The sequence below is a fragment of the Lynx canadensis genome, chromosome B3, assembly GCF_007474595.2.
Source record: "Lynx canadensis isolate LIC74 chromosome B3, mLynCan4.pri.v2, whole genome shotgun sequence".
NCBI classification, from domain to species: domain Eukaryota; kingdom Metazoa; phylum Chordata; class Mammalia; order Carnivora; family Felidae; genus Lynx; species Lynx canadensis.
Window position 1 is genome coordinate 56,922,565 of NC_044308.2, and position 72,089 is coordinate 56,994,653.

The window sequence follows — 72,089 nt, forward strand, 5'->3', positions numbered from 1 at the left end:
TACCCCAGCCCTATTCTGGTGACCAAACCTCTCATGATACCATAAAATATAATGTTTTCTAACCACCTTCTTGTGATGGGAGCTATGTTTGTGGGGCCTTAGGATGAGCGCATAGATATAAGTCCTGGTTAACAGGTAAACCCTATGCAGGGCTGGGATGGGTTGGTATAAAATTGATTAGTGCCCTAAATGGGAAAAGATGGGACTGGATCTACATTGGTCCACATCTAGCTCTGGGATCATGGAATCCCACCCAGATGGCACAATTGGCCTCAGCTGGTTTCAGGCACTGGAGGAGGACTTAGAATATTTGGAGGAAGGAACTACAAAAAGACCCTGAGAGCCCTGAGTCACAGTGATTGTAGAGTCACCACTTTCCTGTGACTAAGGGCATTATTGATCTTAGTCATTTGAGCAGTCACCCTGGGAAAAGGACCTACTCTGGGAGAGGTGGTTCTCTTCAAGTAACCATGATAGTATAAAGGGCTGACAGCAGAAGGCTTTCTTTTGGCAACATTCCCAGCAGATACCAGAGAAAGTAATAAACTCTTCATTCCAGAAAGGGGAATCTGGGTTGTATGTCATGGCTTCTACCACAGAGAACTATTTCAAAACAAACAATATCTAGAGTTGTTTCACATATGTTTGCACTTTTAATTTAAGAGATATGAACTTATGATAAATAATGGATATTTCTAAACTATTTTACTGCATATTTTTTTTATTTTATTTTTTTTTGAGGTGCTGAATTTTATTTTATTTTATTTTATTATTTTTTTTAATTTTTATTTATTTATTTATTTATTTATTTTTTATGAAATTTATTGACAAATTGGTTTCCATACAACACCCAGTGCTCATCCCAAAAGGTGCCCTCCTCAATACCCATCACCCACCCTCCCCTCCCTCCCACCCCCCATCAACCCTCAGTTTGTTCTCAGTTTTTAACAGTCTCTTATGCTTTGGCTCTCTCCCACTCTAACCTCTTTTTTTTTTTTTTTCCTTCCCCTCCCCCATGGGTTCCTGTTAAGTTTCTCAGGATCCACATAAGAGTGAAACCATATGGTATCTGTCTTTCTCTGTATGGCTTATTTCACTTAGCATTACACTCTCCAGTTCCATCCACGTTGCTACAAAGGGCCATATTTCATTTTTTCTCATTGCCACATAGTACTCCATTGTGTATATATACCACAATTTCTTTATCCATTCATCAGTTGATGGACATTTAGGCTCTTTCCATAATTTGGCTATTGTTGAGAGTGCTGCTATGAACATTGGGGTACAAGTGCCCCTATGCATCAGTACTCCTGTATCCCTTGGATAAATTCCTAGCAGTGCTATTGCTGGGTCATAGGGTAGGTCTATTTTTAATTTTCTGAGGAACCTCCACACTGCTTTCCAGAGCGGCTGCACCAATTTGCATTCCCACCAACAGTGCAAGAGGGTTCCCGTTTCTCCACATCCTCTCCAGCATCTATAGTCTCCTGATTTGTTCATTTTGGCCACTCTGACTGGCGTGAGGTGATACCTGAGTGTGGTTTTGATTTGGATTTCCCTGATAAGGAGCGACGCTGAACATCTTTTCATGTGCCTGTTGGCCATCTGGATGTCTTCTTTAGAGAAGTGTCTATTCATGTTTTCTGCCCATTTCTTCACTGGGTTATTTGTTTTTCGGGTGTGGAGTTTGGTGAGCTCTTTATAGATTTTAGATACTAGCCCTTTGTCCGATATGTCATTTGCAAATATCTTTTCCCATTCCGTTGGTTGCCTTTTAGTTTTGTTGGTTGTTTCCTTTGCTGTGCAGAAGCTTTTTATCTTCATAAGGTCCCAGTAATTCACTTTTGCTTTTAATTCCCTTGCCTTTGGGGATGTGTCGAATAAGAGATTGCTACGGCTGAGGTCAGAGAGATCTTTTCCTGCTTTCTCCTCTAAGGTTTTGATGGTTTCCTGTCTCACATTTAGGTCCTTTATCCATTTTGAGTTTATTTTTGTAAATGGTGTGAGAAAGTGGTCTAGTTTCAACCTTCTGCATGTTGCTGTCCAGTTCTCCCAGCACCATTTGTTAAAGAGGCTGTCTTTTTTCCATTGGATGTTCTTTCCTGCTTTGTCAAAGATGAGTTGGCCGTACGTTTGTGGGTCTAGTTCTGGGGTTTCTATTCTATTCCATTGGTCTGTGTGTCTGTTTTTGTGCCAATACCATGCTGTCTTGATGATGACAGCTTTGTAGTAGAGGCTAAAGTCTGGGATTGTGATGCCTCCTGCTTTGGTCTTCTTCTTCAAAATTCCTTTGGCTATTCGGGGCCTTTTGTGGTTCCATATGAATTTTAGGATTGCTTGTTCTAATTTCGAGAAGAATGCTGGTGCAATTTTGATTGGGATTGCATTGAATGTGTAGATAGCTTTGGGTAGTATTGACATTTTGACAATATTTATTTTTCCAATCCATGAGCAGGGAATGTCTTTCCATTTCTTTAAGTCTTCTTCAATTACCTTCATAAGCTTTCTATAGTTTTCAGCATACAGATCCTTTACATCTTTGGTTAGATTTATTCCTAGGTATTTTATGCTTCTTGGTGCAATTGTGAATGGGATCATTTTCTTTATTTGTCTTTCTGTTGCTTCATTGTTAGTGTATAAGAATGCAACTGATTTCTGGACATTGATTTTGTATCCTGCAACTTTGCTGAATTCATGTATCAGTTCTAGCAGACTTTTGGTGGAGTCTATCGGATTTTCCATGTATAATATCATGTCATCTGCAAAAAGCGAAAGCTTGATACTGCATATTTTTTTAATATCCTTAGACTAATTATAATTTAGTCTACATTTAGCAAATTTAATTTGAAAAGAAATAAAAGGTAAAATCAATGGAGTGGTTATAAAATGCTGCTTGCAGGTATTTTGAAATAAGACAATTCCACTTTTTAATATCATAGAGACTTTGGCCAATTGGTAATAAATTATTTGGCCCATAAAAGTAAAGTGTGTTTTCTTCACACACATGTAAAACTTACTGAATCCCGTAAGAAAACAAAACTTTATTCCAAAATCATGTCTTAATTTAAATTTGATGGCAAACCTATTTCCCAGTGTTGTGTTAAGTGTTTCAGCCAGCAGGAAATGCTACAAGTCTGGGTACAATAGTGATAACATAATGCTCAAAACCCAGTGGGCACCAGATGTGGATTAAGAATCATTTACTTGCCATTACATTCATCATGTGTTCATAGCTGTTTCTTTATCTTTTTTTTTCTTTTTCCCACTCTGCCTCCAGCTGCTAGTTTCTGTCTCATTCTTCTTCCTCTATGTCCATCACTTTCTTCTTTATGTTATTGGTATTCTACTCCACTCTTATCCTACCACTGTATCTGGCTTATCCCTCTTTATTTAAAGAATCTTATGCCCATTCTCCTTTCTCTCTATTTTCCTTTCTATTCACTTTTTTCTTCTCTTACTTCCTTTTCTAGTCAAAATATATTTATAAATATATTTTAGTTTAATCATATGTAATAATTATTGGATTTAATTATAATTTCTTTTTGCAATTTTAAAATATTTTTTTAAAATTTTCTCTATAAACAAAATACAAGACATAGAGTCAACATTTATAGATATGTATGCACCTCTTTTTTATTCCTATTAATCATTGACTCCTGAGAGAACAAAGTTTTCCACCCCTTCCTGGAGGCTTATCTATTGTTGTGTGACAGAAGAATTAGAAAGGAAGTGCTGTACAATTTTTATATCCTTCATCACAATATTTCAGTCATTCTCCAAACATAGCTGTTGCCCAGTCCTAAAATTTCAAGGTGGACTGACCTCTTTTCTGAAGTTGTGTTGGAGAAGACTTTTCATGAGGTACTCCAGGGAAATTGTATGCAAGTCTAATGACCAGTTGAACACCCAGGGAGAACTCAAGCTAACTCAGTCCATCACTTTCTAGGAGTAGAAACAAACAACTTTTAGTTCTACCTTCTTGTCTTTTTCCTCTCCTTATTTTATGATAGTGAGGGCCTCTGCTCTAAGTCATATATTAACAAGTTTGGATTCCACCACGTACACTTTAAATTCTTTCAGGACACAGTAGTCAGGAAGACACATCTACTCAGTGATTCAGTGCATTATCACAAAAGGAGTCTTGGCTTTTAAGGTAGGGAGATGACAATTTTCCTTGTTGTAAGCTTTAATAGTGGAATCTTAACACTTGGCCACTTGGATGCTTTCGTTTATTTCTGTGGGGATGGGTTTTTTATGCAGTTTTTCAAATCATACCCTAGAGGCAACCACTTACTCTAAACACCAAGGCAGCTCTGCTCATGATGTGTGAGTAACAATTAAGATCATCAAAGAAAAGAGAAAAAAAGGAGGAAATTTCATTGACCTAGTTGTTAATATGAACAGAATGTTCTATCAAGTACAGAATGTTCTGTCAAGTTCTATCAGATCAGTTTATAGCCAAAAGGACACAACTCCCTATCCCTTCTGCTTTTATTTCTAAGTTAAGGAGAATATTCTCAGATTCTGTCTCACTCATTCACTCCAGTAACAAGTGGAACCCTGACTTCATTCTAGGCATAAGGTATAGAAAGAATGTCTTCAAGAAACTAAATTTCTAGGGGGATGTGTGAACATTTCATTAAATAATAATAAAATGTAGCCAACCTGTGTAAAACTATTATTCCTGCTCTACCTTCTCTTCTTACTATAGTATATATAATCTTCTAACATTCAGTACAATTTCCTCTATCTTTGTGTTTACCACGGGTAATGTTTATTCCTTACTAGAACATAAGTTTCATAGGGCAAGTATATTTGGCTGTTTTTATCAACAGTGTTCCCAAACACCTAGAAAACGTGCCTTATATAAAGTAGGTATTGCTTAAATGAATGAATTATAACTTACCTGTAAGGTCTAGAATATATGCTGTGGTGCATCATGAAGAGCTCTTCTTCCCAGGCAATGCACCCATACTTCTGGAGCTACTGGCCGTTGATAGCTGCTTACAGTCGTGTCCACCACTGGATAATGCCTTCAGCTCCAGTAAATGTATTGCCCAAGATTGTATATCCTTTAGAGTTGTGCCCTAAGTCCAATGACTGCATGATGCTGGGATACAAACAGTTCGTCCCCCTTTCCTTAATTTGGAACAAGTTTGAAGGACATCCCAGCTTCAGAACTGGTCAGATAAGATTAGACCTATTTGCAACTGTGCCATGAGTCAGATTCTCCTGCCTTACTTTAATAGATGTCGCTGCCCAGAGCTAGCAATTCTTTAAGAGTCTGTTATTCTAAACCAAAATAGATATAAAAACATTGACTAATTTTTCCTTCACATACCAGGGATGGTTTCAGTGAGTATTTATTGGGCAAATAAGGACATAAACAGCATTGAAGTAAATGACACAATTTATACAAAGGCAGAGAAACATAGATAATGTTGTGTATTCATCATGGCTTCTGTTTTCTTCTATTCTACTGATGAACTAAGAGGAATTCAGGGGTTATAAGCAGAGATGTATCATTTTTCTTTTTGTTGGTAGAAAACTAAAGAACAAAACTGGAACATCGATTTTCCAGATTAGGGGACATATGTTATTATTCTTCATAACCCCTTCCCCCTTAAGCCATTGCCACCTCCCACTCCCAATGCTTTGTGATATAATTGGACATTATGGACTCTTCAGTGTTAGTTGATTCAATAAATGAAAGATTGTCCTAAAGTAAGGTAGAAGGATACTGTATACATTAATTAAGAATACATTTTAGACTAACAACAGTTCCAAGTTTATCCTTTAAGATTAATAACCTGAACAACCTGAATATAGAATAGGGTCCACAAATGTACCAAGAAGAAAAAAATTGTTAATTATATTAAGAAAGTATATAAAGAAGCGATTCTTGTTACTAATTTTGACTGTTTCTCTCAATAACTGTATTGCATATCTGATAATAAGCTTCCAAATCTGTTTGTGTTGCCTTCTTCCCTTTGAGCAACTTCTGAGTATATGAATGTGCCATAGAAATGTTTTACAAGAGTTCTTATAGGATGGGAAAGCATGGAAAGTTGCTCTGAGCACAGTATCCAGTGCAGAGAACTGTAAGCAATTTTCTAGAATTTCCTCTAAAAGAACTTTGTGTGTTGGATTTTATAGTTTTTTATTTTATTTTATTTTTTAATTTTAGAGAGAGTGAGCATGCAAGCACATGAGCAGGGGAGAGGCAGAGAGAAAGGGAGAGGGAGAATTTCAAGCAGGCTCCATGTTGAGTGCAAAGCCTGATGTGGGCTCATCTTGATTTCATGACTGTGAGATCATGACCTGAGCCAAAATCAAGAGTTGGACACTTAACCAATTGAGACACCCAAGTGACCCTAAAAGAACTTTGAAAAATTGTACACCTTGCTTGCTTATACATTTTTAGGGTTATATTATTTTTAATCTATAATTTTGCACCATAATTGTAAATTGTTATAAGAATTATAATTTCTGCCGTGTTGTAAATGTTAACATTTAAAAATAAAATTTTCGGGGCGCCTGGGTGGCGCAGTCGGTTAAGCCTCCGACTTCAGCCAGGTCACGATCTCGCGGTCCGTGAGTTCGAGCCCCGCGTCAGGCTCTGGGCTGATGGCTCAGAGCCTGGAGCCTGCTTCCGATTCTGTGTCTCCCTCTCTCTGCCCCTCCCCCGTTCATGCTCTGTCTCTCTCTGTCCCAAAAATAAATAAACGTTGAAAAAAAAAATTAAAAATAAAATTTTCACATCATTCTTCTAAATGTTTTCAAAGAACTCTAAATACTATATAGTGCTTTAATAGTCACCACCATTCACTGAAAAAATACTTGAATGAGTTCTGTTTTTGCATTCAGAAATTTTAAAATAGGCACTCTTTTTCCATAAACGTATGTTTCCATTCACTTCCTTCACATAATTTTATGCTAATATATTTTTCATAAAAATATTTTTGATTGCACTATCATATTCTATACAACAAAAAGAAAACAAAATGTTTGTATACTCCTATAGAGAGAAAAAAATAATTTTTTAAAAAATCCTGTAATCCTGAGATTTTCAGCTTTGAAAAATGTCCTCTGGACTGATTATTACTAATGTCACAGTTGATTAAAAATTGTATTTTAAATTTTGATAAGTAATTTAAACCAGAAAAATTTGTTGGAGGGCACCTGGATGGCTCATTTGGTTAAGTGTCTGACTCTTGATTTCCTCTTAGGTCATGATCTCACAGTTCATGGTTTGAGCCCTGAACTGTCAGTGCAGAGCCTGCTTGGGATTCTCTCTGTCCCTCTCTTGCTGCCCCTCCCCTTCTCTCTCTCTCTCTCTCTCTCTCAAAATAAATAAATGCAGGGTGCCTGGGTGGCTCAGTTGGTTAAGCATACAACTTTGGCTTGGGTCATGATCTCAAGGTTCATGGGTTCGAGCCCCATGTTGGGCTCTGTGCTGACAGCTCAGAGCCTGGAGCCTGCTTCAAATTTTGTATCTCCCTCTCTCTCTACCCTTCCCCTGTTTATGCTCTGTCTCTCTCTGTCTCTTATAAATAAATGATAAAAATAATTTAAGATTTTTAAAATAAACAAACACTTAAAAAATTGTTGGATATCAATCTGTTACAGGTATGGGTAGAGCTTTTCTTTTTTAATTTATCACTCATTGCTAGAAGAAGACAGGTTCCTACACCAATTCAAATTCCACTATTTGGTTGTTATCAGTGTAAACACTGAGATAACTCATTTGTCTAAATAATTAGGTATAAATGGAAGGAGTTTTCTTATAGTGATGTCACTTACATCTTTAAGCTTCTACAGAGTTATACGTCTCCCACCCCCAAAATCACAATGATCAAGCAATAAAAATTATGTGAAATACAACTTGTTCCTACCTCAGCTATGTTGAAAGCAAAACAACATCAACAAAAATGTGCTGGTATTTTCTAAAGATGTGTTATATTAGCAATACAGTCATTCAGTTCTTCGGCATCTATAGTAATATTTGTACCACCCTAGGTGTGAGTGTGTGCATGTGTGTGCATGTGTGTGTGTTCTAGATGCACGCTTTTAAATGCAATGGGAAGAAAGAGTATTGATTGTAAATGAGGTGGTAGGATAATGGAACCAGAGGAGCACCCTTGTTCTTACACAGATCAGAAACTGTATTGAGAACATATAAAAGTTGAACATCTGAAAACGAATTCACTTAAAACTATGTATATATATATTCTTCTTATAAAGTCTTCTCATTTTCTAAGGGTACTAATGCTCTACATTGACCACTGCTGACCTAGTATAAACTGTTTGTGAAGTGAATAAAATGCATGTGAAATGAAAAAATAAGTGAATTAATAAAAATTAATATATTTAGGCTTATTTAGTTATAACTTATTCAGTTTATAATTTAAGATGACTTTTGATGATAATCATGTAATTTTTGACAATCATTATACAAAAAGCCTAAGTGACTATTTTCAAAAGTATGGTTTTGTTAACACTGAGATTAATAATTAATGAGGTTGCAATGATGTTATATTTAGAACACATAGAATTAAAATTAATTTTAATTTTAGGGTTTCTCTTTCTTCTTTTGTACCAAGTGAAATGTTTTTCTAGAACCTCAAACATTTTCGCAGGCCTTTGAAAAGCTTTGAGTTCCTAAGCACTATGCCTTTTGTGACTAATGGATAAAATAGCTCTAGTCCTGCCTTGCATCCATTGAAAAAGAAAAGGGAGACCTTAAAAATAGGTAAGGGCTTCAACTTTAGAACTTTTTTTGAGCTGACCTTCATCATGCCAGTTTGTAATAGAAATTAAAGTCTCTTCTTCTCAAAACAGGCTACCTGCCTCAGTCTGGAGTCCCAGATTTGCTATTCCTAGGGAGGGCCTTTTATGAAAATCCTTACAATAAAGCTTTGTATTTATAGGCAGATGTGATACACATGAAAGGTTTTGAACTTACAACTTGAAGGTCCTACTTTGTTTTTGTTTTATGTTTTTTTTTTTTAAATCAGACTTGTTTTTCCTAGACAAATAAAAAGGGTCACCCTGAGACTTGTGATAGGCTTAAAAGGGTCACCCTGAGACATGTGGGCCAAAAGGCATGAGGCCCAACAATGAAAGAGTGTAGGGCACAGAGGATGTATAATATTAAGCATAATTTTACCAGTTTTGCCTATAGCTAGCCAAGTGCTTTTTTCAGCCACTTAAGATTGTCTGTATCATGGGGCACCTGGGTGGCTCAGTGGGTTAAGCGTCCGACTTTGGCTCAGGTCATGATCTCGTGGTCCGTGAGTTCAAGCCCCGAGTCAGGCTCTGTGCTGATAACTCAGAGCCTGGAGCCTGTTTCAGATTCTGTGTCTCCCTCTCTCTCTGACCCTCCCCCCGTTCATGCTCTGTCTCTCCCTGTCTGAAAAATAAATAAACGTTAAAAAAATTTTTAAAAAAAGGTTGTCTGTATCAGTACAATCTATGTGTTTTGCCATGTGTTGGGGCCATAAATGGGAACAGAGAGTAGATGTCTTGGCACACAGACCATGTTTTTTGATATAAGAGGCTTCTGTGAGCAGTGTCTCACAGTAGCATTAGAATGTTATCTATTCAAAATTTAACAACTGGAAAGGCCTACACCAGGGACTATCTCTTCCCATTCATTAATATCCCAGATTATTATGCTTCCTTGATCTCCCATTGTACCATTTTTGGGAATCCCAACTCTAGGCACACCTCACCATCAGTACTCTTCCTTCCAGCTCATTGAACAAGTTTCCAGAAGCCATGGGGAAAGTGGTTCCCTTTGGCTCCATAAGAAACTCTCATGACCCAGCCTTAGCAGGGGCATCATCCTTGCTCTTCCATACCTAGTTAGCTCTGTATTCCCACAGTACCAGGAATTAACCTTTTCTACTGTTGAACCCCACGCTTACCCTACAATCCTCACTAGTAGTCAATATCTTTGCCTCCTCTCTCTTCAGTCTCCTAGCTTTTGGCATGTACTACTGTCATAGCATTTAATCATTTTGCATTCTTCCATTCTTTTACACTTGAGGAAACTGGATATAAAAATAGCAGGTGAGTAATCCAAGGTCACACAGCTGGTAGGAGGCAGAGCCAGATTTAGAAGTCAGGTTTTCTAAATCCAAATTTGCTGCTCTTTTGGTTTTATCAAGTAACTTTCTTATAAGGAAAAGCAATTTTCCATAATAAAAACAACTCCAGAATCTCAAGATGGAAGGAGAATCTTCAGAAGGACATAGACTGATAATCCAACAGTTTAGAACTATGGCTTTTCTGTTTATTCATTGCTTCACTAATTAAAATAATGTGGCATCATATTGGCTCACAAAGATGAACTGCATTTCTTCAATAATTAAAAAACAACTTCTCTTTGGTTGAATTGAATTTGCTACTCAGGGGGATCCTGGGTTGCTCAATCAGTTGAGCCTCTGCTGAGCATGGAGCCTGCTTAATATTCTTCCTCCCTCTGCCCCCTCTACCCTCTCCCTCCACCCCTGTTCTCTCTCTCTCTCTCTCTCAAAGGAAGGAAGGAAGGAAGGAAGGAAGGAAGGAAGGAAGGAAGGAAGGAAGGAAGGAAGGAAGAAATTGCTAAACAGAATGGGACTTTCCCAAGACTTCACAAGTTAAAGTTTCTATGCCTATTGTGTTACCCCCATTTATTTCCTATTTAATTTTCTGTTGGTATTTGGGGAACTCTAACATAGTTATACTATTCCTTTACAAGGGCTTATGCAATGCACAGGCCTGAGGTCAGCAGCCTTTAAAATGTCCCCCAGCAATCCCTATCCCCAAGTATTCACATCTTTGTGTAATTCCTTCCCCATGGTCATGGGCTGGACTGACTCACCTCATAATTAGAATACTGTAGTAGACATAGAATGTTGCTTTTAATATTAAGTTATTAAAAGACTGTGGCTTCTATCTCAGGAGCACTCTCTATTCTCTCTCTCTCTTTTCTTCACTGAGGCTTGCCAATAGCCACGTGAGTAAGTTTGGAAGCCAATTCTCCTGAAATTTGCCTCCCCCTTTTATTATCTTTCTCCTCAAATAAATAGTTGTTTTCTTAGGGGCATAAATCATGTCAAATTTATCTCTGTTTTTCACACTCTCTAAAGTTTTATCTGGCACATTTTAGGTATTACATCATGATTTTTGGGTCAGTGATGTATTTTGAATGCTTCAATTAGGATATCTTTATTGAATAAAATACCATTTGATGTTGTTTCTCTTATAAAATCCAGTCAAAGCGTTTGTAAGCCACCACTTACAAATCAACATGTTTCAGGGAGAAAAGAAATGAAATGATACATATACACATAGGTTATTTTTTTTCTCCAAATAATCCATTTGTAGAATTTGCATAAGACCTCCTCCCAAAAAAAACCCAAACCACCCTAACCTATCATTAAGCCTGCACAGAAGTGTATTTCTTGCTCTAATATCATTAATAAGTAAAATCAAAGGATTTGTAAACTCCCAAGTAACACGATAAAAATCTGATATAAAGGTTACCATAAAAGACTTGAGTTTATTTAATTTAACAAAAAAAGATCTCTGACTCAATATCTTCTGTATTGTATATTTTCAATTTTAACAATTAATGTGGCATAGGGAATTCTTTATGCTAATGTTATAGCTCCTTGGTTGAGCCCTAACACCATTATCTTCTTTAATGAATAATTCATTCCCTGTTGAAAACTTAACTATATCATTTTTACTGGATATGAATGAAACTTTGAAGTGCAATTTAAGTTGAAAGAATTTAAGATTGTAGAGAATTCCCATAAACCATCAAAAAGTGCTGTGCTGGCAGTATTACTGGCACTCAAGCGTAATCTCTTTACAGAAAGCTCATGTGAGATTCTAAGTTTTGTTTCTTTTGTAAAAAATATTGATGGGATTCATTTCTCACTGCATTTTCACCCTGTGCACTGATTATTTCACCTGTAAATATCTAAAACAATATGCTCTTTATTTCCAACTATAGATTGAGAACCTAGACAATCACTATAAAGAAAGCTGATGTTCGCTCTTCCAACTAAGTTTGCAATAGAGAGAAGTCTTTTCTAGTAAAGAATCGCAACACTGGAGGTGGCTTAAATATATCAACAAAGATTTATATGTAGAATTAATGGATTCTCAGTCCACCGCATCCTAAAACCTCCATAGATGAAATGGTATTAATCTACTCTTAGAAAAAAAGCTAAATAATGTAACTGCCTCGAAGTCTTGAAGAGTTTGCTACCAATCAGAGTATCTGTCCTTCTGGGCCTTGTAATCAGGGATGGGCTAGGATGCATATGGAGATGAAGATATTCCTAAAAACTGAGAGGTTAATCACCTTGGTCAATGTGGGAAAACCTCTTAAAACTTGGGAAGCATTAGGCTTATACCGTGTCACATGATCCAAAGAAGAAAATTTGTCACATCCCATAATCAAACAAAGCCATAAGGAAAATAACAGAAAAAAATGTATCTATTCCAAGAAATGATGCACTGTTTCCTTATGTTCAAAATGAATCTACTAGTCATTTATTTCCTTTTATTTACTGCTTTAGCCAAAAGGGAGCTCACCCTAAAATATATAGCACAACTTCAGCATAGCCATATAAAACATTTCCTATAACCTGCATATCAGTGGCTGCATCTTACCCTTTGTCTTGTTTTTTACACAGACTGAAGTTTCCTCAACTTTGTTATTAAAGGTCCAAATTTTATTTATAATTTGTGTATTTTTTAACGCAACTGAAATTACCGTAAAACCTTGAATTGTGAGTAACTTGTTCTGTGGGTGTTCCGCAAGACAAGCAAACATTTCTAATAAATTGTAACTTGAGAAATGAGTGATGTCTCATAATGTGAGTAGTATGTGATGCAGAATGTCACATGATCACAACTAAGCCTATGGTTTCTGAAATTCACTTTGATATACAAGTGCTTTGGATTACAAGCATGTTTCCAGAATTAATTATGCTCCCAAACCAAGGTTTTGCTGTATTTGTTAAATTAGAGAGAGAAAAGGTAGAGGAGGAAAGGAGGAAAATTTATAAAGGAAAAATAGGGAGGAAAGGAAGAGAATGACAAAAACAAAAACAAACAAACAAAAAAACCAGGCAGGCAGAAAGGAAGGGAATGAAAGAGGGAAGATGTTACAGTGTTAGTCTGTGTCCCCACCCTTGGTGATATATTTAAACTTGGCCAAACCCTATTCTGTTGACATTGAAAAGCAAAAGCCCTCTGCAGACTCTGATGCCTTTAAAGACATAATGTCTCATACTTTTCTCTGGCTTCTTGTTCCAAGTCCTCTTGTTCACTGCCCTTTAAAACAGAACCTTGGATGCACTGGACAGATCCTACATCAGTTTCCACTGAAAATCAGCTTGCTTTGAGATTTTTGTAGAACCTTATTGAACTTTTTGGAGGGAACCTGAGGTGGCATTTACATTGTAGAACTTGAGTAGTCCACAGTGTCCCTGGCTCACTTACCCCAATGCCTTCTTTCGTCTTCTATCTTCCCTTCATTCTTAATGTCAAAACAATTCAGGATAAATAAAAATTCCTTCTCTTGTCTAGTGCAAAGCAGTTTTCTCTTTTCCAGGTATTGTACAGGTCTATAAACTAACTCCACATACATCTAAAGTATTTTCCTTTTCCTAAGGGTAATTTTTACCAGTTATTAATATATTAACACATGCATATGTATTAAATATATATATATACATATATATACATATATATGTATATATATATGTATATATATATGGAAGAAAGGAAGGAAGGGAGGAAAGATGAGAGAGAGAAAGGAAGAAAAAGAAATAAGTGCTAATCAGAGAACAATACTGAGGGTAAGGATATGAAATACTGAAGGAATCAAGAGCAGAATGTTATAGTAGCTAAAACCATGGCTGGGATTAAATATTGACTTCACCTTCTTACTAGTTCTGAAACCCACAGCAAGTCTTTGAACTTTTCTAGGCTTCAGTTTCATCACTTCTGAAATTGGGATACAAATAATAGTATTCAACTGATGGGCTGTTAATCGGTCTTAAGTGAGATAATAATGTAAAGTACTTAAAACACTATCTACTCAGTAAGTTATAAATAATTGTTAACCATAATTATCACACATGTGATTACTATAGAAGTCACAGTAAGATGACAAGAAATGCCTGAACACAGGAGGGGCTGCAAATGTCATGAAGTGAAAGACTGATTCTAATAAACATGATAGTCAGATGTATTAGGTGCCTATGCTAAAAAGAGCATCTCATTAGCATACATACTCTACACATACACTAAACCTCAGCCTCACTATCTTGCTATCTCCATTCCAGAAAGTCTTAATCACAGAAGAATCTATTTCCTATGGCTTATTTGACCAGAATTGAAAGAAAAGAAAATGGTACGAGGATCCTCCATTCAAAGCTTTAAACACTCCAACTTACAAACCAATGTCTATATGAAGAGAAGACACACTTGAGAGCAGTTTGACCCCTTTAAGACTGAAGGGGTGGCTGGGTAGCTCTGTTGGTTAAGCATCTGACTTTGGCTTAGGGCATAATCTCCTCATTCATGAGTTCAAGACCCACATCAGGCTCTCTGCTGTCAGCACAGAGCCTGCTACAGATAGATCCTCTGTCTCCCTCTGTCTCCCTCTCTCTCCCTCTCTCTCTCTCTCTCTCTCTCTCTCAAAAATAAATAAATAAACATTAAAAAAAGATGGAAAAGATTTTGAAGACCTGATATGTGGACTAAATGACTGGTGGGCTCTCTTTATCTTGAAGGAGACTGTATATTGTTTTAGTGATCCACGTGTATTCTAGCCAAGTGATGTTTCTTTTTAAAATCTCATAGAAGAACTAACCTAAAGTTTGTAGGCCATAATAGAAGGGAAAGCTAGTATTTAATGTGATTTTGTTCTCTGGGGTATAGTAATCCTGATGCCATTCATGGCTGCCTTTGGGTTCCCTCCTTTCCTTGCCGTGAGCATTATAGGTTTTATGCGGATTAGACTCTCTCTCCAGATTTTCATTTTTAACACTTTGTGAATAAGAGTCAGCAGGGCTTTAAATCATGACCTGTCTAGTGGACTATTCAACTTCATTCTTTCCTAAAGCACTCAGTCACAAATTTAAAGGGTAGGTGTGGGGGGAGAAATATTTAATTAAAGCCTATGGCAATATCACCAAGAGGATAAAAAGTAATAATCTTTTGAATTTGCTTTTGCGCAGATAAAAAATGCAGGCTTTCCATTTCTCTTAGATGTTATATTCAAGATAAAAGCACTGAATTTCCAAACACTTCTTTTATTGTCAGCTTTGTGGCATATAACCCTTTCTCTTGAAAAATAAGAAAGGCAGAAATGTGCAGAGATGCTCCTTAGCTTGAATCTGTGGAGATGGCACTGTACCTTCTCTCTTAAATATCATTTTATAAAACCAGGTTTGCCTCGTTTATATTCCCTACACATCTCCTCCTTTTTGTCTACCTTAGGTCTTTTAAATTTAGCTTCAAGAAAAGTGCTGTATTATGGAATCAAGTTTCCTTATCTTTTTTTCCCGAAAGAATTGTGTGCAATATTTATTTCCCTTATGTTGCAATTTAAAGCACACAGGAAACTGTGTTGAATACCATCACTCCAACTCTCATCTCTCTATCAAGATAATACTTATCCACATTTTTATATAGTGTATAATGAAGTGAAGCTGTACATTTCTGCATCTTCTGCATAGCCTATCAGAATTTCGACTTCTAAAACCGCGGAATGTTTACTTGTAGTACTCCATAGGGTAAATATTATTCATGTTTGACAGAGGTGAATAATAAACAGAATTCCATATGACAAACAAGAACAGATCTTACCTAACTTACTGCTGTGAACTGTTTCTCTAAGGGTTAAATAACATGTACATATTTATGATGTTTTGTTTGCAGTAGGTATTCAAAAATCATTTAATATATGAGAGATGAATGAATGAGAATATCACAATTCTAAAGTCCCATATACTCAAAGTAGCACATCAATTAGACTGCTTATCAAAAAATTATTGGGGCGCCTGGGTGGCGCAGTCGGTTAAGCGTCCGACTTCAGCCAGGTCACGATCTCGCGGTCCGTGAGTTCGAGCCCCGCGTCAGGCTCTGGGCTGATGGCTCGGAGCCTGGAGCCTGTTTCCGATTCTGTGTCTCCCTCTCTCTCTGCCCCTCCCCGTTCATGCTCTGTCTCTCTCTGTCCCAAAATAAAAAAAAAAAAAAAAAAAAAAGTTGAAGAAAAAAAAGAAAAAAAAATTATTATTATTTTTTTTTCATATTTTTCCATTTGGATTAGACTCAAATGGCCTTTTTTTCTGAGGAAAACTTGATATTTTTAATAAACTTATGATGACCTACCATTAAATTTCATGGGTCATTTTTTTTTCTGCCACCAATTACTGATCTTGTAATGGAAGAAATCCAGTGGTCAGACACAAGATTTTTAAAAGAAAATTTCAGGCAAAATAACCTATCTTAAATACAGATTAATTGATTGAGTTTGGTTGCTGAATTTATATTTTAAATAGAATTGATGAATTTTCAAAAGTCCTACTCACAATTATGTATTTCTTTTAAACCATCTGAGGCATGTAAACTATGAAAAATAGTCTTCAGTGTACCCTTGATATATCTTGAAATCATACTTGATAATTAGTAATAGAGAAAAAAAGAATAAAGACATAAAAATAAATACTTTGATTTCAAAGTCACATAAATTAGAATAACAGAGTAAAAACAAATCTATCTTCAACTCTAATCACTGTTAGGAATGTTTTTGGTGCTCAGAAGTTTCAATGACTGTATGAAACATATAAATCCTTCAGGAATTAAAAATGGAAGGAAGATACCATTTAAAAAGGTTCTTTTGAGGAATGCCTGGGTGGCTCAGTCAGTTAAGCAGCTGACTCTTGATTTCTGCTCAGGTCATGATCTCATGTTTCTTGGGATCAAGGCCCACGTCAGGCTCTGTGCTGAGAAGGTAGAGCCTGCTCCCAAGCAGGCTCTCTCCTTCTCTCTCTGCCTGTCCCCTGCTCATTCTCTCTCTCACTTTCTCTCTCTCAAGATAAATAAATAATAAAAACATTTTTGAAATGTTTGCAATTTGCAATTCTTTTGAGGTAGTTAGTGCTTCTGTCACCAGTTGGAAATGTACAAAAATTTCTAGAATTCTTCTAAAGAAAGCTATGGCATTTGATTTCATCTGATAGCTTAAAAAAAGTAAAATATAGTTTTTTTGCATATTTTTCAGAAAATTAATTTAGATAATGTGTGGCAAACCTACAGTTAATAAGCCTTGTTCATGTGTAATTCTCTGAAAGTTGTTCTTTTTTAAATATTTCTGACCATTGTTAGTACTATTACACTTTCATGAATTGTTGGCTGGGTTCATAAGTTTCCACTACTTCTCTTTAATAGAAAATAAAAAAGAATTCCTCAAGAACTGCTTAAGAAATAAATCCATGCATTTATAGTCAACTGATCTTTGACAAGTTTCCCAAGAATACAAAATGGGGGAAAATGGTCTCCTTAATAAATGATGTTAGGAAAACTGAATCTCCACAAACCAAAGAATGAATTTGGATCTTATCTCATGTTACTTACAAAATTGACTCAAAGTAGATTAAACATTTAAATGTAATACTTGAAACCATAAAGCTACTAGAAGGAAAACAGGGTAGAGCTTCTTGATGTTGGTCTTGGTGATGATTTTTTGAGTGAGACATCAAAACCATAAATAACAAAAGCAAAAATACACAAGTGGAATTATATCAAACTAAGAGAAGCTTCTGCACAGCAATGGAAACAAAAGAGTGAAAAGGCAACCTATTCAATGAGAGAAAACATTTGCAAACCATATATCTAACAAGAGGTTAACATCCAAAATATATAAGAAACTCAACTCAGTGGCAAAAAAAAAAAGACCAAATAAACAAACAAAAATAAATAATCTGATTAAAAATGGGCAAAAGACCTGAATGGCATTTTTCTGAAGACAATATCACCAATCATCAGGAGTTATCACCTCACATTTGTCAGAATGTCTATTACCAAGAAGACAAGATACAATACGTATTGAGGATGTGGAGAAAAGAGAGCCCTTGTGCACTGTTTGTGGGAATGTACATTGGTATAGGCACCATGGAAAATAGTGTAGAGATGGGTTTTTTGTTTTGTTTTGTTTTGTTTTTTAAACAGAACTACCAATTTCATTATTTAGCATTTTGCATGAGACTGTCTTTCTTCCATTGGATATTCTTTCTGCTTTGTTGAGGATTAGTTGACCATATAGATATGCGTCTATTTCCGGGTGCTCTTGTCTGGTCCGTTGATCTAGTACCATTGATTCAGTACCATGCTGTCTTGATCACTACAGCATTGTAATATAACTTGAAGTCTGGAATTGTGATGCCTCTAGCTTTGCTTTGCTTTTTCAAGATCGTTTGGCTATTAGGGGTCTTTTGTGGTTCTGTATAAATTTTATGATTGTTGTTCTAGCTATGTGAAAACTGCTGTTGGCATTTTGATAGGGATTGCATTAAATGTGTAGATTCCTTTGCATAGTGTAGATATTTTATCAATATTGTTCATCTAATCCATGAGCATGGAATGTTTCTCTATTTCTTTGTATCATCTAAACTTCTCTTCTAAATGTTTTATAGTTTTCAGAGTATAGTTCTTTTACCTCTTTAGTTAGGTTTATTCCTAGGTATCTTACTGTTTTGGGTGCAATTGTAAATGGGATCAATTCCTTGATTTCTCTTTCTGCTGCTTCATTACTGGAGTTTAGAAATGCAACTGATTTCTGTACATTGATTTTGTATCCTGTGACATTACTGAATTCTACATCAATTCTAGCAATTTTTGGGGGGAATCTTTCAGGTTTTCTACATAGAATATCATGTCATCTGCAAATAGTGAAAGTTTGACTTCTTCCTTGCCAATTTGTATGCCTTTTGTTTCTTTGTATTGTCTGATTGCTCAGGCTAGGACTTCCTACTAGTATGTTAAAATAACAACGGTGAGAATGGACATCCCTCACTTGTTCCTGACTGACCATGGAGGAACAGCTCTCAGTTTTCCCCCATTGAGAAAGATATTAGGTGTGGGTTTTCATATATGGCCTCTTACATCATACACAAAAATAAATTCAAAATTGATGAAAGACTAAATGTGAGACAGGAAACCATCAAGATTCTAGAAGAGAACAGAGACAGGAACCTCTTTGACATTGGCCATAGCAACTTCTTACCAAATACATCTCCTGAGGCGAAAAACAAAAATAAATTATTGGGACTCGATCAAGATAAAAAGCTTCTGCGCAGCGAAGGAAACAATCAACAAAACTAAAAGGCAACCTTCAGAATAGAAGAATATATTTTTGAATGACATATCTGGTAAAGGATTAGTATCCAAAATGTATAAAGAACTTATAAAACTCAACCTCCCCCTCAAAAAAAAACACAACTGGTTCAGTTAAAAAATGGGCAGGAGACATGAATAGACATTTTTCCAAAGAAGACATATAGATGGCTAACAGACACCTGAAAAGATGCTCAACATCACTCATCATCAGGGAATCAGGGAAATACAGAGCAAAACGACAATGAGATATCACCTCACACCTGTCAGAATGGCTAAAATTATAACACAAGAAACCAACAGGTGTTGGCAAGGATGCAGAGAAAGGGGCATCCTCTTACACTGTTACTAGGAATGCAAACTGGTGTAGCCACTGTGGAAAATAGTATGGATATTCTTCAAAAAGTTAAAAATAGAACTACCCTACAACGCAGCAATTTCACTACTAGGTATTTACCCAAAGGATACAAAATGCTAATTTGAAGGCATATATACACCCTGGAGCAGCATTATCAATAATAGTAAAATCATGGAAGAGCCCAAATGTCCATGACTGATGAATGGATAAAGTGTGCCATAAAAGAGAATGAAATCTTTCAATTTGCAATGATGTGGATGGAGCTTGAGACTCTTATGCTAAGCAAAATAACTCAGAAAAGACAAATATCATATGATTTCACTCATATGTGGAATTTAAGAAACACAACAGATGAGCATAGCGGAAGGGAAGCAAAAATAAGATAAAAACAGAGAGGGAGGTAAATATAAGAGATTGTTAAATACAGAGAACAAACTGAGGGTTGCTAGAGGAGAGGGGAGTGGGTGGATGGGCTAAATGGGTGATGGGCATTAAGGAGAGCACTGGTTGGGATGAGCACTGGGTGTTATATGTAAGTGATGAATCACTAAATTCTACTCCTGAAACCAATACTGCACTGTAGGTGAAGTAACTCAAAAATAAATAAATAAATTTAAAAAGAAACAAAACAGATGAACATGGGGGGGGGGCAGATGGGAGAGGCAAATCATAAAACTATAAAGAACAAACAACAAACATTCTTAATTTTTTTAATATTATTTATTTTTGAGACAGAGAGAAATAGAGCAGGAGTCAGGGAGGGGCAGAGAAGAGGGAGACACAGAATCTGAAGCAGGCTCCAGGCTCTGAGCTGTCAGCACAGAGCCGGTGCGGGGCTCAAACCCCACCAACCGTGAGCTCATGACCTGAGCCAAATTCGGATGCCCAGGCCGACTGAGCCACCCAGGTGCCCCTGAACACATGGTTGATAGAGGATTGGTGGGTGGGGAGATGGGTTAAATAGGTGATGGGTATTAAGCAGGGCACTTGTGATAAGCACTGGTTGTTATATGTAAATAATGAATCACTAAATCTACACCTGAAATTAATATTATACTGTATATTAACTAACTAGAATTTAAATAAAACTGCAAACTTATGTGTGTGTGTGTGTGTGTGTGTGTGTGTGTGCGTGTGTGTGTACACAGATAAATAAACAAAAGAACTACCATAGGATTCAACAATACCTATTTCTGGGTATAATATGTGGAGTTAATGAAATTAGTATCTCAAAGAGATATGGGCACCCCCGTTTCACTTCAGTGCTGGTCACAATAGGCAAGATACGGAAACAACCTTAATGTCAATTGACAAATAAATGGATAAGAAAATGTAGCATTATATACACAACAGAATACTACTGAGGCATAAAAAATGATGGAAATCCTTCCATTTGTGACAAATGGATGAATCTGGACAGCATTATGCTAAGTGAACTAAGCCAGACACAGAAAGAAAAATACTGCATGATACCACTTATGTGGAATATAAAATAAAATAGTCAAGCACATTAAAGCAAAGAGCAGAATGGTGGTTGTCAGGGGCTAGGGTGAAAAGTAAATAGGGAGATATGGTCAAAGGACACAAATGTTCAGTTATGCAAGATGAGTAAGTTCTGGGAATATAACATATAGCATGATGAGTACATTAGCAGTACTCCATTATATACTTGAAATTTGCTAAGAGGATAGATCTTAAGTGTTCTCATCACAAACCAAATAAAAAAAAAATTTAAAAGCATATAGTAACTATGTGACGTGAGGGATATGTTAATTAGCTTGATTGTGGTGATCATTTCACCTTTAAAAAGAGTGACTAATACTCTGAATTATATTTTAATTACCTAATAGAACTGTATTTAAATTATTAAATTATACTACAAGGTTATATATACATTTTGGTTTTGAAGTTGAACTCTAATGATTTCTCTCAAAATAATGATGTTTAGCCAAGAGTAGTTCCTGCCTTTGTTTGTTTTGACCTATCTCTTCTTCAACTTCATAGATAGATCTTCCTTTATCCCATTGCCAGTCTGTGTTGGAATGGCAATTCCCTCATAATGGGGTCTATTCACACATTTCAGAGCCATCCTCAGTCTTTCTATAATTGTTTAAGGAGTTTATTTGATGTTTTTAAGACAAATTGCATACATTCAGAAAATGAGGTAAGAACCTAAGGATAATTACCCTTGCACACCTTAGCTGACCATAACTGCTCCAAACATGCCTGTTATTGAACCATAAAACAGTGAGTGGGGATAAGGGTAAATAGTCTATAGACTATTCTAGACTTTCTCCTATCATTTCTACTTTAGCTACTTCACGATCTAAAGAATTTTTTATTATCTGTTTTAGGTCCATTTAGTATGGGTTATCTATACTTATGTTATGTGTAGTTCCATTTTAGAAAGGAAAAGGATACCAATAAGCATCTCATTCATCATCAGGTGACAGAAGGACATCATTGCTTTCAGACTGTTTTAAAGATTTATCTGAAATAATACTTGTTTAGAGATTTAGAATAAAGAGAACACCATGTCAACACTTTTGATAATGTATCTAGAATGCCAATGTGCTTTATTACTCTTTTTGTTATTGGACTTACACTTTAAGATCAGTTATAACTCAGAACTTGTCCAGGTCATCCACCATGATATTCTCACAAAACATTAATTTCCTGTCTCCTAAAGCATGTAGCACTTGTTTTACACCATACATTCTAGTATGTATTTATACAGTCTGTTTATCTTTCTCTGATTGATTTTTAAGTTTTTTTTTTTACAAAAACCTGTTTACAAGCTTAGAAAATAGATAATGTCTTATACTGACTTGTACAATTCAGTTACAAACCTAAGACAGTGTGAAACAAATAATAGCACCAATACATATTTTTTGAGCCTAACTGACGGAAGGTTTAGCATTTCTAAAATTAATCTTTGTCTGGTGGATACCCAAAGTAACAAACTAAAGATGATTCCCTCAATTATGTATTTCAAACCACAGAGGTAGTGTCTAGAACAGAACATAGATGATGGGAAGATCTGTCTTTCTATATCTCCTGTATTTTTCCATTGCTGAATTATGCTTGCCTCCTAAAAATAGTCTTCAATAAAATTGCCTTCAAATTCTTAGGGACAAGCTGTCTACCTAGAGGAAAACTGGGAAATTGCCTGGGAGAATTAGAGACATACTGTAGGCAAGGGACATGTAAGAGTAGAATTCATGGTCTTCAATGACTTTTAGAGTACCTGTGTACAAATGGAGAGCTATGAAAGTGGAAAGAGAATTCACAACCCTGGACAATGGAATTTGGAAAATTTATTGCTGCTTCAAACATTGGCCTTACCTAAAGGTGGCAGAGCTTCACAATAACTCATCATCATAAAAGATAAAAGACAGTGTGATTAAATCACTAGGAGTTGAAAGACAGGACATCATTAAGCATTCTCTCCACTGCTTAACCCTGAGATTATGATGTGAACCCTGTAGTCCTAACGTTTGGGTTTGAATTTGACATGAAAGTTGTTGGCCTGCAAATGGGCCCTATAGGGTTTTCGCTGAAGCTAACTTCCTGGAATTTCACATTTTGTATGATCTCATCCCAGGCTATGTGACCTCAGTTGAGACTAGCCCAATATACAGAACCCCAAGCAGGTCTACCCTTTACCTCCTGAGAGTGGAGAAATTAAAAAGAAATTGATTCCACATGAAAAAAAAAGCACAATAATTTGGGGCCACATGTCCAGTTAAAACAAAAAAAACTGACATCACCTTGAGATAAGCAAATGTGAATGTCTACGAAGCAGATAAAATTTGCTATTGTGGATGCAGAGGGAAGACCCAGCAGCAAAGGATACTAACCTCTTAGACAAATGAACAAATTCACCATTTTAAAACCAAAACGGGGAAACCATCAAAATAAGGAAGTTTCATATAAAGGGTACAAGAAAAAAAGGAATATTAAGGATATGCTGTACAACTCTTGAATATCCTACATGGAGGGTCAAGACAGTGGAGAAAAGTTAATGCTGGCATACTTGCAGAATTATACTTCTGTCAAAGCTTCCAGAAGATGATTCCTTCTAATCATTGCCCTCATCCCATGAAGGGGATCTATAGTTATTTACCAATCAGTGACTCCCCCAACCAGAAAGTGAGTGACAGTGAGTGACTCACGGACAAACAGCATGACCCTGGCCTCCAGTTTTATCTTCAATGCACAGTCAACCATGAGGCAAATATGCTACTCTTTTAGAGACCAAATTCACCAGTCACTTGTGGACTTACTTTATGACTCAGTTAATATATTCTGTATCTCTCACAATGCCTACTGCAGTGATACTCACAGGACATACTCAATAAGTGATGGCTGGGCAAAACACACAATTGCTGAACACTCAAGGTTATCATGCTTTCAATGGTCTTATGATTATTTCTGATAAACAATTTTGAATTAGCCTGAAGTCAGTCTGTCTCTCTCTCTCTCTCTCTCTCTCTCTCTCTCTCTCTCTCTCTCGGACAGATGAGATTATCTATTTCTTGGCATCTTTTTACTTTCGTCCGTTAGCATCTAGTTAGGTATAAAATGACTGCTCCTAGGTTTAGGCTAAATATGGAGGGGGTTAGAGAAGTATAGTGTATGCAATAGAATAAACTGTAATTTGGCAACACTGAACACAAAGAAATGTGTGGTCAGTGCAGTTGTTATATTTAATGATAAAGGAATTTCTGGGCATAAACATTCACTTCAACTGAAGCTGTCCGAAGGACCTTCTCATTAACAGTGGAAGAAGCTACATTAGATTCATGGGGAATTGGAGGGTTTATCACGGTGGATCCCAGGGTAATCCTGATGCTTTTCTTTTAAATCAGGGAACCCTAGTGAGCATAGCTGATAAAGGTCTGGATTCAAGTAGGGAGAGTGTTTTCACATGCTAACAGTCAGACAAGGTAGTGTGGCCAGTGAGTATGCAATGGGTATAAATACAAAGTCATTATACATAGGTCTAATTTTGATTCTCTGTAGTGATAAGCTAAGTAAAGGATTTTGGGAGAGACAAATAAGAATTAAGTCAGATTGGATTTATTTAGGAATACCATAAAATTGAGTAAATGTCATTCACAATGATAGAAAGTTAAGTATGACTTATACGAAATTTAATTAACAAAGCATACAGTGTCCACAAGGTAATTCTTTTTAAATTCTTTGGTTCCTGAAGAAAATTGTGCTAACAATTGAATCGTCTAGGGAAGCTTTTCTGTTATATACAAATTTAAACTGGTTTTCCCCAAACAGAGGGTGAATCCTTCCTAATAATATTTGAGTCTAAGTCTACTGACTAAGATTTGTACAGATCTAGAAGAAATTGCAGAAAACATCGTATTGGGCAGCACAGAAAACAGACTTGTGAGTTTATATTTCTCTGAGGGACTTAATATCCTTCCTCTGGCAAATAAGTAATCCCTCAATCTGAAGATGGCTTTTAAATGTTTTTAAATTCAGTATCATCTAAAACGTGTATTGTGTGAATAGCAATGTGAATTGAGCTCAATTAAACAAATATCATTGAACTCTGTACAGAGTATTTTTTTAAACACACAAATGCCAATTTATTTTTTAAAGGATTCTGTATAATTCTGTGGTTTGCTTATTTTTTTGTATAATTATAGAAACTTTGAAAACTATATAGGTTGTAAAACTATCAATAGTCATTCAGAAAAAAACTTTCCCTACCAGCAACCACCCAGGGGGGATTAAAAGTCCTGAAAAGAGGCCAGGTCAACATGTCCTTTACCCTAGTAGAAACAAAATGCAAAAAGATGAGAAGAAAACAGAAATCAACCGAGTCGTGTGTGGCCAGTGTCTCTCAGGAGTGTGGGCCTCAGCTGTTGCCTGGGTCCTGAAAGGCAAAGCCTACAGCATACAGGATGGCAGCTGGGAGATCTCACAACCACATCTCCCTCATGCCTTCACATCCATGTCCCAACCTAGCTGTCATGGGAATCCTTCAGCCAGTTTCTCTTCCACTGCTACGTGCATCTGTCCAGTTCTCTGCGTCCCCTCTGTCGTTTCTGTCTGCACACTCCACTTTCCACATCAAGTTTTCCATCTCAGCCTCCAGCTGAGCCTGCTGGTATTCAAAGAGCTTCTTCCTCGGTCCAGACTCCGTGTAACACGCAAAGAGTAAGTGTCCTGCAGGGTGTACTGGCTCTTGACCAAGAGCTTGGCAGGATTCTGTAGGTACTGCCGCTCATTCCAGGTCCCCAGATTATTCATGGCCCTATCCTGAATCTTCTCAGGAATTTGCTGGTATGTCTGCACCCCCAGCTGCAAGCTCTTGTGGTTTTCCCATCTGTCAAAGTAGAACAAGTATTTCTTGAGGGCCTCCCTGGCCTGGGCTTGATGCCTGGGCTTGACAATGTCAGGGTTCTCCTTGTACCAACTGCGCTCATAGTACTCGTGCCATGGGTCTTAACAGTCTCCTAGACATATTCTGCACAAGTCATGTTTACACTTGGAGCATTGCATGTGATTGCAGCCTTCGTTCTCAATGCAGGTGTCGCACTTGGGACAGTCTTTAATGTCATCCCTAATGTAGTTGGCCGTTCAGCATGCTTCGTGAGCCATTTCCGGATTGTAGCGCAGTCTGTGGGGACGCGGTACGTCCGCCGCTTGAAGCATAAGACTTGGTTGCACTTATTGCACTGTACTCTGCAAGCTCTGGGCCCCTGTCCCCAAATAGCCATGGAGGCAGTCTGGACCAGGGCAAAGCTGGAGCTGGTGATGACTCTCCACATAGTCCCTCAAGTGGTAATGCCTGTATTTGTCTCTTAATTCTTCATTGGGCAACAGTGGAAGCACACAAAGTCCTCTGGTGTTTGGAGTGGCGGATCCTGAGCCATTCCAGAGACTCCCACACCCGCACCATCCTCGACAAGTATAAACGGGGCTGCTCCCAGAAGCTATGGCAAAAGTGCTGACAGGCAGGAGAGAGCAGGTTTTCCTTCTGCGCAAACTGCATACACACTGCACAATGATGAGGGGGTGGGCTGTGGGGACACGTTTCAAGGAACAGGGCTGAACTTGAGCTTCAATGAGAGGTTGAGCAGAATTAGACTCGTATGTGTCCAATATCTCTGCAACTTGCCAGTGGAAATTAACTAATATAAGTTTAGCAACTGAATGAGATACCAGTGCCATAGAGAGGATGTACTGGTGGCAGTAAATATCAGTGGTTTTTAGGACAGAGGCTAGGTATCATGTGCTCATTGAGGGCACCCTCAGACTCCTTGTAGGTCAAACAGGTAAACTGGTGCTCTTCAGGATCAAAGGCGTTGGCCCTCTGCTGCTCCACATCACTGGCTACTCCCACATAGTAGACCTCCGTGCCCCAGGGGTCCTCATCTTCTTCCTCCTCCTCACAATTTGGGTCATAGTCCTTTTTATTGCTGTCAGACCCCTGGCTATTCATGTCCACCGACATCTAAGCATTCAGCCCAGTTGAATATCAGGGATTTTTTTTTTCCCTCCCCTTTCCAAACTTTACCACTTTCTTAAATGCATTATTTTTTTTTCCTTCCGTAATTCTCGAAGGTCTTTCAAGAAGATGTCACTCACCCCAAATATTCTGTGTCGTGTAATTTCCAGTAGGAGCTGCGGCCCGCCGCTGCTGAGGCTGAGCAGGCCAAACTGGGTTCAGTCAGACCAGAGGGATCTGACACAGGTACAGCAGTGGGCTGATCTCTGGTCTCCTTCCTCCCGCAGAGCAGTGTCCGCAGCCCGGGAAGTGCTCTGTAGAAAATATGTTTTATGTGTAGAAATAGTGTGATACATTTTAAGACTACCTTTTGTTGAGTTTTGTTAGGGACCCGTAACACATTGAATACTAAATATTGGCATATTTTGTCAGTATGCACATATGCTCACTCTTTAATTGGTTTAATTTTGCACATGTTTATAAGGATGAATTTGAGTTGAAAAAAAAAAAGGTAACTATTTCTTTACTGATTCATTGGCAAATTGAGATCCATAGTTTATTCTAAATTAACTTCAAAGTTGAGAACTAAATATGTGGCCCCAGATGTTATTAAATGTTCAGAAAAATGGAACGAAAGAGAAAAATAAGTTTCAAAACTTAGGGTTTATTTGGAAATTTTTTCGGAAAGGTACTATTTTTGCAATTAGTGGAAAGATAATTAAAACTGACATGTAACCAGGATATCACCAGGATGAAAGGAATAGCAAAGGGAATGTAATCATTCGTATTGTAATAGTGTTGTATGGTGACAGATGGCTATACTTGTGATGAGCATAGAATAATGTATAGAGTTGTCGAATCACTATGTTTTACGCTTGAAACTAATGTAAGATTGTGTGCCAGCTATATTTCAAACAGTAAATTTGGCATGTCACCCTTAGTTTTGGACAAATAAGTGGAATGGTGTTCCATAGATTGATAAGGATAAGCAAATGTGAAGTTCAAAGGATTTTTTTAATGTTTATTTATTATTGAGAGACAGAGAGAGACAGAGTGTGAGCATTGGAGGGGCTGAGAGACAGGAAGACACAGGATCTGAAGCAGGCTCCAGGCTCTGAGCTGTGAGCACAGAGCCCGACGTGGGGCTTAAACTCACAAACTGAGAGATCATGATCTGAGCCAAAGTTGGAGGTTTAACCTACTGAGCCACCCAGATGCCCCAAAGCATTTGGTTTTTTAAAGTTACTTATACAAAGGATTTTGACCTGGAAGGTGTAAGTATATAGCAAGAAACTATCTAAAAGTTACTTATAATTTGAAGTTTGACAAATGAGTTCAACCTGACCTACCTTATATAATTGAATTTTGTACTTCAGATCTAATTAGTGTGAGCTTCTTACAGATATACTCTCAGTAAATAAAAATTGATTGAATTTAAATTTTTATAAGGGAAAATTGAATGTAAATAAGGTTGAAGAAATTCTAATTGGAAATATCCATTGTTCTTGAATTCATTTGTTTGATGATGTCAATTACAAGAACAGAAATTATCATGAATTGGTCTATTATTTGATCTTATTTCATTCTAATTAATGAGAAATAGATACACACCTTTTTAAAGGTAATGAGCCTGCAGTAATGTACTCCTCTCCTGTGGCACTGAGTACAGTCATTGTGGATTATCAATTTGGAAGAGAAATACATAAAGCAGCAGCCCATGAGAGAAAGGCAAGGACATTTGTTCTCTGAAAATAGTTATGCTTATGGGAAAATGTTTAAATTGGGGCAATATATGTGTTTGGCTACTTTGTTTGGATCCAAATAAATGGAGCTTTTTACTGATTCCCTACAAGTAATTTTAACAAGAGTGAGAATGTCTGAGAGTAAATTTAATAGCAAAGGAACTAAAACTACGTACAAGACAAGTGAAGTTTGAAGTTACTCAGACGCTATCTAGGTAGTTACCAGGGAACTTTGATAGACAATTTGAATGACACAGTAACCACCACCCAAACACTCTCAAAAATTCCATTTTATCCCTTTCCAGTTACTTTCCCAAAACATTCTGACTTCTATCATGAATTATTATGCGTATTCTAGGATTTCAAGTAAAGAATCATATAGTATGTATTCCTTTGTAGTTATTGATATGGTTTCTTTCACTCAATAAAGTGCTTTTGTGTATGATTCATCCATATTGTTGTTACATCAGTAATTTATTCCTTTCCTGAATATATCATGATTTGTTTACCTATATTACTGTTCATGAACACTTGGGCTGTTACCAGCTTTTGGCTTTTATAAATAAAGCTGCTATGAACTTTCACATACAAGCCTTTTTGTGAACATATATTTACATTTATCTTGGGGAAATGCCTGAGAGTAGAATTGCTGGGCCATAGAATATTTTTTTACCTTTAGAAGTAACTATGAAACAGTCTCCAAACCTCTTTGATTCTCTACTTATTGTCTACCTTGTCACTAGTATTTTTATGATTAAGATTAGCTTATAAGCAAAGTTTACCTTAATATAAAAATTCTGCATGACTGGACATGGTTTACTGTATATTAAAAACTGGTAAAGAGAAGCATATTGTAGTGGAAGAATAATGGCATCTTAAATATGTTTATGCCCTAATGCCTGGAACCTATGAATGTAATCTGTTACATGTCAATGAGAAATTCAGGTGGCAGTTGGAATCAAGGTTGCTAATTAGCTGACATTGATATGGAAGATTTTTCTGGATTATCTGGCCAGGGCTAATGTAATCACAAGAGTCCTTGTAAGTGGAAGAGGGAGGGAGAAGGGAAGAGCCAGAGAGATGGCATGAGAAAGACTCACCCCAACCTTGCTGGTTTTGAAGATGAAGGAATGTGGCGACAAGCCAAGGAAGACAGACGACCTCCACACCTCCATAGAGGAAGGCTTCTAACTAGAAAGAGCAAGAAATAAATTCTTTCCTAAAGCTGCCCTAGAGCTTCCAGTAGAAACACCGCCCTCCCCAGACTCATGATTTAGCATGAGACCAATAGAACTGCAATGTAATAAATTTGTGTTGTTTTAAGCCACTAAGTTGTGGCAATTTGTGACAGCAGCTATAAGACACTAATACACCTATGATGAGACCATATGAATTAAAAACATCATTTTGAAGCTCCAAATTGACATTAAGGACCCCAAACTGTATTTTTTTATTTTATTTTTTATTTTTAAAATTTACATCCAAATCAGTTAGCATATAGTGCAACAGTGATTTCAGGAGTAGATTCCTTGGTGCCCCTTACCCATTTAGTGCATCTCCCCTCCCACAACCCCTCCAGTAACCCTCAGTTTGTTCTCCATACTTATGAATCTCTTCTGTTTTGTCCCCGTCCCTGTTTTTATATTATTTTCGTTTCCCATCCCTTATGTTCATCTGTTTTGTCTCTTAAAGTCCTCATATGAGTGAAGTCATATGATTTTTCTATCCCTTGGGTACATGCCTAGTAGTGCAATTGCTGGGTTGTAGGGTAGTTCTATTTTTAGTTTTTTGAGGAACCTCCATACTGTTTTCCACAGTTGCTGCACCAGCTTGCATTGCCACCAACAGTGCAAAAGAGATCCTCTTTCTCCACATCCTAGCCAACATCTGTTGTTGCCTGAGTGGTTAATGTTAGCCACTCTGACAGGTGTAAGGTGGTATCTCATTGTGGTTTTGATTTGTATTTCCCTGATGATAAGTGACATTGAGCATTTTTTCATGTGGTGGTTGGCCATCTGGATGCCTTCTTTGGAGACGTGTCTATTCATGTCTTTTGCCCATTTCTTCACTGGATTATTTGTTTTTCGGGTATTGAGTTTGATAAATTCTTTATAGATTTTGTATACTAACCCTTTATCAGAAATGTCATTTGCAAATATCTTCTCCCATTCCATTGGTTGCCTTTTAGTTTTGCTGATTGTTTCCTTTGCTGTGTAGAAGCTTTTTATTTTGATGAGGTCCCAGTAGTTCATTTTTGCTTTTGTTTCCCTGTCTCCAGAGACGTGTTGAGTAAGAAGTTGCTGCGGCCAAGATCAAAGAGGTTTTTGCCTGCTTTCCCCTCAAGGATTTTGATGGTTTCCTGTCTTACACTAGGTCTTTCATCCATTTTGAGTTTATTTTTGTGTATGGTGTAAGAAAGTGGTCCAGGTTGATTCTTCTGCATATCGCTGTCCAGTTTTCCCAGCACCACCTGCTGAAGAGATCGTCTTTATTCCACTGGATATTCTTTCCTGCTTTGTCAAAGATTAGTTGGCCATACGTTTGTGGGTCCATTTCTGGGTCCTCTATTCTGTTCCACTGATCTGAGTGTCTGTTCTTGTGCCAGTACCATACTGTCTTGATGGTTACAGCTTTGTAGTATAGCTTGAAGTCTGGGATTGTGATGCCTCCTGCTTTGGTTTTCCTTTTCAAGATTGCTTTGGCTATTTGGGGTCTTTTCTGGTTCCATACAAACTTTAGGATTATTTGTTCTAGCTCTGTGAAGAATACTGGTGTTATTTTGATAGGGATTGCATTAAATATGTAGATTGCTTTGGGTAGTATCGACATTTTAACAATATTTGTTCTTCCTATCCAGGAGCATGGAATATTTTTCAATTTTGGGGGGCCTTCTTCAAGTTCTTTCATAGGCTTTTTATTGCTTTCCATGTATAGATTTTTACCTCTTTGGTTAGATATATTCCTAGGTATTTTATGGTTTTTGGTGCAATTGTAAATGGATTGATTCCTTGATTTCTCTTTCTGTTGCTTCATTGTTGGTGTATAGGAATTCAACCGATTTCTGTGCATTGATTTTATATCCTGCAACTTTGCAGAACTCATGGATCATTTCTAACAGTTTTTTGGTGGAATATTTTGGGTTTTCCATGTAGAGTATCATGCCATCTGTGAAGAGTGAAAGTTTGACCTCTTTCTGGCTGATTTGGATGTATTTTATTTCTTTGTGTTGTCTGATTGCTGAGGCTAAGACTATGTTGAATCACAGTGGTGAGAGTGGACATCCCTGTCTTGTTGCTGACCTTAGGGGGAAAGCTCTCAGTTTTTCTCCATTAAAGATGTTATTAGTGTTGGGTCTTTCATATATGGCTTTTATGATTTTGAGGTATGATCCTTCTATACTACTTTCTTGAGGGTTTTTATCAAGAAGGATGCTGTATTTTGTTAAATGCTTCTCTGCATCTATTGAGAGGATCATGTGGTTCTAGTCCTTTCTTTCATTGATGTGATGAATCATATTGACTGTTTTATGGATATTGAACTGGCCCTGCCTCCCAGGTATAAATCCCACTTGGTCGTGGTGAATAATTTTTTTAATGTTTTGTTGTATCCAGTTGGCTAATATCTTGTTGAGGATTTTTGCATCCATGTTCATCAGGGAAATTGGTTTATAGTTCTCCTTTTTAGTGGGGTCTCTGTCTGGTTTTGGAATCAAGGTAGTGCCGGCTTCATAGAAAGAGTTTGGGAGTTTTCCTTCCATTTCTATTTTTGGAACAACTTCAAGAGAATAGGTGTAACTCTTCCTTAAATGTTTGTAGAATTCCCCTGGAAAGCCATCTGGCCCTGGATTCTTGTTTTTTGGCAGATTTTCATTACTAATTCGTTTCCTTACCGGTTATGGATCTCTTTCAAATTTTCTATTTCTTCCTGTTTCAGTTTTGGTAGTGTATATGTTTCTAGGAATTTGTCCATTTCTTCCAGATTGCCCATTTTATTGGTATATAATTGCTCATAGTATTCTCTTATTATTGTTTTATTTCTGTTGTGTTGGTTATGATCTTTCCTCTTTCATTCTGGATTTTATTATGTGGGTCCTTTCCTTTTCTTTTGATCAAACTGGCTAGTGGTTTATCAATTTTGTTAATTCTTTCAAAGAACCAGCTTCTGGTTTCATTGATCTGTTCTACTGTTTTTTTGGTTTCAATAGCATTAATTTCTTCTCTAATCTTTGTTATTTCCTGTCTTCTGCTGGTTTTGGGCTTTATTTGCTGTTCCTTTTCCAGCTCCTTAAGGCATAAGGTTAGGTTGTGTATCTGAGATCTTTCTTCCTTCTGTAGGAAGGCCTGGATGGCTATATATGCTCCTCTTATGACCACCTTTGCTGTGTCCCAGAGGTTTTGGGTTTGGGGTATTATCATTTTCATTAAATTCCATATAATTTTTAATTTAACTTCTTGGTTAGCCCATTCATTCTTTAGTAGGATATTCTTCAGTCTCCAAGTATTTGTTACATTTCCAAGTTTTTTTCTTGTGGTTGATTTCAAGTTTCATAGCGTTGTGGTCTGAACATATGCATGGTATGATCTCAATCCTTTTGTACTTACTTAGGGCTGATTTGTGTCCTCAGTATATGACCATTCCATGTTGCACTGGAGAAGAATGTATATTCTGCTATTTTTGGATGAAATGTTCTGAAATATCTGTTAAGTCCATCTGGTTCAGTGTGTCATTCCTTGTTGATTTTTTGATTAGATGATCTGTCCATTGCTGTGAGCGAGGTGTTGAAGTCTCCTACTATTATGGTATACTATCGATGAGTTTCTTAATGTTGTGATTAATTGATTTATATATTTGGGTTCCTCCACATTTGGTGCATAAATGTTTACAATTGTTAGGTCTTCTTGGTGGATAGGCCCTTGATTATGATATAATTCCCTTCTGCATCTCTTGATACAGTCTTTATTTTAAAGTCTAGATTGTCTGATAATAAGTATGGCTATTCCGGCTTTCTTTTGTTGACCATTAGCATGATAAATGGTTCTCCATCCCCTTATTTTCAATCTGAAGGTGACTTAGGCCTAAAATGTGTCTCTTGTAGACGACATATAGATGGATCTTGTTTTCTTATCCATTCCTGTTACCCTATGTCTTTTATTGGAGCATTGAGTACATTGACAATTAGAGTGAGTACTGAAAGATAAGAATTTATTGCTATCATGTTGCTTGTAGAGTTGGAGTTTCTGGAGGTGTTCTCTGGTCCCTTTCTAATCTTTGTTGGTTTTAGTATTTATATATCTATATCTATATCTATCTATCTATCTATCTATCTATATTGTTTTCATCTTTTCTCCCCTCAGAGGACTCCCCCTTAAAATTCTTGCAGGGCTGGTTTAGTGGTCACAACCTCCTTTAATTTTGTTTGTCTGGGAAAATTTTTATCTCTCCCTTCTATTTTGAATGATAGCCTTGCTGGATAAAGAATTCTTGGCTGCATATTTTTCTGATTCAGGACACTGATTATATCCTGCCACTCCTTTCTGGCCTGCCAAGTTTCTGTGGATATGTCTGCTGCAAACCTGATCTGTCTTTCCTTGTAGGTTAGGACCAAACTGTATTTTTTGTACTGCTCTGATATGTTTAAATTGTTCTACATGTTTACCATTTTCTTGTCCTCCCAATCCTTATTTATAGTGTAGATTTTAATTTATTATTTTAAATGTTTATTTATTTATTTATTTTTATTTTTGAGAAAGAGAGCAGAACCAGGGATGGGCAGAGGAGAGGGGGACAGAGGATCTGAAGCAGGCTCTGTGCTGACAGCAATTAAGCCAGATGTGGGGCTTAAACTCAAAAACTGTGAGATCATGACCTGAGCTGAAATCAGATGGCTCAACCCACTGAGCCACCCAGGTGCCCCTAAATTTTATTTTAATGGAAAGATATTCTGTACGTCTGTTGGTAGAGAAAATGCAACATTGAGCTTTGTTGAAAATTAGTTTGGTAAATTTAGAATTCTAACTTGACAGTTATTTTCTCTTAACATATTGAAGATATCATTTGGTTTTTTTTTTTTTTCTTTTTTTTTTTTCTGGCTTCCAATGTTGCTGTGGGTATCTCAGCTGTCAGTGTTTGATAGTTTTCCTCTAGAGATAACTGATACTTTCACATTGGCTGCTTATAGGAGTTTCCCATCTGTGTTTCATGTTCTTCAGTTACTCTATTATATATCTAAGTGAAGATTTGTTTGTTTTAGTTTATCATACATGGGATTTTGGGGGGTTTCTTGAATGTAAGTATTGGAAATATCTCGACCATCATCTCTTTGAATATTGCCTGCCTTCCTCCCTTCCTTCCTTCCTTCCTTCCTTCCTTCCTTCCTTCCTTCCTTCCTTCCATAATTTCAGGCTAGGATGCTAATTGCATAGTATTGAAACTTCTCAGACTATGTTCTGTGTATCTAACCTCAGTTTTATATTCTTGCTTCTTTTTTTCCTGTCTTATCCTAGTTCTGAAAATTTTCTCCAGAACTCAACCTTGAATGGGCTTTTATTGCCTTTCTGTGTTATAGGAAAATCAGTTATGCTAGGGCTTCATTTTTTGAGCTTCAAAAAATACCTACTCACAAGGCTATCATTTCTCCTTTGGGTCTCAAGGGTCTCATTTGGAAGTCATAAGATGAACATTGACTTCTTCTTTTGACATTCATGCTTATAATCAAAATTGCTCCTGAGACAGCACATACTACTGACAAAATAGGGTGAATGTTATACACAAAGTCCAAGAATGGAGGCAACGGATAAAATTTCAGGATTTTAGGGGTGCCTGGGTTGCTCAGTTGGTTAAGCATCCAATTTTGGCTCAGGTCATGATCTCATGGTTCGTGAATTCAAGCGGTGCATCAAGCTCTGTGATGACAGCATGGAGCCTGCTTTGGACCCTCTGCCTCCCTCTCTCTCTGACTCTTCCCTGTTCTCCCTTTCTCTCAAAAATAAATAAACATTAAAAAATTATTTCAGGTTTTTATCCTTACATTTCTCTTTTATCAAGTTCCTTGATTTATCAGGTATAGGTGTATGGAGTATTTATGTTCCAAGGTCTGTCCAGGTACTAGAGATAAAGATCAACTAGATATGATTTCTTGTTTAATGGAGCTCACACTCTTTGGGCAAGATAAGAGACTAGATTATAAGACAATATCTATTGATAGTTTTCTCCTATGAGAACTCAGTTTGATGAGTGTGCTGATTGCTTCCTGGCCCTCTGTTAATGGGGCATGTGTTTTTGTCTTCCCGAATTTGCCTTTACACTATGTTATTTTTAAAGAATGGGCTCCAGAATTCATGAGTATAAATGTCAGCTCTGACAATTAACAACTTTGAATTCTGGGAAGGTTATATTATACCTCCCAAGTGTCTGATTCCTCATTTATATAATAAGGAGATAATGATATGTTCCTCAAAGGGTGATTAGGAAAATCAAATGAGTTAATATTGAAAAGTATTAAATAAATAAAAGCATGTGCATCCTTGTCCAAGTAAATAAGGTCCTATCTCACCTATAGTCCAAACTCACTTCCTGATGTTGTTTCTTCTTGTGAAAGAAATTCCTCTATGTCTGAAAACATGAAATCTCTTTTAAGAAACTGTTGGCCTAGCTGTGAATGGCAAGGTATAGGCATTTGCCCTTATAGACACTGCTGCAGAGAGGGCCTGCTAATCCCTACAAATTATGCAAGTTTTCAAAATTTCTTTTGCTTACTTTCAGCAACATTCCTTTGGAAGAAAAGCTGTATATCAGCTACCCATATTTTTGAGCCAAATACATATGTATTTTGTGATATGTGGTAAAAATTGGATTTAAACATTGATGACATATAATGACACAATTTTAGCACTGGTAACATCCCCTTCTCCAGCTCCCTCCTCCTTCCACTCCCTTGAACATCATTTTTGCTTCCCTATACTATTTTTGATGAGACTGAAGTTTGAAAAAAAAATGTTTTCTCAGATATCTTTTTTTTTTTTGGTGGGGGGGGTGTTGTAATTGACATCAGTAAACCAAAGGACTGTTCTGAAAGTAGAAGTGGCATTAGCCAATATGAGAGAAATGGAGAAGTAATAAGTATCAACCTAAGCTCGTGGCTGACCCAAGATTTGTGCTGAGACTGGTGACGCTGGAACTTCAAGGAAATAAGCATAGAATATAGAGTATCACATGTGCTACTGCTCTACACAGTTTTAGTCATTATTCATTATTAAGATTTTCCGGGAGAGAAGGCAGCAAGTCTTTCACACATCACACTTTGGTTGCTTTAGGCCCCTGATGTCATGTCACAGTATGGGTATCCCATTATAACTAAAGTATTAATAAACTTTAATAAAGAGTAGAAGAAAAAAGTAAAGGACCAAATCTGAAGGGGCATTTTACATCCTTATTTTAAGCATGCTTTATATAACCAAAGTAAAAATCAAATACATATATTTTCAAAAATTGCCTAAGGGCAATTAACGTTAAGTGTTATCATTGTTTTTTAATAGAAGGGAACAGAGAAGGGACTGCTGAGGGAATTAAATGAAGTTTTCAGATAGTATAAGGAAGAAAGAACATAAATGCTGCAACTGCAGCCCAGAAAACTGAGTTGTTGACAAATAATATGCAACCCTTTAAATTAGAAAAATTTCCCTACATAATTGCAAGCAGTTGAAATAAACAGTGGTTTCCAATTGTCCAGGTAATTTTGTGCAATTTTTACTGGCCAATAAACATTGAGGCCACTTCTCATGATAGGACCTAGGATTCAAACTTTCTTTTAAGTATATTTCTGTATTATTTTCCATTTGTTTATTTGGTTATTTATTCACCAAATTGCTCTATTTATATTCACTTTCAAGACTAGGGTAAGTTGTTTATGCAGGCCCATGATTTAAGGAAAAATATATTTTTTTAAATCTAAGCCCCAGGATATATTTCAGCTTCAAATTGAAATATGTGTGCTTATAGGTGCTCAAATACTATGTACCTGTGGCTGCTGTTTCCACCATAGTAAATCTGTCCAAACCTGTTCTTTCTTACGCATATTCCTGGGGCCTGTCATGACTGTGACACTCAACTAAATTCACTCACTCCATCTTTTGATGCTTTTCATCATCAGGGCTAATATCTCAGGTTAGGTTCCCTGGAGGCAGAGACTAAGACAGAATCAGCATGGAGCAAGTTGTTGGGGAACACTCTTAAAGCAGCACGTCTGTGACAGTACTGGAAGAAGGGGTTGGCAGGACAAGTTGAACTGCAATGCAGTTGTGACCAAGGCCTCGGAAATGCCATGAGAGCTCTGAAGATGGGGTAGCCCTTCTCAGCTTAAGTCTCAGGTAATTCAGTCAGCCAGGCATGTGGTACCCTGTATTGACCCTTTCAGAGGAGGCTATCTTCAACTAAGGGCAAGTAATGAAGTGTCTCAGTTGAGAGTTGGGATCATCACCAGTGCCAGTAACTGGGCAGTGAAAGCTTCAGCTGGAGACAAGATCAGGTGCCTCCACGGCTTATTACCATGACCCCAAAAGTCTTCAGCTTCTTACCTTCTAATCTCTTCTACCCTAAAAGCTTCCATCTCCTTTCTAATTTCCTTCTCTGTGTCCCAGCCTAAAGGACTTCCCGTCTCCTCTATGAGGTCTCCACATTTCACTGAGACTGTACTACATGGGCCATTGTCTTTCCAAATACTTAAGACCAGAATGTCACAAGGAGTCATTGACACTTTTCTGCCAGACTTAAAGGTTTCAATAACTTAAAGGTATGTGATAAATCTGTGAGAGGATTAGTATCAGAATTTATAGTTCTTGCTTTTTCATTATAGTTTAGTTTATGAAAGAATCTTTTTTCTTCTTAGTAGTCTCACTGTTTCCAACTCTGAAAATTGGAAAGAAAACATACAATACATATTCAAGTTTGTAGTCAGATCCTTTGGGATTCAGAAATAAGGGAGGTAAGCATGGGTTATGGTAACAGGAAACTATGTTTTCCGTGTGTTCAAATGTGTTTTTTTTCCCTCCTACCTTCATTAATTATAAAGTACTGTATATATAATGGCCTACATATTTTCTGTCATTGAGGTCAGATAGCCAAGTGTTTAGCTGGGAGGAAATTGTCATTATTGATTCTTATTAGGCATTCTCATAGAAATTAAGTCATTTTATTTTTTTATAAATATTTGCAATATAAAGACTATTAAGTCTGATTTTCTAGGTAAGAAATCTAAAGCCCAGGGGAATAAAATAGATTGCCCAAAGCACATGTGGTTCAAATATGAGTTATTACCATCTGAGGACTTTTTCTTTTGTGTATGAAGGCTGACTTTTTCTTTTCTCCTCACTTTTAATAGACTTTTTTTAGAGCGGTTTTAGGTTCACAGGAAGATTGAGCCCACGGTACAGAAAGTTCCTGTGTGCCCTGTGCCCATACATATGCATAACCTCTCATTGTCAACATCCCCATCAGAGTGGTACACTTGTTGTAATTGGTGGATCTATGTGGACACATCAAAATCACCCAAAGTCCAAAGTTCACTTTAAGTTTACTCTTAGTATTATATATTCTATGCGTTTGGACAAATTTATAATAACATCTGTTCACTACCATACTGTCATATGATATTCATATGGAGGATATTCATCCTTCTCTCCCTCCTAAACCCTGGCAACTACCAATCTTTTTACTGTCTCCAAAGTTTTGCCTTTTCCTCAGTGTCATATAGTTGGAGGAATACTGTTTATAGTCTTTTTGGATGAGTTTCTTTCACTTAATAATATGCATATAAATTTCTTCCATGTCATTTCCTTGTTTGATAGCTCATTTCTTTTAGTGCTGAATGATGTCCCATTGTCTAGATATACCACAGATTATTTATCCATTCATCTATGATAGGACTTCATGATTGCTTCCAAGTTTTGCCAATTAGGAATAAAACTGCTCTAGAATACCCATGTGCAATCTTTGGTGGACATGAGTTTTCAACTCTTTGGGGTAAATACCAAGGACAGCTGGGTTGTATGGTGAGAGTATGGTTAGTTTTGTTAAGTAAGAAGCCGCCAAACTATCTGCCAAAATGACTGTACCACATCCTCATAGGCATTTAGTTTTGTCAATGTTCTGGATTCTGGCTATTCTTGAAGGTTGGCTTTTTGTGTTCTAAAATTTAAACTAGCTGTGAAGATGTACAACCGTATATCCAATTAAGACACTGATTCTTCAGATGGTCCTAATGGCTTAAATTGTTAGCCTTATAGGTTGATGACCAAAAAAAATTATAAAGCTTACCATCTATATCTTGCATAATTACTTTGGGAATATTTCTTTGAGAAGATTCAGTGAATGAATAATGCATATTTTTATCTCTTAAATTATACCCTTCTGTGTCATTTTGAGTTTTCAGAGAAGAATTTGTCAAGACAGATTAGATGCAGAAAAGTTATCGGAAGAAACATCTTTAAGGACAAAGAAGAAAGGGGTGTGGGGAGGCTGGGAGAGAGTTCAGTGTATGATCTATGAAAGGAGAGAGAAATGGAAAAAATATTGGGTAGAAGAAGCTTCAGACTGTAATATTTTCCTGAAAAAGCCTCAGCTAGGCTGATGGGGAATCCTAGAACAAGGGTTGTCTGTTAAAAGAGTCCTGCATTGGGCAGAAATGTCCCAACTCTAGTGCCTCTGCTGTGCCTCTCATTCTCTGACAGAGAGTAGCCCAGCAGAAGCATGGCCTCAATGCAGTTGCTACAATGGAGCCAAAGGAATGGGAGAGAGAGGCTGTCTACCAATATTCTCAGTAGCTGGTAAAGGGAGATCTGGGTACATCTAGGCTTGCCAGGCTCTTCATTCCTCTTCCTCTGGATTTCTTACCTTTCCATTTTTAAAAATTTAATTTCTGCCTCCTATGTGGCTGCCTACATTCATATATAATGTATTCCTAGAATAAAAACAAAAGTTAACAAAAGTTTTAAAAAAGGAGACTTTTGGAGCACCTGTGTAGCTCAGTAGGTTAAGTGTCTAACTCTTGATTTCAGCTCAGGTCGTGATCTCACTGTTTGGTTCATGAGATCGAGCCCTGTGCTTCAGGCTTGGCACTGACAATGTGGAGCCTGCTTGGAAGTCTCTCTCTTTTTTTCCTCTCTCTACCCCTCCCCTGCTTGCGCACATACTCTCCCTCTGTCTCTCTCAAAATAAATAAATAAACTTTTTTTTTTTTTTAATGGAGACTTACTATAATACTTTTAGAGAAAATACTCAATGCTATGTTTCCAACCTTCTGTACCTGTTTCTTCAATTTGGTCCATTTCCTTCATAACTGATCGTATTCTGCTGCCTCATGTTGAATTTGTCTGAATGAGGCTAAACACGTACCATTTTGGTAGAGTTGTAATGATTTTTATCTTTGTTTTAATTTTATGTTTTTGTTTTTGTTGTTGTTTTAGACCATATCCGTTGTATTTATTTTGAACGCTTTCATTGCTCAACTTCCTCTTCATTCTCATAAAATTATATGGGTGAAAAGTAGTAGAATATTCAAATAATTGCAAAAGCCCTACTCTACCAAGAACAATAGTATTAATATCCCAGTTTAACTGCTGGCTGGCAGTTAGCATCATCATATGATTCTTAAAATGTTCATCCAATAATTTATGAACAAAATGTCTACATTTAGAACACAAAAAGGCATTTAAGGACATTTTTGAACATCATTTGTAACTATTTCTCTTAGGTCTGGCCTGCTTAAAAGCAAAGCCTAAGACATGAATCTTATGTAAATGATTTATTTAGAAAGTGCTTTTAGGAAAAGTCTCAAATAAGGTAAGGAAATTAGGACAGGGCAGGAGAGAAGCTAAGTAAAGACGTGATTTCAGGTGACATCTAGCTTCAGCTCACATAAATGTTTGCATTGTAGAGTTTGCCTGCCTTGTGGCAAAGACGGGGTGGAGCTTTTGTTAGCACCTCCTCCTACCTACTCACATGCTCATACCACTCAGTCATTGGCTACGTGCTGCCTCTGGGTGAAGCAGGTACAATAATCGCCAGAGGACAATGTTCTGGAGAGAATTGCATGTGTGATTGGCTAGCAGAAAAACCCTAAGTAAATGGATGGAGTTGGGGTGGGGCTTGCAACAAGAGTGCCTGCTCAAAAGCATTCCTCTTAAGAAAGTCACTCCCAGAAAGCTTTCCTGTACTGATGTTGACAGTTGTTAGATCGTGGAAAGGGGGAAATAGTACCAGGCCCCAACCTTCCTGTTACCTCAATCTCCTCATTTATTAACTCCTAGACACTGAATTCCTTGCATCCCCGGGATGAAAGACTTTTGGCCAGGTATCCAACTTTGTGTCATTCACTTCACATTACACACACACACACACACACACACACACACACACACACATCTGGGGCAATTGAAAGTATTACACTCATGCTCATTCATGAAATTGATCAGCTAAAGGTAGCGCACCAAGTTCTAAGTTACAGAGCAAGGAAAAGAATCCTAAATCATTAAGTTTGCTTTTAATATAACTGTTATGTTTCCTAGAAGACATATAAATTTACAACATTGACATGTGCACTTGCCTCAAATGCCAAAGTGAGATTTCTTCTAGTGAGGCATTTACTTAGCATGGTGATCAAGGACAGGGAAAGAAAATGGATAGAAAATCCAGAAAGTTTTCTCTGGGTTTTCCATTTCAAATGAGGAGAACAAAAACTGGTAGAATCCATGACTTTGGTCGTAGATTAAAAGTGAATGTTTTAGATAATGTGTCACTGAATCAGCAATTGTTGCCTTCTGTTTCCTTCCTTTTACCATTTGAAATTTAAAAAGGGTATAAGGAAATCTTATTAAATGACTTTTACCCAGAAAACCTGTTTCAATTCTCTCAAATCGTATATTCAGGCACTGCTGTCTTTGTGAGCTGTCTATGTGGGAAAAGGAGAGACTAGTTTCAGGACCTAGTCAGTGTTAAAGTCAGCTGATCTATCACCTACCCCCTGAGGAAATTCCTACAGGGCTATCTTGCTCTGGGCTGCCTAAGTGTCTCATTTGTACCTAAAAACAAAAAGTGTAATTTTTTCCCTATTCAAGATGTCACAAACCCAATTTTCTTTCCCTAAGGATCACAGTTATTAGTCTCTAAAGGTGCTAGCACTTGAGGCCAAGTCTGAGGTGATTAAAATTCCTCAGCACTTTAGGACTGGTGCCCTTCCATCACGTCTCATCTCCAGCTGCTTCCCTGTCTGACTCTCCTTCTGTCTCTAATTATGATCCATCATTATCCATTTTGAGGTCTGTGTAAGTCATGTGAATCAAGGAAAATTGAGAACCTTAGGAAAATACATTTCTATAGCCATGCACCGCTGATAAAGAGATGGAAACACTGATTGGATCCCATTTTTGTCTCCAATTTTATAAATACACTTACTTTGCCTTTCAAATTCCTTCTGTTCTCTCTTACTCTTTCCCTCTCCACCTTCCTCTCTCTCTCTCTGTCACACACACACACACACACACACACACACTTACACATACTCACATGTGCATTATAAGCACATACATATGCTTACCATCTATTGGCCTAGATGAGCTATAAAGGCCCATGCCAGCTGAGATTTTGGGTTTAATGTCATTACGGCCATAGCACTGCAATGGTAATTTGGCACCTGGTAGTTAGCTGGATTGGTATAATGTATAGCTTCCTGGCTAACCCCAGCATCTTTGTTGCACACAACTGAACTGAAGAGGTTTGCTTTATAGTTTCACTCAGCAAGATAATGATCTCATGCATCCCAGCACTTCTAAGAAGCCACAAATTAGAAACATGTAGAAATGGGACCAATGGAGTTATAATCCAAAGTATTCATTCTGATTTCAGTGGAGAGTGAGATAGAGAATGGAAAAAAAAAAGAATTATGACTATGATGGTTTTTTGACATCTTCACCCCTTTCTGGTGGATTTACATGGTTTAAAATCATCTCTTTGGGGTAGTCTGTACCGCAGGTAGGTAAGTCACACATTAGCTTTACGGAAATGAGAACATGAATCCATCAGGCTCAATTCTGCAACATGAAATGAAAGGGCAGTGAGTGGCCTACATACCAGAGACTGAAGAGCCTGGTATATTTAAGAAATAATACCCCAAAAAGATATAATTACAGAGGTGCAGTCATATAAAGACTATAGATAGGCAAGTCATGTACCCAGAATAGGACAGCTGCTCAATCAGGATGTCAGAGAATAGGGTCCAGCAAAGCCTGTGTTTCTGATTACCACCGACACATGCTCCTACAGTACCACCACCTGTATAGGAGGAGTTTGAGACCAGTTCTTGAGAGTAAGTACCTTTTACAAGCTGCTCTTCCTTTTTCTTTATTTGCTGCTTTTGTCAGGTATGTGGACTTATGTTTTCTTGGAACCACATCAGAGGACTGAAATCTGCCTTCACAGGAAGCATATAGAATCTCCTAGGTGAGATGCTCTTTTTAAATGGCTTAAAGGGAAATAGCCATGACGTAAAACCAATAATTACAGGAATGGAAAGAAAACTCAGTTTGGGTAGGTTAGCAAATAGCAGTGGCCAAGAACACTAAATGTTAAGAAAAAAAGTGTTAAGAAAAACTGTTAGTAATCAAGGCTTGTAAAAGACAGATGAACAAAGATTTTAACTGAGCTCATCTGAGACACTAAATAAATGAAAATATAAAAATAAAAATTAGAGGCGACTGGGTGGCTCACTCAGTTGAGCTTCTGACTCTTGATTTCAGCTCAGGTCGTGATCTCACAGTTTGTGGGATCGAGTCCCACACTGGGCCAGCTTGGGATTCTCTCCCTCCCTCTTTCTCTGTCCCTCCCCCACTCACTCACACACACATTCTGTCTCTCAAAATAAATAAACATTTTTTAAATAAAAAAAATTAAAATTAAGAAAAAATTGAATCTATTCTGCATGGGACTTTCTCCCTCATGTTTTACTAAAGAGAAAGCAAATTCTTTAAAATGGCTGCTGGCATGAGCCACACTTGGGTAGCTGTGACAGAGAGGAGTATTTAGCAGTATAGTATGGACATCAGAGGAGAGTCTTCAGATAAGAAATCCTTCCCACCCCTGCTTCCCAGGTGTTGCTGGGTTAGGAACAGAAAAGAAAAGGGGAAAAAAAAAAACACAGCAACACCGGTTCTTGGTCTACAAACCATTTATCCATTGTTTACGCTTCACCTATCCACATGATTTTATAATTGGCAGCCAAGTTAACAGAAACAGAAGTGGGCAGGGAATTAGGTGGGCACAGTTAAGTTTTGCAAACAGAGATAATGGGTGGAAACGTCTGAAGATGATACTTGTGTTTCTGCTACCTGGGAGGTAGAGGCCTGGAAGAGACGCTGGAACTGAACTCTCTGCTTTTATGCCAGTAATCCCTGTACTTTTTGGAATTGTCTCCACTTCATAAACAGAACATAAAATAACATCTGCTGCACTTTTCTTTTACTTATCACTTGCAGTGATTCAGAAATCAAATATTAAAATATGAAAATCACATGGTTTTCTAATGCATTTACCTCATGTAGAGGACTGAAATAATCAGAAATAATCAGTGCTAATCCATTTCTTCAATCTTGCATTCTGACTCAGCTGTCCCATTTCTTTTTTTCTTCCCCCTTCCAAATCAAAATCACACACACACACACACACAGATACAAATCCATTTTTACCTTGAATAACATAAACAGTAATCATCACCCACCATTATTACAGAAGATTAGCGGGACCATTAAGGGACATAATCTGCACTGTACTTTTATTCATCAAGCAGCATTTATGTGAAGAAAATTTAGATGGATCATTCCACAGCCTGGAAATTACAAAGAATGAGTTTGCTGAAACAAAGCTGCAAAACAGGTAGCAGCCTGTTTTTGTGATTACCATCAAATACGTAATCCTGTGTGGGGAAGCTTTGGGACTGAACCCCGGAAAGATTTTCCCTTTGGGAGTTATGCTTCTTCGTGCAACAGTATTGCCGTGTATCATTTAATATCCATCCGCCTCCCCTCTTGAAGCCACACATGGGAACTGGCACTTGCCTTACCAGGAGAGATACAGGATCTCCCAGAGGAATTAAAGGGCTGCCTAAGTTATGAGGTAGTCCTCATTGCTGGTAGGTGGTATCTGGTTCCTTGTTTGTTGCACCAAGTCCTTTCATTTACATGTTACTGATTCTAATCTACTTGTCTCTGAATCGAGGATTCTCTGATACTTAATCCCTACACATCGCACCCTTCAGTAGGGGAGTGAAAAAGAAAAGAATAAAAAGAATAGGAAGGATACTGTGGAGGTACTGATAGAAACTATGGACTAGATATGGGAAGTTATGGAGAAGAGAAGTCAAAAGACACTAACCCTTTGAAACTGGCTAAGTACAATAGTAATTACACTAACAGAAGTAAAGGCAGAAGACAAAATCAAGGTGAAAGATGACAAATTTCGTTTGGATATTGGGCTGCAGGAAGGCAAATGACTGTGTATGGGAGCCTGCAGCTCAGAAGAGTTGGCTGCACAGGCTAGAGCCTGAGGTCAGGGAGTCATCCACACGGGTGTGGTGGCTAAAGCTATGAGAATGGATGATATTACTAAGGGAGAAATTATGAAGAGACAAAAGATAATGACTGAGCCTATAGAAAGCCTGTATTTTGGGTGTGATGAGGAAAAGAAAGATAGCAAAATGACAGAAGGAATGCTCAAAGGTGGGAAATCAAATTGGCCATTCATTGATTGATGGATTCATTCATTCATTTAACAAAATATTTTGAGCTCATTCAATGTGCCAGGCACTGGTGTGAATCCTAGGTGTGCAAAAGTGAATAAATTAGACGTGCCACTACTCTCGTGGAACTTCTAGTTTAGTACGAGAGACAGACGTTAATCAAATAATCTGACAAATATATATGAGATCAGAGCTGTGCTAATTTCTCTGAAGGAAAGGAATGGCATTCTCTAAGAGTGTTTAATGGAGGCTGTTGACCTGGTTGGGGAGCCCAGGGAAGAATATCCTGGGAAACTATAGGAAGGTAAATAGGAAAATATAGAAAGATAAAATTGGAGTTAACAAGGCTAAGAGACAGGGAAAAAAAAATGTTCAGGGGAACTCCATTTATCCTGGGGCCACTGAGGAGAATAGAATTATACATGAACCTAAAGAAAGCTGGTGTGGCTGGAGCTCAGGAAGCAAAAGGAAGTCTGCTTGATATGAAGCTGGAGCAGTGAAGGAAGGGTCGGAATGTATTTGGCCTGGCCAGCCATGTTAGCGATGTTTTTCTTTATTCTAAGAGCAAAGGGAAGGCATTGGTGGGTTTCATGCCTCAGATTTGTATTTTGAAAAGAGAACTCTAGCCTGAATATAATATAAGGATGAGACTGAGGAAAGAGTATAAGATGACTAATTAGGAGTTGTTATTGTAATGTTGGTATGAGGTTATAAAAACTAGGATTGGATGGATAGCAGTGCATGTGAGGAGAGGCAAGTAGACTACAGAGATTGTGTAGGTGGTAAGACCAATAGATTTGGTCATGAAGGATATATAGGTTAAATCAACAGATTTGGCAATGAAGGATACATATAGATCCATTTGGATACCATGCTATTGGTAAGGAGTAAGAAAAGTTTCAGAAAGTAGGGCATTGGCACCACTGTCCAATATTAAATAAATTGAGAGAGAACAATTGAATTTTACAATTAAAATGTTACTAATGACTTTGAAAATGACAATTTTAGTGGATTGGTGGTAGTTTTTGCCAGATTATAAGGGCTTAGAGAAAATAAGTTAAAAGCAATGAGTATAGATTCCTTTTAACTATGGTAATTTAGTCAACAAAATTTTATTAAATTCTTATGAACCAGATACCATGTTAGGTGCAATAGATACACGAATATCACCCAATTGCAGCCCCATAGTTTATCAGCCTAAAAGAGTAATCAGTGTTTATTGAGCTCTTACTATATGACAGGATTATTTCAATTTATGATAAATATTTTTACTTTTCATCTTTTTACAGTGGGCAAAATGCAAAAAAGGAAAAGTTATTTTTTCAGGCTCATTCAGCTAATCAGCTCAAGACCGAATATAAATTCAAAGAGTCTAGCATCTGAACCCATCATCTTAAAAACTTTGTTTTGCTGGAACCTGGAAAAGGAGACAGCCTGCATAGTGATGGCCCTAATAGAATTACAGACAGAGAGCTAGAGGTGTGGCAAGGAGGCAGGGACCTGTGTTGGCTGGTGGAGTAATCAGGACTTGTCAGAAGACATCTGGACTAATCAGATAGAAGCTGGAAGGAGTAGCAGGGTCAAAAATGTTTGGCTTTGCTTTTTTTATGACAGAGGAGATTTGCCGCTTGGCAAGACTAAGTGGTACAGAGCACAGGCTCTGGAGTGAACCAGATCTGAGTTTAAATACCAACAGTGCGGCATATTAGTAGTGTAACCTTGTCCAAGTTACTTAAACTCCTGGAGTCTCGGGGTTTTGATCTGAAAAATGAATTAGAAATGGTATTTCATGACATTGATGTGATGGTCTGTGATTTTGAAGGATATTGAAATAAGAAATGTACATAAATTGCTTGGTCCAAAACATGTACTCAGTAAATCTTAGTCCTCTCTCTTTATTTATTATTACCACTTTTTGCTTCCCCAACCCATAACCTGTGTTTACTGCAAAGAAAAGAAGTATAAGATGACACAAGCAAGTCAGGTTGGTCCATACAGAAAGGTCAGGAGGGGATGGGATTAAGGGATTAGCTTTGGTGAAGGAGGAAGGACATCTTTCTTCTGACCTTGGTGACAGAACAGAGGACACTTGGGAAGTAGACATCTGATGCATGTCCTATCCCTCCCTCTGTTTCCCCTTCCCATGCCTGGGCCAGAGAGAAGTACTGTATGTACTCGAGAGCTATACTTGTTAATTTGAATTTCTTGCTGTAGACCTAATTCTTTTAAAGGAGAATTATTTTATAACAGAAGGATCCCTGTCACTGAAGAGTCAGGCTATTAAAGAATATATTTGTGCTTTAAGTTAGTATTCATATGCTGTGAATTTGTGGATATAAAGGAAGTCGAAGGATTACAACTATATAAAATATCTGAATTCTCAGACAGAGCTTAGCTTTCTTCAGTTACTCAACTGTATTTTTTACCTTGAGGAGAAATTCTGGCTTTAGGTAAAAACAAGCATGATACTCTTATGAAGCTAACATCAGAAAAAAGAGGGGCCAAGAAAAGAGGACAAGCCAGAGCTACTTGCCCTGTGACCATTACCATCTTCTGGTTGATGTGATCCTTTTACTCCTGGTTCTGCACAGGGAATATAGGAGCTGGCTTACTGTTGGGTATAGAAGGGAGCCACAGCCCTCTGTGAGCTACCAGATGTTGGGGAATAGGACTTGACCAGACTTGTTTTCAAAGATGTCATTAGGGAACGGTAGCAGAAAACTCACTATGAGGAGCTTTTATTTTTAGCAAGGATTTATTTTATTCTAACTTTAACAAAGTTTTTTTTTTTTAACTTGGTTTGTTTTTATGCCTGCAGTTAATAGAAGAACAAACTCAGATTCTCCTTTCTTCTTTAAACCTACAATTATGCTCAACACCCGGTTTAAATAGTTTCCTTTCCTTATAGATTTTGGTCTAAAATCTTCATACTAGAGTAAAAGATCCTTAGTCTACCTGGAGTCACTCCAGGTCTTGTGCCTAATTGAAAATTCCAGCACAGGGACTACCAAAGGCCAGATTGTAAAATAGACACTTTGAGGGGCACCTGGGTGGCTCAGTCGGTTAAGTGTTCACTCTTGGTTTCGGCTGAGGTCATGATCTCATGGTTCCTGAGTTCAAGCCCTGTGTTGGATTCTGTGCTGACAATGCAGAGCCTGCTTGGGATTCTCTCTCTCTCCTCTCTGTCTGCCAGTCCCTGGAGCATGTGCTTTGTCTTTAAATAAGTAAATACATAAATAACCTTAAAATAGATACTTTGCCTTCCATACTTCCAGCAGACCCATTTGTGTTCTTCTTTTTACCACTCTTGCCTTCATCCCTGACAGAAACCAAACTGTTCACACACTTTCCCTCACCCAACCCTTCAAGTTTCTCCTGTCATGAAAATCAAATTTGTCCTTGACAAAACAGTGTTTTTAAGACTTTGGAAAACAAAAACCTATTTCAACGCTAAATGTCAACATCAGACTCCAAAATATATTCCAGGTCAATGAAAGAGATGAACATTGAACTGTTGTTTTAAAGGAGAAAATAAAATTGTTATCTGATCTCTGGAAGAGCTGGAATTCTTAGCTTTGAGGCAAAAAGAACAATCACATACGAAAAGACTGACCAATTCAAAGTCTATTTGACGTATACTTGGAATGCAAAACTTCACGTTAAAATGCTCGTACCAAGCACAGTAGACAAAAAGGTGGTGGTCTTTGTGTGTAAAGGGTATTCCAACCCCAAAACAAAACAAATAACAAGGAAAACTTTCACCATATACGCAATGATCCAAGTATGGAAAAAGCACTTACACTGGAGAAAATACAAATAGAAAGCAATTAATGTGAGGAAAATATTTTCATCCTTCAGCATAGTAGGAATGCTATAGTAATAATGTTGACAATGTTTTGCTGTGGCTTTTCACTTACACCCAAGTGAGAGCTCTGTTAACCGATACAATCCACTTGGAGAATAATGCAACATAAAAATACTCATACCCTTTGACCCAATAATGTTTCTTCTGGGAATTTATCCTAAAGCAGTAGTTCAACAGAGGCAAAGTCCAGATGAATAAGAATGTTTATGGCAGTATTACATAAAACAAAACAGAAACAAACAACAACAAAAAACTCACCAAAAACTACCAAAATATTCAACAATAAAAGAATGGTTTATTAATTGTAGAATATCAGCAGGAGGTAACTTAATGAGCCATGAAAATGATAATTACAAAAACTATGTAACTACATAGAAACAAATTCTAATAGAAACACAGTTTTCCTCACTATATACCATTATTACGTTCTGAGGATGTGGAATTTACTCTGGGGAAGGCAGGTTGTAGCTGAGCACATGGATGTTTTTTTTAGGCTAGTGGGGGAGCAAGGACTGAGAAGACCTTGAATGTTTTGTACAGCTGAGGAGAGATCCAGGGGTTTGCAGGGGAACTCAGAATTCTCAGACAGTTTACAGAAATGAGAGCTGTGTGGGGGTGGGAACAACACAGGGAAAAGCCCTATAGGGGATGGGATTGCCAAGAAGGGAATCCAGAGAACATAAATATCCAATTTGTATTTTCAGATTGTTTGCTACTGGTGCATAGTGTAAGCTGTTCTTTGTCTCCCTGTCAAAACTGTCAGAAAAGTCTATGTTGTTCCCTAATAATTTTTGTGGAAAAATTCTTCCGGAGAACTGAAAAACTCCACAGCTGGATTAATGAGGGATGGCTAAGACAAGAAGTCTGAAGCTATTCCAGGCTTGAATACTGTCATGGCTTAAGCTAACTTTCTCAAGGTTCTTTGACTTCAGCTTCATCTGTAAAATAGGGATAGCAATATATCTCCTTTCAGAGGATTTTTGTAAGGATTAAATAAGTTAATAAAGCACTGAGACCAACATCTGGCACATAGTAAGCCCTAGATACTTGTTTGTTATTATTAGTGGTCATCATCATCACAATGCAGGGCAGAGACAGTTTATGAGGATTTAGGATGTAAGTGACAGATGTTGTAATTAGGGCTGTGGTTCCATACATTTGTTTTTCAAAGTTGGGTCAGTATTTCTGTTGTATTGACTAAACATTTTAAAACAGAGGAAAAAACAGTTTAGTAGATAGCCTAAGTATTTAGCCCTTACTTAGACATGTTTAATCAGCGATCATTTAAAGCAAAGGAGAAAAATCACCAAAGTTGAACAAACAATTAAATAATGAGAGGCAGTGAGGTAGTAGGAAGTTTCTTTGATTATAAAAAAGACAGTCACAATAGGGATGGAAAAGCAGGGGTAATATATCTAGGACACTTTAAATTTTAACCTAGTTTAATTGATGCTGATTATAGGAGAGAAAGCTATCAGAAATCTGATCATTCAGAGAGCTGATTTGTGATGCTAGAATGTCAGCCTGAAATTTTCCCTGGAATTAGAAGAAAATGCCTAAAGACATTCTATTAGAGAGATAAAAAAGTGATTTTAACTTGAATTTCTGTACCTTTCAAACTTGAAATATTAGAGGACTTAATGTAATGGAGAAAAAAAGGAGAAAATTATTATGAGATAATGTAAATGTATTATTATGATATAAGTTTAATTTTAAAAGCTTCATGTATTTTTGCTTTTTAAAGTCCTTGTAAAATTCTCCATTATTCAGACAAATTGTAATAAAAATTAATTAACAATTATTAATATTATTATATAAGAGTATAAGGATATAATTATATAAGAATATAATTATATCATTAAGTGTATATAATTATATAATATAGAATCATTAATAAAATAGTCATAAAATTATCAAACATAATCTTCATGTTTAGATATTTGACTACAGATATTTAGTTTAAATGAGAGGTGTAACTATGTGAAGGAAAATTATTAATCTGGTTTTTAAAGTTAACTCCACTAGAGAGTTTAAATCATAACTTGGGTTGCACCATTAATCTCTAGCAGTTTAAATGGGTGGCAGGGACAGGGCCTGGCAAACATACAACCTTTGAGATATTTGTTTGCAAATCTAAAACTACTATGTGAATGAATTATTCATGGGAATAGCTTTACTTAATTAACATAGAAATGTCTTTAATTCTTGGTTCCTGAAAGAATAGCTACAAGCCTGAAGATGGGCTGGATTCAAATGTGTTTAGAGGCTAGGTTAAGTTTTCTGGGCCCTAGGTTAGATCAGAAACTTAGGCTTACATAAACACACCCTAACTCCAACTGCCTGGGCCATGAAATCCAATGTCCAATGCTTTCTCCGTAGTGACCACATATATGCTTGATGATCATTAGTATTGTTTGGAAGTGTTGTATCCATGAAACCCAAATCTCTGGACAACTGGTAAAACAGATTGAGGGCTACCAAACTGGTTCATAAATCGTGCTCTTATAGATAGGTGTGTCATTGATAAATGGGAGAAAATAGGTAGAGCTGTAGAAAACAGAAAAATTCAAACAATATTAGTTTATACATGCAGTGTTTCCTCCTGTCTGATGGGAGCATGTTGTGCACATAAACTTTATCCTTCCTTCGGCTCTGCCCCAAATCTGTCCCCTCTCCAAACTGTCTGTGAACCACTAGAGGCAAATGCTACAGGAAAAAACATCTAGCTCCAAGCTGAGCTCCTCCTCGAGGTAGGCTGTGACAGACTGACCTGAGAACGGTGCCAGATCATAGAGGAGTTGATGGTGTTTCTGTGTTTGATCCTCTTTAACACGAAAGGGTCACTTGGCTTCACAGTACCAAGTAAAGGCAAAGACATTCTTCACCAACTATACCCCAGGAAATTTCATACCGAGGAGCTTCCTACAAAAGAATTGTAATGCAGACAGTCATATAAGTATTTCTAAGTTAAGGTAATGCCCTTGGTAGTTTGAAGTCAATAGACCTTTAAAAAACAAACAAAACACCTTAACTTCCATTTACTCTCAGGATAGGTTCCCAGCAGATATGTCTGTACTCAAACCTTTGTCTATGTTTAATACCTTCCCTGTCCCCTTCCAAGCATGTTCCACGAGGCACAGCCTCATGGTGAATGGCCCATAGACCCAGGATTTGAGCATTCCTCCCTGCCGAGCAGAAGATTGGATACCTACAAGGAGGCTGACTTAGTGACTGAGACCAACTACATGTTCTTTCCACTGAAACGTGTGCCTTTGCACATGTGTACCCTTCCTCCATCCCCGACACACATCCAGTTTCCTGTGAGTGAATTTCCCTTGCTGATGGTAGTGATTTGGAGAGAGAGCCCAGAGGGACTGCAATTCCCACTCCCACCTCCGGAGCCAATCCTGATCCCAGCACTTTGCATTGCTAGGGCTATAGACCTACAGCCACCCTGTGGCATCAAACTGATTGCTCAACTGGAAATGTATTGAAAAGAAAGAAAAAAGAAATGAGCACATTAAATGCATTTTGGTCTGAGTTTCGTCTCACTGTGTAGAAGGTTCAGGGCCTGCTGGGTTTCCAAAGCTTTGTATAAAGTAAATATTACAAAAAAACAATGCATCACAGCAGTCACTGCTCAGTGCTATTTCTCTTTTTATGTGGTAGGAAAGGCTTGTCACTCCATACATCATTTACAACTTGCTGCAGTGATTCCTCAAATTTAAAAAGTATTGTACATGGTGAATAAAAATACAAAGAGGAAAGACAGTTTTATACTACAGGATTTTCCTCACCTAGCATTCTTAAGGAAAACATTTTGACAGCAGTAACAGGAAACATTAACTGGAACGAATGCTAAGAAAATTGATAATTGCAGAAATCATATGGTTAAGGACATGTGCTTTGTGTTTTTTCTCTTACTGTTAATTTCTCATGTTACATTTAATATTTTATAAAAGGATACAGTGAAAACAAAAAATATGTATTTCATAAACTACAAAATTATACCATCTAACCAGAAATCAAGTGTTGGGTGACTTCCATCCCCTGAAACACAGCTCAGAACACAGAAAGAAAAGAGACAAAAAAGTCCATGGGACAGCTGTCACAGAACCAGGGGACAGCTCCTCAAATCTGCTACTTTCCTCCCCAGGAAAGTCACTGACCATCGCTCAGAGACCACTGGAGTCTTACCATGCACTCACTTCTATTGTAGATGTGAATACCTATTTGCCAGCCTTAGACAAATTAGACACAGTAATTTAGAAGAGATGGTGGAAGGGAAAGAAAGGGAAAGAAAGAAGGATGGGAAGACAGTACTTCAAGCAGGCATTCTGGTGAGAACTCTCAGCTCCAGGCAGGTATTCCACAAAGGAGGAACCAGAACAACAGAAAGATAACTTACTTGAGGCCATTTAGTGGAAAGGGAGGAAGTCTCTCATGCTTCAAGAGTCTCTAAAGCCATCAATAACTAAAGCACAGCAAAATCATTGATGTTCCTCACGTAGTATCATTAGAGGGGAAAACACTATATTCAGTATATTCTTTTTTTTTAATGTTTATTCATTTTTGAGAGACAGAGACAGAGTATGAGCAGGAGAGGGGCAGAGAGAGAGAGAGACACACACAAAATCTGAAGCAGTCTTCAGGCTCCAAACTGTCAGCACACAGCCTGACATAGTGCTTGAACCCACGGAGTGTGAGATCATGACCTGAGCCGAAGTCAGATGCCCAATGGACTTAGCCACCCAGGCGCCCTTCAGTACGTTCTATTTGAAGAAGTCAAGGAGTATAGAATAAACTTGGGAGAGATTTTTTAATGACATATTTAAATTTTTAAAAGGATTTTGTACTTGAAATAGTTCATGTAAAATCTCTTTATATAAACTTTTCCCCCGTGGCATTGCCATGAAAATGAAGGATTATTGTATATGTTAGGTGTATTAATGCATTGTAATTATATTCTCTTTAATTAAGATGAGCAAATAACAACTCACTGATCTGCATTTATTTACCTCTGTTGGTGGTGGATTAAGTGTGGGTGGGTTTGAAGGCGGGGAGGGAGTTAGCACATCATGGAGTGTATGTCCCCAGCTATGTTGCCTGGAGCTCTGTGTGGCCCACTCCATCTTGGAGAGGGTCAGTCCTCTCTAGAGATTAGCCCTCTGTTCTCCTGGTACATCATGTTAGTATGTTGAATCCTGTGTGCCATCATACATCGATGGATGCACTTCCATGCCTCCATCCCTGAGTGGACTGTGTTAAAGTCCACTTCTGAGACACCTACCACGTCAATCCTAGAAATAGATGTTGTAGCTTTCATTCTAGATTCCCGCCACTACCACATTCAGGCATCTTCTAAATTATTGACTCCCCACACTCAATGACTTGGATATAATTTCCTGAGGAGTAAAAATGAAAAAAAAAAAAATAAAGCTCCTCTTGAAAAATATACATGGATTAGAGATATTGGCACCCTACTTGATCACCCCAATAATATTCTCAGAGTCCTGTTGTGTAACAAGTATTCACATGAGGTAGATGGGTTATGGAAAAGTAATTTTAATATATATTTCAAGAATTAGAAATGTGAGATTAATTATGATACTGTCTTACTTAATATTTTGCATCTTCTCAAAAGGCTGTGCACATTTTTTAAGAAGGAATAATTTATCACAGCTTTAAGAAGGTGTAAGTTTATCAAATATATCTATATCTATATATCTATATCTAGATAGATCACATCATATATATTCCCATAGTATATATTCAATTTATATGTATCATATATATTATTTATATTTTAATACATATCATTTATACTTTTGATTTAATTAAATTGATTTTCTATGCCTCCTACTGACAAAAATGGATCAATAGCTCTGGTAATTGTTTATCAAAACATAAAGCTTTGATAGAAACAGGAACACAAAACAATGATCTTCTCAATAACCTTCTTAGTAGAAATAATAAGTGGGACTCTAGTGGTAGTATGGTATGCGGATCTAGATGTTCTAGGAAGTTGAATTTTTAAGTGTAATGATTTCACAAAATCAACCAAACAAAAATAGAATTATAAAATATGCAATTATTTAAAAATTGGATTCTGCTAGGACTATTAGGCAATATTTTTAGTCCACAGTGGGTTAGCTGTTAATAAAATTTAGCAAATGACAACATAAATTGATTTAACTTTTCTCATAATTTTCAAATAATTACAAGATTTACCATAAATGTGATAAAACAGGTTTTTTTTGTATAAAGTTGATAATTTTTTTGCTACTGAGGACAAGAGCACAAATGACATAAACAGACAAATTTATATTTCTCAGAAGAAAAGCAAAAACAAATGACCCTTACACTACTGCTGAGAAAGATGTAACACCAAATGCAAATTAGTAACAAATATTATGCCAGAAAAATAAGAATAAGTTGTTGACAAATTTATAAAATGAAATTTATCTATAAAGTTATACCATTAGATGTCAATGATATCATAAGCACATAAAAAAGAGACTTTAAGGGGCATCTGGGTGGCGCAGTCGGTTAAGCGTCCGACTTCAGCCAGGTCCCGATCTCGCGGTCTGTGAGTTCGAGCCCCGCGTCAGGTTCTGGGCTGATGGCTCAGAGCCTGGAGCCTGTTTCCGATTCTGTGTCTCCCTCTCTCTGCCCCTCCCCCATTCATGCTCTGTCTTTCTCTATCCTAAAAATAAATAAACGTTGAAAAAAAGAGACTTTATTTTTTTTTAATATATGAAATTTATTGTCAAATTGGTTTCCATACAACACCCAGTGCTCATCCCAAAAGGTGCCCTCTTCAATACCCATCACCCACCCTCCCCTCCCTCCCACCCCCCATCAACCCTCAGTTTGTTCTCAGTTTTTAACAGTCTCTTATGCTTAGGCTCTCTCCCACTCTAACCTCTTTTTTTTGTTGTTCCTTCCCCTCCCCCATGGGTTCCTGTTAAGTTTCTCAGGATCCACATAAGAGTGAAACCATATGGTATCTGTCTTTCTCTGTATGGCTTATTTCACTTAGCATAACACTCTCCAGTTCCATCCACGTTGCTACAAAAGGCCATATTTCATTTTTTCTCATTGCCACGTAGTATTCCATTGTGTATATAAACCACAATTTCTTTATCCATTCATCAGTTGATGGACATTTAGGCTCTTTCCATAATTTAGCTATTGTTGAGAGTGCTGCTATGAACATTGGGGTACAAGTGCCCCTATGCATCAGTACTCCTGTATCCCTTGGATAAATTCCTAGCAGTGCTATTGCTGGGTCATAGGGTAGGTCTATTTTTAATTTTCTGAGGAACCTCCACACTGCTTTCCAGAGCGGCTGCACCAATTTGCATTCCCACCAACAGTGCAAGAGGGTTCCCGTTTTTCCACATCCTCTCCAGCATCTATAGTCTCCTGATTTGTTCATTTTGGCCACTCTGACTGGCGTGAGGTGATACCTGAGTGTGGTTTTGATTTGTATTTCCCTGATAAGGAGTGACGCTGAACATCTTTTCATGTGCCTGTTGGCCATCCGGACGTCTTCTTTAGAGAAGTGTCTATTCATGTCTTCTGCCCATTTCTTCACTGGGTTATTTGTTTTTTGGGTGTGGAGTTTGGTGAGCTCTTTATAGATTTTGGATACTAGCCCTTTGTCCGATATGTCACTTGCAAATATCTTTTCCCATTCCATTGGTTGCCTTTTAGTTTTGTTGGTTGTTTCCTTTGCTGTGCAGAAGCTTTTTATCTTCATAAGGTCCCAGTAGTTCACTTTTGCTTTTAATTCCCTTGCCTTTGGGGATGTGTCGAGTAAGAGATTGCTACGGCTGAGGTCAGAGAGGTCTTTTCCTGCTTTCTCCTCTAAGGTTTTGATGGTTTCCTGTCTCACATACAGGTCCTTTATCCATTTTGAGTTTATTTTTGTGAATGGTGTGAGAAAGTGGTCTAGTTTCAACCTTCTGCATGTTGCTGTCCAGTTCTCCCAGCACCATTTGTTAAAGAGACTGTCTTTTTTCCATTGGATGTTCTTTCCTGCTTTGTCAAAGATGAGTTGGCCATACGTTTGTGGGTCTAGTTCTGGGGTTTCTATTCTATTCCATTGGTCTATGTGTCTGTTTTTGTGCCAGTACCATGCTGTCTTGATGATGACAGCTTTGTAGTAGAGGCTAAAGTCTGGGATTGTGATGCCTCCTGCTTTGGTCTTCTTCTTCAAAATTCCTTTGGCTATTCGGGGCCTTTTGTGGTTCCATATGAATTTTAGGATTGCTTGTTCTAGTTTCGAGAAGAATGCTGGTGCAATTTTGATTGGGATTGCATTGAATGTGTAGATAGCTTTGGGTAGTATTGACATTTTGACAATATTTATTCTTCCAATCCATGAGCAGGGAGTGTCTTTCCATTTCTTTAAATCTTCTTCAATTACCTTCATAAGCTTTCTATAGTTTTCAGCATACAGATCCTTTACATCTTTGGTTAGATTTATTCCTAGGTATTTTATGCTTCTTGGTGCAATTGTGAATGGGATCAGTTTCTTTATTTGTCTTTCTGTTGCTTCATTGTTAGTGTATAAGAATGCAACTGATTTCTGGACATTGATTTTGTATCCTGCAACTTTGCTGAATTTATGTATCAGTTCTAGCAGACTTTTGGTGGAGTCTATCGGATTTTCCATGTATAATATCATGTCATCTGCAAAAAGTGAAAGCTTGACTTCATCTTTGCCAATTTTGATGCCTTTGATTTCCTTTTGTTGTCTGATTGCTGATGCTAGAACTTCCAGCACTATGTTAAACAACAGCGGTGAGAGTGGGCATCCCTGTCGTGTTCCTGATCTCAGGGAGAAAGCTCTCAGTTTTTCCCCGTTGAGGATGATGTTAGCTGTGGGCTTTTCATAAATGGCTTTTATGATCTTTAAGTATGTTCCTTCTATCCCGACTTTCTCAAGGGTTTTTATTAAGAAAGGGTGCTGGAGGGGCGCCTGGGTGGCGCAGTCGGTTAAGCGTCCAACTTCAGCCAGGTCACGATCTCGCGGTCCGGGAGTTCGAGCCCCGCGTCGGGCTCTGGGCTGATGGCTCAGAGCCTGGAGCCTGTTTCCGATTCTGTGTCTCCCTCTCTCTCTGCCCCTCCCCCGTTCATGCTCTGTCTCTCTCTGTCCCAAAAATAAATAAACGTTGAAAAAAAAAAATTTAAAAAAAAAAAAAAAGAAAGGGTGCTGGATTTTGTCAAAGGCCTTTTCTGCATCGATTGACAGGATCATATGGTTCTTCTCTTTTTTTTTGTTAATGTGATGTATCACGTTGATTGATTTGCGAATGTTGAACCAGCCCTGCATCCCAGGAATGAATCCCACTTGATCATGGTGAATGATTCTTTTTATATGCCGTTGAATTCGATTTGCTAGTATCTTATTGAGAATGTTTGCATCCATATTCATCAGGGATATTGGCCTGTAGTTCTCTGTTTTTACTGGGTCTCTGTCTGGTTTAGGAATCAAAGTAATACTGGCTTCATAGAATGAGTCTGGAAGTTTTCCTTCCCTTTCTATTTCTTGGAATAGCTGGGGAAGGATAGGTATTATCTCTGCTTTAAACGTCTGGTAGAACTCCCCTGGGAAGCCATCTGGTCCTGGACTCTTATTTGTTGGGAGATTTTTGATAACCGATTCAATTTCTTCGCTGGTTATGGGTCTGTTCAAGCTTTCTATTTCCTCCTGATTGAGTTTTGGAAGAGTGTGGGTGTTCAGGAATTTGTCCATTTCTTCCAGGTTGTCCAATTTGTTGGCATATAATTTTTCATAGTATTCCCTGATAATTGTTTGTATCTCTGAGGGATTGGTTGTAATCATTCCATTTTCATTCATGATTTTATCTATTTGGGTCATCTCCCTTTTCTTTTTGAGAAGCCTGGCTAGAGGTTTGTCAATTTTGTTTATTTTTTCAAAAAACCAACTCTTGGTTTCGTTGATCTGCTCTACAGTTTTTTTAGATTCTATATTGTTTATTTCTGCTCTCATCTTTATTATTTCTCTTCTTCTGCTGGGTTTAGGCTGCCTTTGCTGTTCTGCTTCTAGTTCCTTTAGGTGTGCTGTTAGATTTTGTATTTGGGATTTTTCTTGTTTCTTGAGATAGGCCTGGATTGCAATGTATTTTCCTCTCAGGACTGCCTTCGCTGCGTCCCAAAGCGTTTGGATTGTTGTATTTTCATTTTCGTTTGTTTCCATATATTGTTTAATTTCTTCTCTAATTGCCTGGTTGACCCACTCATTCGTTAGTAGGGTGTTCTTTAACCTCCATGCTTTTGGAGGTTTTTCAGACTTTTTCTTGTGGTTGATTTCAAGCTTCACAGCATTGTGGTCTGAAAGTATGTATGGTATAATTTCAATTCTTGTAAACTTATGAAGGGCTGTTTTGTGACCCAGTATATGATCTATCTTGGAGAATGTTCCATGTGCACTCGAGAAGAAAGTATATTCTGTTGCTTTGGGATGCAGAGTTCTAAATAGATCTGTCAAGTCCATCTGATCCAATGTCTCATTCAGAGCCCTTGTTTCTTTATTGACCGTGTGTCTAGATGATCTATCCATTTCTGTAAGTGGGGTGTTAAAGTCCCCAGCAATTACCACATTCTTATCAATAAGGTTGCTTATGTTTATGAGTAATTGTTTTATATATTTGGGGGCTCCGGTATTCGGCGCATAGACATTTATAATTGTTAGCTCTTCCTGATGGATAGACCCTGTAACTATTATATAATGTCCTTCTTCATCTCTTGTTACCGTCTTTAATTTAAAGTCTAGTTTGTCTGATATAAGTATGGCTACTCCAGCTTTCTTTTGGCTTCCAGTAGCATGATAAATAGTTCTCCAACCCCTCACTCTCAATCTAAAGGTGTCCTCAGGTCTAAAATGAGTCTCTTGTAGACAGCAAATAGATGGGTCTTGTTTTTTTATCCATTCTGATACCCTATGTCTTTTGGTTGGCGCATTTAATCCATTTACATTCAGTGTTATTATAGAAAGATACGGGTTTAGAGTCATTGTGATGTCTGTATGTTTTATGCTTGTAGTGATGTCTCTGGTACTTTGTCTCACAGGGTCCCCTTTAGGATCTCTTGTAGGGCTGGTTTAGTGGTGACAAATTCCTTCAGTTTTTGTTTGTTTGGGAAAACCTTTATCTCTCCTTCTATTCTAAACGACAGACTTGCTGGATACAGGATTCTCGGCTGCATATTTTTTCTGTCTAGCACACTGAAAATCTCGTGCCAATTCTTTCTGGCCTGCCAAGTTTCAAAAGAGAGATCAGTCACGAGTCTTATAGGTCTCCCTTTATATGTGAGGGCACGTTTACCCCTTGCTGCTTTCAGAATTTTCTCTTTATCCTTGTATTTTGCCAGTTTCACTATGATATGTCGTGCAGAAGATCGATTCAAGTTACGTCTGAAGGGAGTTCTCTGTGCCTCTTGGATTTCAATGCCTTTTTCCTTCCCCAGTTCAGGGAAGTTCTCAGCTATGATTTCTTCAAGTACCCCTTCAGCACCTTTCCCTCTCTCTTCCTCCTCTGGGATACCAATTATGTGTATATTATTTCTTTTTAGTGTATCACTTAGTTCTCTAATTTTCCCCTCATACTCCTGGATTTTTTTATCTCTCTTTTTCTCAGCTTCCTCTTTTTCCATAACTTTATCTTCTAGTTCACCGATTCTCTCCTCTGCCTCTTCCATCCGAGCCGTGGTGGTTTGCATTTTGTTTTGCATTTCCTTTAAAGCGTTTTTCAGCTCCTCGTGACTGTTCCTTAGTCCCTTGATCTCTGTAGCAAGAGATTCTCTGCTGTCCTGTATACTGTTTTCAAGCCCAGCGATTAATTTTATGACTATAATTTTAAATTCACTTTCTGTTATATTATTTAAATCCTTTTTGATCAGCTCATTAGCTGTTGTTATTTCCTGGAGATTCTTCTGAGGGGAATTCTTCCGCTTGGTCATTTTGGATAGTCCCTGGTGTGGTGAGGACCTGCAGGGCACTTCCCCTGTGCTGTGGTGTATAACTGGAGTTGGTGGGCGGGGCCACAGTCAGTCCTGATGTCTGCCCCCAGCCCACCGCTGGGGCCACAGTCAGACTGGTGTGTGCCTTCTCTTCCCCTCTCCTAGGGGCGGGATTCACTGTGGGTTGGCGTGGCCCGTCTGGGCTACTTGCCCACTGCCAGGCTTGTGATGCTGGGGATCTGGCGTATTAGCTGGGGTGGGAAGGCAAGGTGCACGGCGGCAGGGGGGGCAGGCTTAGCTCGCTTCTCCTTAGGTGATCCACTTCAGGAGGGGCCCTGTGGCAGCAGGAGGGAGTCAGATCCGCTGCCGGAGGTTTGGCTCCGCAGAAGCGCAGAGTTGGGTGTTTGCGTGGAGCAAGCAAGTTCCCAGGCAGGAACTGGTTCTCTTTGGGATTTTGGCTGGGGATGGGCGGGGAAGATGGCTCTGGTGAGCGTCTTTGTTCCCCACCAAACTGAGCTCTGTGGTCCGGGGGCTCAGCAGCTCTCCCTCCCTTTGTCCTCCAGCCTTCCCGCTTCCGAGCAGAGCTGTTAACTTATGACCTCCCAGAGGCTAAGTCGCGCTTGCTGTCGGAACACAGTCCGTCAGGCCCCTCCGCTTTTGCAAGCCAGACTCAGGGACTCTGCTTGGCCAGCCAGCCGCCCCTCTGCCCCAGCTCCCTCCCGTCAGTCCGTGGAGCGCGCACCGCCTCGCCGCCCTTCCTACCCTCTTCCGTGGGCCTCTCATCTGCACTTGGGTCCGGTGACTCCGTTCTGCTAATCCTCTGGCGGTTTTCTGGGTTATTTAGGCAGGTGTGGGTGGAATCTAAGTGATCAGCAGGACGCGCGGTGAGCCCAGCGTCCTCCTACGCCGCCATCTTCCGGAAACTCTCCCAAAAAGAGACTTTAAACAATGTGTATTGAGGTGTATGTGTGGACTGTATGTGTGTATGTTTGTGTCTGTGTGTATGTGTGTCAGGAAATATTTATTATAATTGGATTTACTAATGAATGGGATATCCTTTGACACAGGTATGGTACATATAGGAGAATGCACATCTTAGGTTTTTCACCAAACTCACGGGAATGCAGAAGAGAGTTTTTTGGTTTTGGAGTAATGATTATCTTGTGAGTTGCAACATAGCCTAGGAAAGGCATCTTTAGAACTTGGTGAAAGAGCATTGGCTACGTGTGCAGCAAGGAAAATGTGTCACACAGGCAAATAAACTGTCTATGAAAGTTAATCCAAACCGTATTCATTCAAGAGCATAGTTGGTAGTCAATAACATACTTTAATTCATTGTTCTAGAACAACAATGACCAAAAGAACTTTTGGCAATAATGAATTTTTTTTTCTATTTGCTTGTTCAATATGGTATCCCCTAGACCCATATGTCTACTGAGCACTTGAAATGGGGCTAGTATAACTGAAAAATAAATTCCTATTTTACTTTAATGTATTTAATTTTTTTAATGTTTATTTATTTTTGAGAGAAGAGAGAGAGAGAGAGAGCGAGCATGAGCAGGAAAGGAGCAGAGAGAAAGGGAGATACAAAATCCAAAGCAGTCTCCAGGCTCTGAGGTGTGAGCACAGAGCCTGATGTGGGGCTCATGAGTGGAGCCGTGGGATCATGACCTGAACAGAAGTCAGCTGCTTAACTGACTGACAACCCCCCGCACCCCTTTTTATTTAAATTTAAATATCCACATATGTCTCGTGTCTACAGTATTGGACAATACATTTCTCCAAAGTAGTGAATATATTGATGTAATGCAATCGCAGCTATGGTGAGAATATCTTTTCATTATGTCATGTGAGGGAATGAGTTGAAGGTCAAAGACTACTTTTCCACACACGCTTCCTTTCTCTTAGCGTGGGAAAGATTTGAGTTCATGAGTTAGCAAAACTGTTTCCTTATTACACTGATAATACAAAGAAGGTCTGTATGATTTTAAGTGGCCTAGTCAAATAACACATTTCAAAGATATATTCAATGTCTTGAATAGTCTGACCCCAAAAATCCAAGGGAAAATATTATGATTTTTAAATTGATGATAAAGTATGAGGATTTCTTTTGAAAACCCAACAGTGATATGAATAACTTCCTTACAAAAGGTTTAACTTTTTCCTTCGTAATTGATTTCACTTATTGGAGATAGAACTGGATAATAAATTACTGAGTTTATTATTTCTCATCTAAAGTGGAAATAATTTCTGGAATCAAAAGCAGCCAGAGTAGATGAGGGAATTGAGTGTTGTTGGCATCCAAATTGAAATATTCAACAATTAATAGTGTGATACAGTCATTTGGTTTATATCTGATGTGGCCTGGAAAATAGCCTTTAATGAAAAAGAGGAGTTGTAATTTTGTGATTTCTGAATCCATGTTTGAGATGAATGTCCATAACTGATAAAGCTATAAATCATTGCTCCTATTTCCTCAAAATCTATAATTGAAATTCAGAATGTTTTAATTTAGTAGAACCTACTACATGTAGAAGTTGCAGTTAGTGGCCACTTGGTCACACTAACCACATAGATAGCATGACAAAGATTATGTTTTATAATGATTATTTTAGAAGCCTTTAATATTTATTTTAAATGTATTTAACTAAAATGTGTCAACCTATAATTGCACTGGTCATCTAGTAATTGGTTTAGGATTGCCAAAACTTTGAAAAACATTGGTCTATAATATAAAGTTAGAGATTAAAAGGCTCAGTTGGTTAAGTGTCCAACTTCAGTTCAGGTGATGATCTCACAGTCCGTGAGTTCGAGCCCCACATGGGGCTCTGTGCTGACAGCTCAGAGCCTGGAGACTGCTTCCGACTCTGTGTCTCCATCTCTCTGCCCCTCCTCCTCTTGCACTCTGTCTCTCTCTCTCTCCCTCTCAAAAATAAATAAACATTTAAAAAATGTTAAAAAAAAAACTAAATATTTACAGTGGATTTACTTTTTAACCTGCTCATTCTCCTTTAATTTTCATTGTCAGTCTTTTAATTATTTATTGATTGATATTTTAGCAGCTTTATTAGAATATCATTAAGAGACATGGAAGTATACATAGTTAATTTGTAGAATTTAATGCATTTTGACACTTTCCAGAATTTCTTTGTGTCCGTTTGTGTGCGATAAGAACACTCAATGTGAGATCTACCCTCTTAACAAATTTTGAAGTACACAATTCCGTATCATTGACTCTAGGTACCATGTTGTATAGCAGATCCCTAGGACTAGTGTAATTGAAACTTTATACCCTTGGAATAACAGCTTCACGATTCCCTCACCCCTCAGCACCAGGCATCGAGAATTGTATTCTCTGCTTCTCTGAGTTCAACTATTCTAAATACCTCACATAAGTGGAATCGTACAGTATTTGTCCTTCTGTGACTGGCTTATTTCACTTAGCATCATGTCCTCCAGGTCCATCCACATTGTCACAAATGGCAGGATTCCCTTGTTTTTAAAGACTGAAGAATATCCCATTGTATATAATATTCCATTTTTCCATTGATGGAGACTGGAATTGTTTCCATATCTTGGCCGTTGTAAATCAATAGTGGTACAGTGAACATGGGAGTGCAGGTATGTCCTACTCTCTCTCCTTTATCTGCCATTTCAGGAGATAGTCAGAAATCTGAAAGTAAATCTATACATCTCTTGTGCCCATATGTCCTGTATTAAGTCCACATCCAAGGTCTGCCAATTATATCTCAAACCTATTCATTAATTCTCTATCTACTTAAACTTGACAGCCACACCTTATTTCAAGCATTTATTTCCTCCCACTTGAACTGCAGCAGTGGCCTCCTAAGTGTCCTCTTTAGCCCCATTTCTATTCCTTGAAAATCTGTTCTCCATATTATTACCAGCTTTCTATTTAAAATTCATGTTTGAGGGGCGCCTGGGTGGCGCAGTCGGTTAAGCGTCCGACTTCAGCCAGGTCACGATCTCGCGGTCCGTGAGTTCGAGCCCCGCGTCGGGCTCTGTGCTGACTGCTCAGAGCCTGGAGCCTGTTTCCGATTCTGTGTCTCCCTCTCTCTCTGCCCCTCCCCCGTTCATGCTCTGTCTCTCTCTGTCCCAAAAATAAATAAACGTTGGAAAAAAAAAAAAATTTAAAATTCATGTTTGTTGCTTCACAGTCTGTTTAAAATACTATTGTGTTTTTTTTCCTGTTAGCAGTAAGCATCAAAAAATGAAAATAGTGAATATATTCCCTTAGTAACCATAGCAAAAGAGTATATAATACTTAGGAATAAATTTAACAAAAAAGGTACTGAAAGGATAAACTGATTGAAGAAATTTTTTAAGAATCAGAAACACAATTGAAATAACATACCATGTACTCACATGGTAAGGATTATTAGAATAAAAACATCAATGTTCCCAATATTAATAAGTAAATGTATTTCAAGTCCAATTAAAATATTTATAAAGATTAGGGTTTTAAATTATTTTTTGAATTGACAAAAGTACTTAAACTGACAAGAAAAGATAATTTATGAAAATAGCCAATAAAAGCAAAAGCAAGAATAGTGAAAAGGAACTCACGTTAATAAATATATAAAACATTAAAAATATTCTGTAATGTAAAATGGGATTTTATATAGAAATAGAAATTAGTAGGATCTAACTAAAAATCTAGACAACATCATATGAAAATTTGGTATGTGATAAGGGTGGTATTTTATTTCAATAGTGTTCGCACATTGCCTGTACATCTTAAAGAAAAGAAAGTTTCATTCCTGTCTCACACCATAAGTAGAAAAGATTCAGATGGATCAAAACTTTACTGAAGAAAATAACTTACTAGAAACTGTAACAAGACTATATACTTAACAAAGGAGTCGGGAAGACCTTTGTCATAAAGATAGGTAATATAGAAACTATAAAGGCTATAAATGTAATGATATCTTTCCACAAAAGGTTTTAAACTTTCACATGAAAAAATACAAAGACCATCTCTTATACATATTTGAATTATAGATGGCAGACAAAATATTACTATTAAAAACAAAAACTACTTAAAAGTTCCGTTGAAAAGCCAATGAGTGGTCAGCAAAAGTCACAGAAGGGCAGGTCCAAATGGGCGATAAATATATCCCCACACCTACCAGTACTCAGAGAAATGAAAAGTATAGTAACCATGAAATATTTTATAAAGTCCAATTGGCACAAATTAAACAGAGTAATAATATCTATCTGGCTGAGATATGGGGAAAACAACTTCTCTTAATTTGCTGGTAGACGTATGACATAGTCTTTTGGGTAAGTAATTTAGCAACAAAATCCATTAAATTTGAAAATACACATACCTTTCAACTCAGTAATTCTGCCTCTGGGACCTATCTCACAAAATTAAAACAAAAATGCACCAAGATGTATGTATGAGGATGTTTATTTAGCATTGTTCATGTGACATAAAACTGGAAACAAAGATAATAACCATCAACAGGAAAATGGTTGAATAAATTATGGTACATATCCATGGTGGAATATTTGCAGCCATTAAAAATAATTAATTAAAGCTATATGAGTTAACTTGAAAGTATTTCTGTGATGGTTCACTGAGAAATTATACAATAAGACCTAATGTTTTTAATGACTAAACAAACTTGAAGATAATGAGTTGATAGAGATGAATGTTAAAATGGGAAAACAAATGGATGTATGTTTACATATGATTGTTTCAGCACAGATAAAATTGCAGAACATCACAGATCAGTTTAGACATGTAAATTTATTTTAGCAGAGGAAAAGGTGAGAGTTAGTAAGCAACTGACTAAGGAGAGGTGGACAAAAGGATGTAGAGAAAATTTAGGTAGGTACAGATGTATAGATAAAGCTGATTGTTCTAAAGTGAAGACACATGAGTGGTATGCTATTTTGGAGGAGATAAGAGAATCGTAATTTCTGACCCATAAATGATGACTAGTTGGTAAGCTAAAAAAGCACATATAAGAAACACATATAAAATGATCCCATTACACAAACAAAATAAAACATCTTATGATGGCACCCAAACATCTGTAAGAAAGATTCAAACTACTTAACCATTCCATACCAGGCACTTTAAGAAGGTACCTGTCCCCAGACATCTTTCCCACTGTACCTCCTGTCATATATTATACTCCAGAACAGTTCCAAAATGCTTCTAGGGATACGCAAGTACACACAGACATAGCATGTATGTTATTTTGTGATTTCATGTCCTTGATTATTCTATGGGTTATAGATTCCCCTGTCTAGAATTATGTTTGAAATAAGATAATATTCTATAAATGCTCATTGAATAAGTGAGTAAAGGAATTAATGTGTAAATGAATGAATGCAAGTTACTGTATCAGGAATGTCCTTTACCTACTTCTTCATTTGATTTTAAATTCTTATGCCTTTTAGAATTTTAGCTTATGTATTCTATCTTGCAGGGAATCTTCCCTGAACTCACTTGCACAGTGTCCCCCTCCATGCAGCCTGTCTTTCTATTCACCCCATCTACCAGCCCTTACTACATTAGTGTGTTATCATCAGGATTCATTTCTGTATCTATCTCTCAGTAGATAAAAAACAACTAAAGGACAGTGTCTGGAACTAATTCATCTTTGGTACGTTGTCTCTGGAAAAATGTTTGCTAAAGTTATAAACTGAGGAAAGTAGCAGACTTCTGGTTTTATAATTGTAAATATATTTCCATTATCTTCTCCTTTGAAAAATTAATGCCAAATAAATTTAGAATATAGCATTTGACACAAAACAAAATAAGTTACAGAAGAGAAATTTCCAGAACTTAAGGACAACTTCCCAGAACTCAAGACTGAAGAGACCAACCAACTAATCACATAATTATGTTTCAAAACATCAAAAGGTAAAGAATCAAAATTGGTTTGGACTTTTTCAGAACAAAATGGAAAATAAAGTATAACATTCTAAGTTGAGAATGTGTTAAATGTAAAATTTTATGCCCAGCAAACTAGAAACCATGGCTGAAGGTAAAATAAAGTTATTCCAAAATATAAAAACTATCTCAAAAACCTACCTTGTTAAAGGAAAGAAATGAAGGATATTCTTCATGAAAAATGAATGAATGAATGAATGAATGAATGATAACTAAGGGAAGGAGATCTTGGATGCTGAGATCAGAGGATCAAAATTAATGAGAGAAGAAAGACATTCTCAGAATTATGGCTTAGAAAACAGTGAACCCAGATAATAATTGTCCAAATTTTTCAGTTTAGTCTGCTGAAGAGAATTGAACTGAAGATTATCATATAGTTTTCATCCTGTGGAAAATTTTACTGACCTATGAGAAGCTTTGGATGTAGCAATAGATTTGAAGATTTCCAGAGAAGTATAATAGCAGGAAATCAAAACCAGTAATATAAAATAGGATAACATATCAATCCCTTTATCTTAGGAAGGAAAGTTGGTTTGAATATTCATAAAATCAATTATTAATATTTAATTTTATTGATTTAATAGTTTAGCTAATCTTATTTAATTCACTGTGTCAATAGTCTTAAACAGAAAATATATAATTATATCAATTGATGCAGAACATGATTTGAGAAAATTCAACATAAATTTGCAATAAGAAGTCAAAACAAACTAGAAAAACAAGGATGTTTTCTCATCTTGATAAAGGATATCTGTGAAAACCTGCAAATAACAATATATCTAATGCTTTCCCGTTAAGATGGGGAAAAAGAGGTCGGAGGCATTAGAGACCAAACCACCATTTCTTTCTCTTATATAAAACTTTTAAAGTGACTTTATTTTTTAAACTTCATGTTACTTTGTATATGTATCCGAAGAATTATTTTCGTAAGTGCAAAACATAATTAAAAATAGTTCTGTGATTTATGAACATAAAGTCATAAACCAAGGGAGATGATCTGCATTTTGCCTACATTTCAGAGTGCTTCTGAGTCTGGTGTCTTTAAATTAGTTTTGATCTGGGATCACAATTTCAATATGGAGTCCCTTTTAAGCAGTACATACTTATAAAGCTGGTTTCCTACAAAAATCTCCATGAAATCCAAGAAAAGTAAATGAGATCCCCCCCCAACCAAAACAAGAAATGAGTCCACATGAAATGATCTGATAAAAGCCAAACCAAAGCAATCCCCTACACGAGGTTCTAATCTGGTTAGTGAGAAAAGATGTGAAAAATGACATTGCCAAACAACATAGGAAAATAAACCTGTTCTTCCCCAGCTGTCAGTTTGGAAGAGAGCTGACAAGCTGGTTCACACTATGTTACTTTGATGGATTACACTTTCATGGATTATTCTTCTCAGGAAGGTGCATTTTAATAAATAAGCCTAGACCAGTAAAGTAATAAAGGTAGGATTTTAGACATGTACATAAGCTTATAGAGGAAACTTTAAGGGTTTGGGGGTTTGCTGGAATCCCCAAGATTACTTGGCCTGTGTATCTGTATTTTGGGGAAAGTGTCTGAACTAGATGATGTAAAAACAGAAAACCATCCACTTACTTTCCTGTGGTTTAGCTCCTGGAATTTTACTCCACTGTGAAATCCAGTATAACCAATGTTTCATTTTCAATTTCAACTTGTAAATTACTTCTGTAAGGGGAATGTTATAAGAGGTAAGTGATATATTTTGAGAGCAACTGAAAAATCTCAAGACCTAAAATTTCCAGCATCTGCAATCAAGTTTTACTTTCTTTAATCCATGCAGAGCAAGGTATTTTCAGTGTAATGCAGGTAATTTCATTCATAATCATGAACTGTGTATTTAAGTAATCAGCTCTATGCATAATTATTCATTCTGGATGAAAACCTGTGCCTAGCTTTTCTGGGGAAATGTGCACATTTATTTTTCCAAATTCAAAAATCAATCATGAATGCTTTAAAACTTGTTTCTAAGCTGATTTCTGGCCATTGGTAACACATGATAAGTGGGGTATAGGGTTAGTTCTTGGAAGCAAATGAGGTGGGAGAGACAGTTCCTATGGAAGAGGAGTGTGGCTTGGTTGTAGTACCCTCACCTGTGACCGCTATGTGGCCGTATTAACAATGATGCCCATTAATTCTTCAAAATAAATAACCCACCTATATTATTGACAACCCTCAGGCCCCTGCAAAGTACATGCCATCTACCCCCGTAGTTTCTGGGCAGGTCCCAAATAAGTCCCACTTGTGTCCAGCAAGTGTGACTGTCACATCTGGGGGCTTTTGCTTCCCACCAGACTGCTGCTCAGAGTCCCTTGTGATGGCTGATCATTTACCCCTTTTGCCAAATCTTGAAATATCCTCTAGGGTGTGTTTGTACATGCTTCTGCTATGCCTCTGAGAAAATACCAACTACCATTAGGTGTTGCTTTCCCAGGATATCTCAAGACAACCCCTAAGGTGTTAAAATTATGTTACTTTCCTTCCAATATTCAGTGCACTGGGGCCATGCTGTGCT

At 37.4% G+C, this 72,089-nt stretch overlaps 1 pseudogene; it reads right to left on the minus strand.

The window, feature by feature from the left end:
• Positions 1–25,775: 25,775 nt before the first annotated feature.
• Positions 25,776–27,251, minus strand: LOC115516993 (annotated as a pseudogene).
• Between the last annotated feature and the right edge of the window lie 44,838 nt (positions 27,252–72,089).